This window comes from Brachyistius frenatus, unplaced genomic scaffold, assembly GCF_029030835.1.
Source record: "Brachyistius frenatus isolate BFR_SWC_R1_liver_20210118 unplaced genomic scaffold, ASM2903083v1 Contig_34, whole genome shotgun sequence".
Taxonomy (NCBI): domain Eukaryota; kingdom Metazoa; phylum Chordata; class Actinopteri; family Embiotocidae; genus Brachyistius; species Brachyistius frenatus.
Window position 1 is genome coordinate 2,597,858 of NW_027210633.1, and position 62,328 is coordinate 2,660,185.

Consider the following 62,328-nt stretch of genomic DNA (forward strand, 5'->3'; position numbering starts at 1 on the left):
CGGGTCGTTGTCCTGTTGGAAGATGAACCTTCGCCCCAGTCTGAGGTCCAGAGCGCTCTGGAGAAGGTTTTCATCAAGGATGTCTCTGTACATTGCTGCATTCATCGTTCCCTCCATCCTGACTAGTCTCCCAGTTCCTGCTGCTGAAAAACATCCCCACAGCATGATGCTGCCACCACCATGCTTCACTGTTGGGATGGTATTGGCCAGGTGATGAGCGGTGCCTGGTTTCCTCCAAACATGACGCTTGGCATTCAGGCCAAAGAGTTCAATCTTTGTTTCATCAGAAGAGAATTTAGTTTCTCATGGTCTGACAGTCCTTCAGATGCCTTTTGGTAAACTCCAGGTGGGCTGTCATGAGCCTTTTACTGAGGAGTGGCTTCCGTCTGGCCACTCTACCATACAGGCCTGCTTGGTGGAGTGCTGCAGAGATGGTTGTCCTTCTGGAAGGTTCTCCTCTCTTCACAGAGCAACGTTGAAGCTCTGTCAGATTGACCATCGGGTTCTTGGTCACCTCCCTGACTAAGGCCCTTCTCCCCCGATCGCTCAGTTTGGCCGGGCGGCCAACTCTAGGAAGAGTCCTGGTGGTTCCAAACTTCTTCCATTTACGGATGATGGAGGCCACTGTGCTCATTGGGACCTTCAATGCTGCAGACAGTTTTCTGTACCCTTCCCCAGATCTGTGCCTCGATACAATCCTGTCTCGGAGGTCTACAGACAATTCTTTGGACTTCATGTCTTGGTTTGTGCTCTGACATGCACTGTCAACTGTGGGACCTTATCTAGACGGTGTGTGTCTTTCCAAATCATGTCCAATCAACTGAATTTACCACAGGTGGACTCCAATCAAGTTGTAGAAACACTCAGTGGAAACAGGATGCACCTGAGCTCAATTTTGAGTGTAATGGCAAAGGCTGTGAATATTTATGTACATGTGATTTTTTTCGTTTTTGATTTTTAATAGATTTGCAAAAATTTCAATTTTTTTTATTTCACATTGTCATTATGGGGTATTGTGTGTAGAATTTTGAGGGGAAAAATGAATTTAATCCATTTTGGAATAAGGTTGTAATATAACAAAATGTGGAAAAAGTGAAGCGCTGTGAATACTTTCTGGATGTACTGTACAAGCCCGTCCCTAATTAGCACTTAGCAGATGAAAAACAACAGAAAATAGCGTGTGTGGGCGGGGCCAGAGGCCAACTGTATTGTAAATGGGCTTAAAAGGTTAAAAATAAAGTTGTGCATCAATAGTGCTCGGCCATCCATGTGCACACGTCTCACTGCACGTGAGAGAAACATAATTTGCAGTGTAATGCAGGGTGATTTATAATGGAAAAGGGCAAAAATTATACATACATTATTTTTAGACAGAACTGCATCGCCTGCTAATAGAAGAGGGCTTTCAATCTGTTTGAAAAAAAAGGGCAACAAAACCGAAAAACTCCAGCATTAAAGTGCCACACGAACCAAGTTGTTGACCATAATAACATACCATTATGGAAGATTTGCTACTGACTGAGCACCTATTCAAAAACTTTTCTCAGAGTGATGAAGCAGTTCAGTAATAATGAGCCACCTCCACACTGAATCAACCTGCTCTGATGTAAAACTTCAAGAAGGAAACACTTCTTTCAGGCCATTTTTTAGCAGTCTCTGAATGCATTTACTTGTATTAATACACGCCATGTACTTTTTGTTACTTCCGAGTAATTTGAAGCGAAGCGTATTCATAGCCGAAGCCTGACAGACGTTTAAAAAAAAAGCCTGTGCACATCTGCTATTGAGGCTTGCAGGTTGGAAAAGGAATCCATTAAAACTAGATGATGATAGCAGGTTGGAAAAGGTTATTAAAAAGTGACACGCTGTGAAGATGGCAGCTGCTCTGGTCATTCAGCCGCCTAAGAATGATGTGTCATTCTCCCAAAGGTGGAGATTCACAGCTTCAAACAAAGGAATATACATTTTTCTACATATATAATGGACAGTAATGATATCAGAGCTACTTCATATTGAAGTACTTTGATTTTATTTCCCACAATGTTCAGAAAAGTTCAAATAACTGTCTTGTAAGCACAATTTACAGTTTGGTATTTGTTTATTTCAAGTGCATTTCAGAGGCTTCATACACTTCACAAAAAAAGAATACATTGTAAAAAGAAATGCTGTGACAGTCTTTTTTTTTTTTTTTTATTAACAAAGGCATTATTTATCGGTGTGTTTCCATATTTTCTCACAAAAATATGATGTTAACCCCCCTTTACAAATGAGACATGTACAAGAATCAATGAGTCTGACAGTGTATTGCTGCTAGGTTTCAAAGTCAAAATGTAAAAAGTGAGAAGTGGTCATGAATCATTTTGTAATTGAGATGCAGCCTTACAAATCAAGGCTGGTTAAGATTGTGATCTCCACTGCAGATTCCCAGGCGCAGCACCACTTATCATTTGCCGTCTCTGTTTTCAAAAAGGGATTTACACTCCAAGTTACTAAGTTTTTGTTGTACTTTTGTATGCTGTACTTTTTTTTTGGTCCCGTTCCTCCCGTCTGCTTTTTTTCAGTATATATAAGGGAAGATCCTGTAGGGCACTCGTCGGCAGTAGGTGTCCCACGCCACCCCGTATTTGGCCCTGCATTGTCTCTCGTCGCGGTCCTCTCGGTGAATCAACAGGACGGTAAAGTATATGACATAGAAGTAGGGCAGAAGATGTGAGAATCCTAAAAAACAAAGAAGCATACATAGAACAATAAACAACAAACAAACACAACATAACGTCAGATTTATGATTCACTGATGAAGGATTAAGCACGTTCTTTTGTTACTGACATCAGCGTTTGTGGCGTCATTTACATCAAACAAGCTGTAATCAAACGAACAGCCTTCTCTGTAAATAGCTGCACATTTTCTGTTCACTCTGTTATACAAAAGCCCTGCAGTAAATACCTGTTTGATTAAGCTCCTAATATTCAGTGCTGATTCATCTCCATCATCATTCTAGATGGCACTTAATGCTTCAAAATGAATACCCTTTGTCTTTCACTCGGGATCTACATGTGACCAATTTGCCTCTTTGTTAGCGCAACTTTTATATCTGAAATATGGGATCGTGTTGTTTTTTTTGGTGCATAATCTTTGCCAATTGTAACTTTTGCAGCAGCAGTTAAGGCAGAAACTACAGTATCCGTCTCAGTTACTAAGACAGCTACATAAGTGAGTCACATAGAGCTCAATACCAATAAGCAGTATGTGTCAGCTGGAACAAAAGGCTGACAGTCACTATTTCAGGAAGGGACTTTTCATGGGAACATAAGGCAGTTTACAGAGGAACAAAGGGAACAAATTGCTGCTGCCTTTATTGTCGCTGCATTGTCGCAGATACAGTACAATTACTGAAAAGGACCAGAAGGAAATATGGAAAAATTCTAATGGCTGATGCTGGTTAGCAAACATCAATACCTTTTTCAGACAAAATGTCTCAGTCGCACAGAGATTCAGAAACTGTCACTAAAAGTCGGGCTAAAATGCTGTCAGATTTCCTTATTTTGTATCTGACACTTGATTTAAAGCAACAGTAATCAATATTCTTATAATAATGGGTCAAGTGAAAATGAAAGAGTCGTGGTGATGAATTTATACTGAATTATAACCCAGCATGAGTTACTTTCAACTCTTGTGAGCTATTTACTGTGTTTCTGCTTATTGTTTTGGTTCTCTAATTTGCAACGTAACTGTTTTGGAGCAAACTTGCTGCTCACATGGCGTCGTTTTCAGACAAAGCAGGCAGACAGAGTTAGCTAAAGTGTCATTTTCCAGCTAGAGATGGATATTCTTCTTCAGAGGTGGTGGGAGACCAAAAACCGAACTAAAAGTAAATATACTCACTGACCACAAGCACATCTCCACGTGAATGTTACTTATGGTCCTTATCTGCTGATTGTGAAAATGAGTAAAAAACGTCATTGTACCACTATAAAACGCTTGTATTGTATTGGCACAAGTACTGTTTAATAGTAACCATTAATCTGGCCCAAACAATACAGCATTCAGAAAGTTGTATTAGAAAACATGGACCAAAACTGACTAAAAGACATTTGTGGGAGAATTGAATTGACAATACAACAAACTTACTCCTTTAAACTGACCATTTAGATTCATCAGCAGGAGAAAATAAATTGGGCATTATGAGCTTCATCAAGCTTTAACGGCATTTACAGCAGGGCAGCATTACTGTAGTGTTTCTGTTATCTTTCTCACAATGATAAATTGTGTTGTAGTCCAGCTGGAGTTCAGGTACAGATTAAAGTGGTTAAAAACACCAACTAGTATTATCTATTCCTGTACTAAATATTACTGGACTTGATCAGTACTCATCAATGATAATCTATCTCTTATTCTTGACTTCTTTAACATTTTCTCATAAAGACTGTGACTGTGTTACGCCGAAGACAACTGAGGAAGTGGGCTTTAAAGCCATCTTACCACATGGCAGGGACCACGCCAGGGCCATGAGGAGGTCACCGAGGTAATTGGGATGACGAACGAGACCCCACCAGCCAGACACCAGCAGCCGCTTCCCTGTTGCTGTGGCAATAGTCTCCAGTCCTGTAAGGAGGCGTGGAGGAGAGAAATACTTCAGAGTAACATTTACAAATCGACTCCTCGTCTCCCTCTCTATTCTGATGCGAGGAAGAAATGAGCCTGAGACATAACTAGAAATAAAATGTGAATATATCTCAGTGTATTTGTGCTGATTTAGAAAATATTGAGAGGAAATTTGAAAAATGACTGACTTGCAACACTCGGATGAGTTGGGTCTCGTCTGAACTGGTTCTTCTGTGAGTTGGATTTTCTGAAAATGTAATATCCGAGACCTGATGGTGGACAGGAACATTTTCATTATTAATACTTTACTATAAAACATTTCAGCCTAACGAAAGAGCTGACACGCGATTACCATTCAGTGCTATTATAGCTGCTGCCTTGAGTGCAGTCAGGGCCTGCGGGTGAACAACCAGGAAGACTGCCTGCAGGCCGTATGTGAAGGGAACCCAGGCCAAATCACCAAAGACCAGCATGAAACCAAAACCATCATGCACGATGTCCATGGTAGTCAGAACAGCCTCCTGTTAAGACAGTGAAGTTAACATTAAAGTATAGTGGTTAATGGTACAAAGATGGAGCTCTGCAGGACTAAATGAAGAATTCAGGTGTGACACTGCTGACCCTCCTCACCTCATTCCACAGAGCGTCTGCCACATACAGCAGCTGGAAACTGTTCACCAGTATCATGGCCAGGGAAGGGGAACCTCGAAGCTCCGCCTCCTTCACCAGCATGCCGAGGTTTATGACCACCTGAGGGGACGTGAATATGATCAGAAATAACTGGTCGTATGTTTCACCGGCATTTCCAAAGTATTGTCAGACAAACTCAATCCAGTAGTTCGGAAGTACCAAAAAAAAAGGTGTGATCAGGTGTAACATTACACAGCCTAAAACGCAGCTGGTTATCACTTATCTTTTCATCAAATATTCTGCCAATTAATTTATCTTTATTTTGGTCCATGAAATGTAAGAAAATTGCAAAATTACCATTCAAATGTCTTATTTTTATCAGAGCAGCAAAACTCAAACCAGCTAATATTCACATTTGTTATGCGGGAACCTCTGAACCTTTTGTCAGTTTGTATTTAAAATGATCTTCTATGATAAACTGATTATTAACATGCAGTATTAATAGAACATAATTATTGAACCCAGTATCTCGCCAAAGCATGTAATAAATCACAAATGGACAATTGTTTGTTTTTTTCACTTCAGGCTCTGAGTTTTAGCCAATTTAATTTGAAATAAAATAATGTATACTACATTAAAGAGCCAAGTCACAATTTTAACCACTCATCCAGAGGACTCCTGAGTCTTTGGTCTCCTCAGCCTTCCAGGTCATTTGCAGGTCAATTCCCAGTTTTCCTTTGTGCAGTTATAGAATGAATGCTACAGTTGATTTAAGCAACAAAAAAAAAAATAAAGAAATTTTGAGCCTAATTTAGATCTTCACTTAGTCACCATGACAACTCCTCTTATTGACAGGCAACTTAAATCTAAATTGCAATTGTCACTCACACTGAGACCTTTGTGCGTAAACTTAGTAGCCAAATGTCCAAATGCTTTTGTTTAAAATATCCCCTCCAGCCATGTTTTAAGATATATATTTAATACTCTACTTTGAATAATAATTTTTGTCTGATGTGGGTTTTTTTTTGACAATTATCTTGTAAAAATCTATACAATCACTTCATAATAACATCCCTCTAATTCCAAAAAAAAAAAAAATCTGAATATGTGAACATGGAAATGTATTTTATTTCAGAAATGTAACTGCTCGACACAAAATGTCCATTCTCACATCATTTCCACATCACACTTGTGGAAAATTATATTGGAGCATTGCTATTTGTAATGTTCATAGACCCGCCCCTTAAAATGATGTATTCAATGAGCACAGACAACTTTCCCTCTGCAGCACATGAATGTGAACATTTTAAAGCTTGCTCAGTAAAGCTGAAACATTCAATTCTAGGAACAAAAAGAAAAACATATTTTTGAGCAGAGGGGGACTTTAATTATGGATATACAATATCCCACACACAGTCGGGGCTCAAATTAAAGCCCACACTCTGCACTTTAATCCATAATTTTATGTCAAATTGAATATGCTAAAGTACAGAGCCGGAGCGAGTAAGAAATGTGTGTGTCCGTTATTACAGTGAGGACTGCTCTGTAAATCAATTCCCTGCCATTCAACTTATCGGTTAAATAACTAATCAATGCAACTGTAGCTGTCATTCATGGTTTTTTTCCCCTTCAAAATTATGCATAATTATTGCTAAAGGCTTTCTAAGAGAAGAACCTTGTTGGAATCAGTACATAGTTATCATCGATATCTGTGTTGAATAAGCCATTTTTCTTTGTCATTCTTGGATGGATGATACACATGCATGGATTGAGACAATAAAAATGTTATATTTCATTTTTAAACAATCCTGTTTAAGCAGTATTTGGATTTCTTTTCATCCCAAATTCCAAACAATCCCTTAAATAATTGAGGAGAATTTGCCTTTTCATGGCTTATTATTTGGGATTTAATCAACAATGGCAAAACACTGAATGTTATAAGTAAGTAGCTTCAGCATTGAACAGGAAACCAAAATATCCCACACACTGTCTGTAGCCAGTTGGTGGAAGCTTTTTCTGTGCTCTCCTACGCACACGTCTTTAAAGCTTTCAGATGTGCAAAGGTTTCACTGTTTTTACTGTAAATGCCGAGAGAGAAACAGACTCATCTGCATTAACATTTTCCAGCAAAACCTGATCCCTTTACTGTCTGCATGCTGCTTTTTATCATTCTTATCATTTTTATCATTTTATCATTCGGACCTTGTTGTAATTTCAGAAATCTTATTTGTAATTCTCACTGAGAAATCTATATTTCGTCTTATTTGGTCCGATGACTCAGAGCCAGATGATGATGTGCACCTCTGTCCCCTAATACATCTCTCACTGTTTCAGGTCATCAGGGAAAATAACATTCTGATTCTGAATGAGTCAAACTCACAGACTGCAAATTATTATGGATGATCGGAGGAGAGCAACACCGCCACCTGTTGGTCGTTTTGAGTTCTTAAACAAAAAACAGTATTAGTGGTCATTAATGCACTTGTGTGTGATGGCTGTTGATATGTCCAGGATGCACCCTGCTTTTTTGCCCCATGTAAACTGGGACAGGCTCCAACACTATGTGATCGTCTATAAGATAGAGTGTGTATAGAGAATGGAAGGATGCAGATTGAGATATGTCAGCTTCGTGTTTAAATAAACAGAGTGGCTTAAGACACAACTGTGAATACGGAAAATAGAAATGTTAGCCTCTTATTTAAATTATGTAACATATATTTGCCATTTCTGGTGGTTTAAGAAAATGTTTCTTTCCTTTGTTTTGTTGAATTGTGAGGACGTGACAGCTATTAAATAAAAATAAACTCATAACTGCTCTTGGCATTTAGTCAATGCGTTTGCCAGTTTGTGACTTCAAAATAAGGTGCGGTATAGAAAAGGTTTTAACCCGAAACCCATTTGTAATTTGTTATTTTCTAACTGAGGATATGAGCAAATAGGATCATTTATAAATACAATGTGGTTTATCAATACACAGCACAGTTAGGCTGCTGATATTTTAGAGCTGAGAATTTCAGTCAGATAAAGGATCAATGAAATAGACTAGACTAACATATTCCAATAAACCACCCCTCTGCCCTGCACTCTCTCTGCTACTTGGGCACGGAGAGGGGTGATGGAAGGTTAACAAATGCGGTAATGTAGCCTAAAGCCCAAAGCTTGAATCGATGTCTGGATTTTGAACTTTAAAGTATGCTGAAGTGAAGTGATCAGTTCACTGCTGCAGGTCCACTCACCCAGCCAATCAGACCCGGTCTGAGCTCACAGAAATATTTCAGGTCAAACTTTCCAATCCGTGGGTTTAGCTCCCGTCCGATGAAGAAGTCATACAGGGGATTTCCTAAAATAAAACAGTGGGATAAATGCGTAAAAAAACAAACAATTAAATGACATATTATTCTGTATTTGTGGTGTCAGCAGGTGCATGCTGTAAAAAAAAGGGACTTAATCAGCGGTTAACAGTTCATGAGCACTTTGCTGAAACTCATTTGTACTCAAAAGCTGTTCTCTTCTAACATTCAAATTCAGTAAATCCACCTTCTGATACATGCATTGTTCTATGTAATAGGTCTTTTTCACTGCAGACATTTTGACACGTCAAACAAGAAAAAGCATAGCTGTAATTAAAAGATGTAATTGATGGTTGTATTCCATTTAGATGTGCCAGTCCAACAGTTCCAGTAGTGACGTAGAAACAGAACCTTTGTTAGCAATATTAGTTCCACCTGAGCTCCTCCTGCTATGACAAGTTAAAATGTAAGCTGTGAAAATGTCTGTATTGATATGTAATATTCAGTTCATTGCAAGTTTTACTGGGTTTCCTTGAATGTTTTTGTACATTTCTCAGAACAGGAGCACTAAACTTGTTGCTTTAGGTTGATTCATGCCGTGTAAACACGTATGTAGGCCAGGGATGTATAATGAGGAACACTAATGGTCCACTGAGAGCTTCTGTAGCTGAGAAATATCATTCAGGTCAAGTGACTCAACTGTGTTTTCTATTTTGTTTCATTTTAAATAATAAATATAATATAATAAAAAGAGTCTGTGACGCTAGCAGCTCTTTGGGTAGGCAACCTGTGAGCACAGCGGTGCTTCAAGTTAAAGGTTAATATGTTCAGTCTGACAATGCTAACAAACTGATGCTTAGCAGTTTTTGTGTTTATTAGATTCATTACCATTAGTTTAGTTTATAATTTTTTACTCAAATTTTTTGTTAACTATTTTGCTATTTGCTTATTAGCATTGAACACAAACTACAGCTGATGCAGATGAGCCGTGCCGCTAACATGGTTAAAAATACTACATTGTTACCTTGTTACCATCCATTTCTTTAGTCACAAATTCTTCCTTTTTTTTTTGCTTTCTCCAGCCTACACTTTACTTTATAGCATGTGCTAATTTTTTCTTTTCACAAACTGTTGTAAAAGTAAGGTTCTCACAATACTGCATGCCTTCACAGAAACAGCACAGTGCAGCTGGCGCAGCAGGGTCATCTTTCTGGAAGGAGGGCATTGATGCTTGATGCCTTCAAGCTGCCGTAGAGCTCGGAAGTTAGACAATTACCCACGGGAAATACCAAAGTCGTCCACCACACAATGAACCAGGCCTACACGGTGCTTTGCCAGTACTGTATGTGGTTTTTAACATTATTTTAGTGTGGAATCTTCCTTTAATGATCAATCTCAACTTCTCACCTGTGTTGCCCCCCAAAGCAAGAGCATGCGAAGGAGCCCAGAACGAGCGGATGTAGAGGTAGATGGAGAAAAGGAATGAGACCGCTATTGCACACACTGCCAGAGGCAACAGCAGCTCAAACAGGTGCCCCAGAGGAGCCCCGAGCCCCAGCAACAGCATCAGCAACCCGCCACTGATGCACAAGCCATGAAAACCTGAGGGAGAGAAACAAACAAAAGTAAATGCTTTAGCCCGAAGGAGGCTGGTATGAAAAAAAAAAAAAAAAAAAAAAGCAGGCAGAGTTGGGAGTTGTGTAACAAAAGTAAACTTTAGTGCAAGGTCACACCTGGCAGAATAGGTCAAACATGACTTTTAGATCTTCCTTACAATAAGAATAAAAAATAAGAAGAATAAAAAAAAAGTACAACAATCGGCATTGAAAAACAAGAGCACAGTATTTACACTTCAGATATGTGTAATACTGACACTTAGCTGTGAAATATTGCAGATGTAATGTTTCTTATTAGCGCTATAACACTTCACACTTAAGTTATGACTAATGGATTTAAATTGAAGTTTCTTAAACACAAACAGATTAAATCCCTAAAATAAATTATCATAAAAATAAAACATGCAATGTATTATGAGTCTTGCATATATCTACTGATCAATAGCAATAAAGCTTGAACAATACCATTTATTGGATACTTGAGGCGTGTTCCATCTCGAAGGGCTAATCCTTCAGACACCTGAAAGCAAAAATACAGAATTTCAATCTTAACAGAATAAAACACAAATCATGTCTCGTGTTCACTAGAAAGACATTCGGTAAGTTGAAATCAACTGTGACCCATCTTTATACATTATATGGAAAAACTATTTTAAGGGAACCTTATCAAAATAAGGTTGTGTAAAGACTTTATTGTGTTGTGTATTGTGGGTTGTGTAAAGAAAATTAGTGGCTGAAATTTTATTATGTAATTTCTTAAAACTCTAAAACATCAATATCAGTATTGGCTTAAAAACTTTTATTAATCAGGGTACAGTGAAAACAAACCACTTGTGGCCACGGTGGCCACTGTTCAGCAAAAGTCTCACTTTAATATCTAATTTTGCAATTTTTTTTAATGATAATTTTCTTTATTCATTTAACGACAATGATAATTATTTCATTTATTAGTATCGATTCTTACCTAGCCCTATACCATGATGCAATAAAATAATGTTTGTCATTAATTATCCATGGCTTTACTTTAAGACACAGAAGACAATCAAAGCCACGGTCAGTTTCGATGTAAGTTTACTCTGAACCAGGCTAATGAACGTCCCATACCTTCCCCAATGGCATCAAATAGAGGAGGGCGTGCAGAGCGATCCATCCCAGCAGAAGTACGGGGGCCAGATGATCCCACAGCTGGTCAGTGGAGGGGAGAGGAGGGGGCCACTGGAGCACACTGGCGTCAGGACATTGACTCACACAGATCAGGAATAGCACCGTTAGCGGAAGAAAGATGGGAATGCATATGGCACCTGAGAGGAATACAGATAGAATTTACATTAAAGGCTGGATGTGTGTTTAGACAGCCTGACCGACAGAGGAGGCAACAGCCCGAAGCACTGAAGATATAAAAAGAAGTGAAACGGCATCAGAGAAAAAACGGCCCAACCCCCGAGACTGTTCTGTTGAATCAGATGAAAACTGAAAATGTATGTTATCTGTAAATAACTGAAGCCTCTCAAAGAACCACATGGTAGAAAAACAATTGAATTAGCTGACTGACAGTTCAGGTCTGTGGAGGAGCTTCATTGTCAAAGCAAAAACAGGATTTTCCTTTTAAAATAACTGAAAAGCAAATTGAATTTGAAGCCCAATTTTAAGAGCACAGCAGACAGACAACACACACACACACACACACACACACACACACACACACACACACACACACACACACACACACACACACACACACACACACACACACACACACAGCTGTGATGTATCTGTTCTCTCATTTCATTTTGTGTCTATAAGGACAAATCTGACTTGGGGGGCTGTGATGATTCTCAATTGAAGCTGTAATGAACAGTCCCGTGTTGATGGGGCTCATGCTGTGAAGCTACTGATCTTTTCTGCACTGAAAGATTCAACATCTTATTATTCTTATTGTGGCAACTGTTTTATGATCCACTGAACAAACTGCGAGGGACATTGACCTGATTTGTGCAATTTAATAAAACAACAAATCTAAACAGCATCTATTTATCATAAAAAGCACATTTGTATAAATATTATTTTGTATGTTAGCTGGTAATATCACCACCTTTTATATAATCAGCTTTTGTTCACTAAGATGTTTCGCTTGAGCTTTGCCTTTAATGTCTATTGAAAAGCAGCATTTATCTGTAGGGCAACACGAGGTAACGGAATAACTCTAAATGTGTAAATAGAAGTATTAACATATAATAGAATATACTGATGGAAAATGTTGTTTATTTTCTTCTTTCCTGCTGCAAACAGGTGATGTCATCTTCAATCATATCAAAGTTGTGATGGTAAGACGCACTGCTTTGACTCACCCAGGGTTCCTCCAAATTCCCTCTCAGTGTCAGGTGATGATCTGTGTTTGAGTGCTTGACTGTTTGGTCTCATTATTGCGCTCCGGTAACAAGATTAGAAAATGTATCTAGACACAGAGGAGCAAATATAAAGCAGTAATTAGTTGGTAATACCAAGTAGTACAAATCACAGCTTCCTCCAAGTAACAGCACCTTGTGATGACATTAAGTGTGTTTACATGCACATTAGTATCCTGGCTTTCATCATATTAAGTGTTAACATGAGAAACCTGGTTATCCATATCCTTTATGCATGATCATAACAGTATTCAGGTTTCTAATCAGCTGTGCTTTGATTTCTACCATTTTAAAAACTCAGTTCTTTACCAGCACAGTGTTCAGAAACCTAGAAAAGGTGTTTACATGCAAAGTTAGACCGGTTTCTGTTTGAGTACTACAGATAGCAAAATTAGAACAAAACCATATCCAGGTTTCTGAAACCAGAATGAGATGTTTACATGTGCAACAAATAACCAGGATGCTCAACCCACAATTACATTGCTCTCTTAATGCATTACATTCTGAAGTAAAGTATTACATATCAAGACCATTTTAAACAGGCGTACACATCATTTCAAATACCTGTGTAAACCTTTTTGCTCCACTACAATTATCTAACAGCAGTAGTCAATAGCTAATGATCAACCTACACAATATTCATTATTGTGAATTATACTCACACAGGTGTTTTCAGTTAGTTTGGCTGCACCTGCTCAGGTTTAACCTGTGTGAAGACTTACTGGGATTTACACAATGACATCCTTTTAACTTCTGCAACAAGACTAACAGGAGCGTGAGACAACAGATAGTAAGATCATTTTAACCAGAGGGCTTTTTCTTGTAGTGTAGTTAATGGTGGTATTTCTACTTGTACTTGAGTAGAGAATCTGAGTACTTCCTTCCACAGGTGCAGAGTTGTCAGGCAGAGGGCATCCTTAATGAAAAGCCCATTGACCCAATGGGAAAGCTGCCTTCATGTATTTAAATATTTAAAGGAAATTCTAGAGGTAGTCGATCACAAATAAACAGGCAGATAAAATATGACAGACCTGGAAACATTTTGAAACAAGATCAAGAGAATAAGCAATGAGACGTTTAAAGTGTCAACAAAAAGTAATTATCTTTAAAATGAGGTAACTTTTTCACATTTCATGAACCAGTGTAGTATTACTGCGGTCATTATCATACATAACAGAGACAAAGCTCGGGTCAAATTGCTGTTGCTCCCTGCGTGTCCATGCTGTGACATTTCTATGATGAAACGCGAGTCAAAGGCCGTTCAGTCCCTTTACAATGCTGATGATGAAATCATACGCACGCACGCGAGAGAGAAACTCAAAGTTTACCAGAAAATATGTCAAATATAAAGAGTAAAAAGCTGTATGTCTTTTAATACAACGAGTGTCTTACCGGCGTGTGGGTGGAGATGTAAAAAGGACTGTGGGCATCAATGGCACTCTTGCACACCCTTCCAGCACCCTGCAGACGGAAACGCCCCCGAAACACGTTCTCTTCTTACGAGGTTACCTCTCAGCCAATCAAATCTCTCCGCGGTCATCAGAAGAGGGTGGGGAGAAAGGGCTTCAGCCAATCAAATGCGCTCGTCAGGTGGCGACAGCTGTGCTCCTCGGCTGGCAGAGCTTGTGAAATACACCTGAATTAGACGGGCACTTTGATATGTTGAGCTAAACAACTGTCAACACCGATATAATAATACATCTACCATATATTGTATAATACGTCTTACTTTTGAAAGAAGAACAGACCTTTTGAATCCGGCATTCATACACTTTTATTCCAGACATATACATTTAAACCATTCATAAACGTACTGATTATCTGCTGAGGCATGCAGCGAAAACAATGAATCAACCAACCTGAAGGCAAAATCTTCTGCAGAGTGTTACATGTGGATTACATAATTAGTAGACATTCTGACTGCAAATTAGTCAGCAAAAGACCCCTAAAAAAAGATTTATTAATGCATGAGATTTCCAGAAGACAAAACGTTTTTATTAGTCATTAATATTCTGTATTCACATTCAACACGTTTCCTTCAAAGGGAAGATGAACTACAACAGTTTTGCTTGGATAATGGCTCCTGTTTTTCGATCTCTGCAGACACAGGAGATGAGATGATTTATATAATATATCATATCTTGTGGTTTGTAAACGACAACTGCAATGTTAAACTCAAGTTTAATAAGTGCCCATTTCAGTGCCTGGAATGTTAATGCAAATCTGCCCCAACTTCGCTGCCAGTCAGTCACTTCAGTTTGGACAACACAGCAGCCAAGTGTTGTTGAGGTTTGCTTTAGCGTTGGAAGTGTTTACAAGAGTAGATGTTCGGTCCCTGCGGCTCAAAGACAAGAGAAGAGACTTAGCTGATGCAGAGAGTTTTAAGTTTTGAGGACTCATTTAATTTTTGGGGATTTCTCAGATGTTTATGAACAGGTGTGCACAATATTTTCACAGTATAATTAGAATCTGGATCACTAACTCAACAATTAACAGTAAATGTAACACAAAATTTGTTTAAACTGGATGCATGATTCCAGTGTGGACTGTAATTCTGCCTGTCTGTCTGTCTGTAATGCACTTTGAGCTTTAACCTCGTTCACAGATGACTTCGATCACACTCTGCTCCATTGGGGCAGGATCCAGGCAGCGGTGGGCGGAGCTCCCCACTATCTCATCCAGCAGGAAGTGCACGAGGTTCTCGTCGGACACGAAGCGCCACAAGTACATCTGCAGGTAGTGGCAGTCCACCTGGATCTGCTGCAGCCCGTAGCGACCAAAGGTGCGCAGACGGACGCACTCCAGGAACGTCTTTAAACTGATTTTGATAATTCCTGTCATCACGGAGACCTGGGGTGGTTGGAGAGGGTGTGTGAGTATGAAATGTGCGAGATGTTTTTCCTTCCACGAGTACCTGAAGATATCTACTCACCTTGTTGAACTCCACTGAACTAAAGATGTCGATCCTCTCAGAAAACAGCTTGTGTATGTTGCTCAGCAGATTGGTATCCATGGGAGCACTGCAGGTAAACAAAAGACAACACGCTCCAGTAAATCCACAATTAAACCAATACAAAGCATGATTAAAGATGCCAATGAGACAAGGAAAGTGATAGTAATAACACATATTAGCTACATGTGTGTAGTCTGTATGCCCCGTCTGTGATGTTTTAGAAAAAAAAGGAGATGACAAATCTAATTTTCTGCCCATTGTACACTACACTGACACAATGTTGTAAACATATTTAGATCCTGTCAAAAAAACAAAACAGAAGCAAAGCTGCAGTCTGCCGCTCCAGTACCTTGGAGTGTAGCTGGCAGCGTAGCGGGCTTGCTGCCTGGAGCTGCTGTACACAGAGAAAGTCCTTTTGCTGGAGTCACTGCTGTGTGCCTTCCTCACACCTTCCTCATACAGAAGACCCACCTGCAGAGCAGAAGGTTCATAAAACATTCATGTGTATTCAAGTCTGGTACCAATGACAACACTGTAACGGTTATCCAAAGAGTCACCTGGACATCGATGGAGGTGGTGTCCTCGACCACTCTCTTCATCACAGCACGGACATTTCGTGGCTCGATGGTGTTGACCCAGTCTCGCGTTTCGACGCTCTTTCTTAACATTTGGGAGATAATCAGGCCCTGAACCTGGATAAACAACAACAACAAAACGAGAGGAAAAGTAACTGACCCGCATTTGTGTCTTTCTTAAAGAGAAACTTTGGCTTTTCTCAACCTGGACCCTGTTTTGCCATTATTCAGAGTTGTACTAGAGCCACTAAAAATACTTGTTTTTGCTATTTACAAATTCTACTTCTTAATATACCTGAAAACATGGCTTAGTGTTGTCCAAAAGATGGAAAAAAACAAACAAAAAAAACAAAACAATGGTGTGCATTGGTTCATTTCCAAATTGTGCCAACAAAATGTCATAGAACACTTCATGCAGCTTTCATAGACTACTTTAGCTGGATATGGACACACTGAAGTTGTTGCTAGATGTGCCACGAATGGAGGCTAATACTCATGTTCATACACTGCGCCTTGCAGACTATCAGGTCTGCAGTGAACATTTTGAACAGGATGATTCCTGCCAGCCACAGAAGAGAAGAAATCCAGTACAATAACGCCGTTCTAAGAGTGGAAAGGCCTCCTGCAGAGAGAGTGGACAAAATGCTTTTAGCTACAGTTACTGTGCAAAGAGAGAGGTGAGCGAGACTTCTCCTCAGCCGGGGACGTTGTCAGACAATTATCTTCAGAATCTGAGCCTGTCGGTGGCAAAAACAAGTCCTTTTAGTGGACGTACATTAACCGGCCGCCAAGCTGCCCCAAAGTATTACACTGCAACCTGTACTGCGGCTATCAGCGCTCGCGCTCTCCCTCAGTACAGGACACTCGCTTGGTGAAGCCGTTGAAGGAAAACCCACCTTGACATAATGGTTGAGTAGTTTCTGTGCTGCCTCCTTGGCTTCTGCACATAAAGTTGTGACAGGTGTTACAGGGCTGTGGTGCTGAGGGTACAAACAAGAGAAGAAAATGACAGCGAAACGGGTCTTTTCAAACTGTTCAAAACCATTCAGAGTCAGTCCGTTTTCTCAGGACTGATACACTAAAATAAAACATGAACTACTCTACTTCTACAGTGTGATACCTGTACAAGGAACTGTTCATCTGTAAGCGTGAGTATGTATGAGATGGTGGAGGTTTCATAGTCCAAGCACAGGCGAGACAGCAGCAGCAGAAGAGCGGGAGGAGTTGAACCTCCTTTGTCTCCTGCAGTCTCGCAAAACTGACGAGAAGACTGGCACACAAACTTGATGAAGCTCACCACCAGACTCTCACGTACACCCTGGCTGCAGAATTCACCCTGCGAGCGGGAGACAACACAGAGATAGCCGTCACTGTCGTTGTGCAGAGACAACATAGAGGGTTACAATTACACATGGGGTCACAAAAGAAAGGAAAGGATTTTTTTTGTGGCAAATAACCAGAAAAACTTTTCACCTTGAAGTACGGCTTGTTGGAAAATGTGATGTCTTTAGCTGTGAATAGATGCACTGACGCCAACACTGACTTAATCTGATTGAGAATAGAGGCTGACAGGGAGGAGAGCAGCTCCGGCAGGCTGTTTGGAGCGTCTCTGCCGGAGGACAGCCCCCCTAGATGAGCTCCGCCTCCAGCCATCGAAGCGCCAGCCACAGAGAGCCGAGGGGTCGCCAGGGCCTGCCTCACGTCCGTCAGGCTGTCCATGTAGAAGCTCTGCAGGGCCGAGAGGTACTGCTTGACTCGCTCCGTCGCCGCCCGAATCACGATCTCGGTCCCCTGATTTGGCACAGACGAGCCCGGCAGCAGTTTGACCACGGCCTGAAGTCTGCGGTGGAAGCGGTCGAGCGCGCGGACCAAGAGGGAGTTATCTCCGACCCCTTTCTCTTCTTGTATCCTCCGATCCACCAGCGAGAAATACCGAGCAGCCAGATCATCCACAAAGGCGTGCAGCTTTCCATTTGCCATTTGAGGGATATTTTTGGATGCCAGTTCGCCTTTCTGAGCATGGTTGATGAACAGTTCTTGGTAGGATGTAATTACTAAACATAAGCTGCTCACAAATTCATTGCAGCCTCTGTCTATGAATTCCAGGATGTCAGTGTTTGAGGTGGGAGAAGGTAAAGAGCTTGTTTTTGGGGAGTTATCAGACGGAGATCCGGCGGCTGCAGCGGAGGACGACCTGCGTGCAGAAGCATCTTTCACGGCTGCGGTGGACGGGTACGGTCTTATCTCTGCTTCCAGGCCCTGGAGGTCGGACTCCAGTCGAGAGCGTGCATGGCTCAGGAATTTATCACAGAGCTCTTCAGCTGGCTCATCCAACTGTAGAAGCAGCTCTACACACTCAGATAAATCTTTAGCGCTTGACCCACCATCCCTACAGGCACAACAAAAAGAGACAGAAATAGCTGATCTACAGGAAACTGAAAAAAAATAAGACGAACATGAACATTATTTTCGAAAGACTTTTTCGTCTGTGTCAAGGTGGCATCTCTTATCTCAGTGTAGGTTAAAAAATTCCCACCTGAACTTTTGTCGAAGCTCTAGCGCCAGCTTGTCCATGATGGCGTGACAGTCATCCTGAATCCCCTTGAAGGAGGGCAGGTGGCTGTACTGCTGCAGCACACAGCGGGCGCGGCGGTGGGAGCTCACTGCCTGAGTGTAGGCCTGCAGCTCCAGACACTTATTCAACCGAGCAGGCAGTTCAAACAGAAACTGCAGCTTCCTCAACAGAGTGTGAACCCCTGTGGTGGGACATGACAAAACAAAACGTGAAAATCACCATCATGAAAGCCCTGACGACTGATTCAATGAAACAAACAGCCAGCTTCAGGTCTCACCGGAGAGTTTTGTTATCTGCGCGTGTTGGTCCTGAAGAGTGCCGCTGATCCGAGCACTGAAGTCAGTGATCGCTGCCATGTTAGCAGACAGGCAATCCATTTCATCTTCCATCTTTTTGAAGTCATTCTTCATCTTTCTTATGGTGTCTGGCAAAAGGAAGCAAGGAGGGATATTTAAACAAACCCAGATTTTTGTGCTGGTAATGGTACCCACTGCATGCACATTGCAGGAACAAAAGAACAGCTAAACGATGTAATCTTCTTTGATCACTTTTTTTTCATCACTGATGACAAATGATCTGAAGTCTAAGGTTTTTAAACATTTACAGTCATCAGTGTTTTATTAGAGTTGTAGCAGTCGTAGCATTTCATTGTTACAACTGATCCAAAATTTACAAAGTTTCTTGGAGCAATCTCAACATATATATATATATATATATTGCATAATTATCAATATTTTTACTTATCTTTGATGTGTATTTTTAAACATACCTTATGATTTCAGATATCTATACTAAAATGGACAGGAATACTGAAACGTTTTTATACGTGGACAAATGAATTTGTAAAATTCCCTCGCTCAAAGCTGATCAAATAAAATATATGCTGACATAACCGGTTGATTACTGTCAAATTTTAATTTGAAGCGACATTACTGAGTAACGTGTGCATTATTCCAAAGAACTGATTGTTGATGCCGGGTAATGAAAAGAAAAACAAATTATGAGAGAGATTAATGATCTCCAATTGAAGCAAAGAAAATCTAATTTTACCCAGAACTGTCTGGCTCTAACGCCCGCTGACATTTCAACAACGTCGAGTGTGACGCTCTCTTTACCTGTAGCAGATATGAACTTGTTGTAGTTTTCATACACCAGCGTCTGCATGTCACTGTCCAAACAGCGGATCTGCTTGACCATGCCGGTCTCCTGGTCCATCAGCTCCGCAAGAGAGCACTCCCTTCTCAGCTGCATTTAGGCACAAACACACCATGGAAACAGACCCCTTAAAAACAGTGCATATACAATTGGTTGTGTTCCTGGAGATGAAGTGTGGAGGAGCACTGGTTAACTTAGGCATTGTTTGGTGATTAAATTTATATATTTCCAACAAGTTTTATCTTCATAGGAATCAGCTGCCTACAACTTCACCTGTATCCATAATCCCCTTTCACAATAAAGACCTAATATCTTCCATTTTTCATATATTACCACAATACAGAAAATGTCCCTGGGACAAAAGACTTCATTTCTGATTTCCATGAAGGAAGGGTTGTAGGCCTAATCACCGAGCAGTGACTTTAAAAAGGTAACATCTGTCCAGCTGTAACAGCACACACAGAGCAGATGTGAGTTAATGACAGTGCAAACAGCTGACATGACAGCAGTGTCTTCTCACCTTGTTGAGGTAGAGCTCCGGGTCAAAATGTGGCCCATTGATGTCGCAGGGGTCCAGGGACTCCGGCTGCTCCGGGGCCTTTCCTTCCTTGTTCAGCCCGTAGTAGAGCTTCAGCATGCCGTGCACCCTCCGCCTCCTCGCGGGGTCCTCCACCACCGAAGCGTCCATCTCCCCGTCCATACTGAACTCAGGCCAGCTGGGAGACGCACAAAGTGAAAGGACGGTAAACAAAAGATGACGCGCGTCCAGCTGACAGGTGACAACCCACAACCACTACCTGAAAACGGACACTTCGTGCTCCAAAGTGGCGAATGTATGATTCGTTTAGCAGCCTGCTCTGACAATACGAAACGTTTCAGGATAAATAACCCGAAACTGTCATTTTGTCTGACACACAGGCAGCTAGCTGGATGGGGTTATTGTTTCCGGGTCTGTAGCCTATCCGGTGTTACGTTGTCAAAGAGAGTGCGTAAAGGAGTCGACGATTGTTTAGTCCGGAAGTGCACTACTGCGCATGCCATAGTTGGTGTGCAACGTCAAAATAAAGTGCACATATTAAAAACATTTAGTAAATTGGTATTTTGTTTGTTTGTAGAGGTTCAAGATGCTTCCACAAACTATTCATTAAAAGAGCACACAAAATAAAAAGTAATATTGTATATTACCAAATTAATCGGGAGGCAGATGTAGTGAAGAAGGAGCAAGAGACGCATTTAAAGCCATAAAAACACTAAGAAAGACAAATCTTAAGAGAAAATCATTTTAATTTTATTGGTCAAATATTCAAAATGTCACAAAAGTCTTTACTGTGTCATGGGCGTTAAAGTGGAATAATATTTTGGGTCAGGTATTATGAGAATTATAGTAATAGAATAATATAGAAATGGGTTATGTAAACCCATTTCCACAGAACTCACAAAACAGTGTTAAATAACTCTTACATCCCTGTACACATATTAACACTTAATTATTAAATGTATGTAATTGAAATGACAAAGGGGGTCGAAAAAATAAGTTGTTGGTTTAATTGTAAAATAAATTTACAATTGTCAGTGTCTGAGCAGAACATGAGGCAAAAATAATGATAAACCATTTTGTGTATGGAAATCATATACAAGGAAACATGTTGGTTAAAATGGTTTCAGTACACTGCAGGTAGTAAAGAGGTAAACACACATTTTAACAGATATTTTCTGAGAAAGAGGGTCACTTTGCATCTGTTTATTAAAAAAAAAGAAGAAAAAAAATACATTTTAATGAAGGCAGAACTGACTAACCACTGACAGGAACCACAATACACTGTTCCACACGAGTCATCCACTATGTCAATGTACTCACATCAGCAAGGAAAGGTGAAATGCATTGTCCAGTTGATAAAGAGGGAATTACAGTACAAAAGAAAATAATGTTTTTTAACCAGAACTGTATTTCCCGGTGTCCAAGCACCAAAACAAGCATTCACATGCCAATTCAGTACAAACAAAAAGGCACTTTAAGCTGCTGCAAAGTGACTGCATGAGAAGATAATGCTTAATTTGACCTAGTTCTTCATTCTTGGATACAAACACTGACAAGTATATGAAAATGAAAGTAAAAATATTCTCTCATAAAAGCTAGTAAATAATACAAAACAATCCACAGATGTAAAAGAGTTAGAAACAGTGTATTAGTATTAATAGTGCAGCATCACATGGTGTTAGACTGTCGGAATGCCTATTCTACAATGTGACATGCATAGTGTTCGTTAGCAACAATATATGGCACTGCAGCAGTAAGTTACAGACAGTAGCTGACGTACAAGTCGAAGCACAGAAGAGTAAGAACATTCTGCAGGTGGCATGCTGAGGAGAATCAAGAGGAATACATGATGCCACCACATCTCAAATGAGGACATATGTTCGAGTAGAAGGCGGTTTTTATAAAGATGTGGACCTTTTTTCAATTCATGGCCCGTTAGTGAGGTGAGTTTGTTCGTTAAGACAGGAACTGCCTGCTATCAGCATCAGGGTGAAGTTCAGAGAAACACCTGCAGGCGGCAGAGACTGAAATCTGTCTCTGGAGAGTTCAGGTAGCATTGCAGGGTTGCAGCATGTCAGACAGGCTTGCTTTGGTGTGAAGATGTGATTTCAACAGCGTGGTCGTAAGGTGGTCCGCGCCTTATGCACAGAGCACACTGTTGCTCTCCAGTCAATCTACATGTATCTCCGAATTTAAATGATATGTCATTTTTAAAAGGTACACTGAAGCATTAATGTCTCTTAACAGGCTGAGAAAACTGTCAATTCTTTCTGCCATTACTACTTAACGGTTTACTTCTAAAGGAACAATTTCCAAACCCACTGGGGGTCTTTGAAAATGAATTGTCGCACAGCTGAAAACAAGGCGTTGACATGACAGACAGTGTTCGCTGTCTTCTTAAAACAGAATCATGTCAACCATGATTCTGTTCCCACATGCAGGTTGCAGTGTGAATTTGTTTGGTTATAGTAAAGCTGACAAACTGGAAGGTTTCAATTATTTTAGCGTCTCTCATGTCAGAAGTTGCACAAGTACAGTATTGCATCAGTTTCCCCTTTTTTTGCTGAGCAGGTCTGACCAAGCAAACAATAGTCATGTCAGGACCTGTGCAGTAATTGTGCTAATTTGAAAGTTTAACTTTGAATATTGCAACAGGCAGGACTAACAGCACGGTATGGTAAAATAATAGCTAAGGATGAGCAACAATTACATAGTTTTTGTATTTTATGACTAGATTCTTTTATTAGTGCAAATCAATTTAAAAACATCTAATTGTGCCTTTTGTAACTGATGCAGTAAAATGCCAGATTTTTCCTGATTATTTAAATCTTTAAGCCAAATTCACGCTTTTGCAAATACAATTCATGGCAAAATTCTCTTTAAAAAAAAAAAAAAAAAAGGCGCTTTCTGGTGCAAGCTGCAGATATCAGCAAATATTAACGTCAAAGTCTTAATATACATGTACTTACAAGAATCTCCCACAACACAGCCAATGTGCTCCCATACGGATATTGTTTTATGATCAGTAACAACGAACACTGAGCTTTTCTACCAGTAGTGGCTTCACCCTTTCACGAGAACCAAGGCACTGGCAGTTTGAGAAAAGCAGAATAATGGGAGCACGCCCTCAGACCGTGACACTGAAAGTGTTTGTCATGCTGAATGTAAGGAGTTTGTGGTAGCTCTTCACGGTTTAGAGGAGGAACGAAATGTTTGAGGTCATGTGGGGAAATATTGCAACTACTTGATGTTCAATCCCCACTAAGGTAACAAGAGGTATTGCAGTGGTTCTACTCATTTGAGGTGCAACATGTTTGAATAATGGCGGTAACTCCGCCTCCAGAGTGCTGCAGACAGGTCACAAATATCATCCAGTCATGGACTGGAGTCGCTATCAGAGGATTTCTCTAAGGCTCGTCTCAGACTTATGAGAGAGGTCCATCATATGTTCTTTATCTAAGGCCATCGAATGAGTAGTCACTTCAGTTCAACCTTGGAAGCATAGCTGTTAGATAGATCATGTTGTTTTCACATTACTGTACTCTCTTAATATACACAACTTCAGAAGATAAATACTGTCACTCACTATTCGATACCTCTCGCTTGGTCCTTTTCATGTTCATATATATTAGCAGTTAAACGTCTCGAGATCTTATCAAGTCTTTTTGTTTGAATCTCAGTGTAAAATGTTCAGATTTGGTCTTTGAGAGGAGCGAGGCCGAGCCGATCGGTGAGTTTAGCCCTGCTCCAGACTCTCTGTCACCTGCACAGCAGAGTAGGTTGGCGCGGACGCCTGTCGGGTGAAGAAGGACGCCGCTCTTTTCGGCTTCAAGCGTTTGATTTCTGTTCCTGCAACACAAAAATGGACACAAATAAAACTCTCTTCCCCACAGGGACATTTTGTTGAAGTAACTCACTCCAGACAGATAATACCGTTAGTGGGCCGCTTCTACTGACGGGAACTCTACGACTCACCATTGTCCACGTAGCTGATGGTGTTGAGTGAGTGGACCCGGCTGCACACGACACTGCCCTGCCTGTGCAGCATCCCACGCCGTCCTCCGCGTCCGTTCCTGTTGCTGCCCTCCTGTCCGGCGGGCCGCTGAGACACGCCCGCCTCGCCGTCCGCCTCGGCTGCAGCTCCTCCCTCAGACGCAGACTTCAGCTCCACACAGAACTCAATGAAGCCGCTCATTAGCTCTGCCTGGTCGACAGAAAAATAAACCATGATTAAGTCACATCCTTACGAGAGTAGCTGTAACCTACTTTTTAAATGGTCCAGTAGAGAACCATGGACACGTACGGTTCACATTACCAGCCTTGGCTTGGAGCCCAGCTCGACCGTTATGCAACATATAATCACCATCTAGTGGCTCAGACACTCTTTTTCAACCCAAAAGGAATACATAAATGTGAGCTCATCTTTTAGGTTTCAACCCAGATATCAAGTGTTACACTCCTCTAAGAACAAATTGGCACAGCAGCTGCACCCGCTCCAGAAAATCTCAAAAACAGCAGGTGCAGTGCATCTCTTCAGAGATGACTGCACATCCTCTCTCCTGCTGAAGACATTCGAGGTGAGACACATAGAAGATGACATCTGTCACCCTCCACAGGCGTAAGATGCTCTTGAATTGATGCTCAAGTTTAAGTAGACACTGTGGGTACAATCCTATCAGATGAATTTATTTAATTTCCCAAACATTTTTCTGACCTGTTTGGAGTATATCTTTAGCAGCTTGTTGACAGGAGTGCCATCTTCCTCTCCATCAAACTCCAGCCACAGGATGTGGGAGTCCCCCTCCTCCTCAGGGTAGCTGTGGTCCCAGGAGAGCTCGCTGAAACACAGGCCGAGCAGCACATGCTGCAAGAAAAAGTGTATTCAACAAGTGAAGTCAGGAGAGTTTTGTCAAAGATGACTAAGAACTTTTTGGCCGTATTCAAAAACGCATACACACAGAAGTGCGACACAAAAAGAATCCGGTGCTCGCCTTCTCTTTGACGTCCATCACATAAACTCCCTCCAGGCAGACGCCAACGTTAACAGCTTTGCGTTTTCCCCTCTGGAGGATCCCCTGTGCTGGTTTGTCGATCTCCCCGAGGAAGAAGGCGCACCTGTTTGTGAATTTAATGTAAATGGAAACATCAATAATATAAAAGAGATTTGAGGTATGTGAATTATTTGATTTAATTTTCAGAACTCATATTTGATGAAAAATACAGTGTATGAATAGCACATATTCCCACCCGTAATAAGGCAGAGTGTGACACGTGCTGAGGTACTGGTGTAGGAGCTGCTTGGGCTCCGGACAGTTCCCAGAAGATGTGCAGATCTTTCTGTACTCCTGCAGGAGGTTCTGTTCCAGCCCCGCCTGACGGCTCGACTTCCCTCTCAGGGTGGAGAACAAACCTCCACTCGCCACGGAAACATGAGCGGGCAGAAAAGAAGACAGCTTCTTTTCCCTGCAGGAAACGGAGGACAGAGGTTTGTATGATGCATTTGTTGTTTACAACATACAAGTACTGTACCAGTAATGCTGCGTGCAGCTGTTACCAATATATGTTAACGAACTTGTACCTATGTATTTTGTAACGATGATATTATTGTAAATTATCACCCTGAATGCACGAATCTGCATTAATTCACCAAATCAATTCTTCAGAGTACAAGTGTAGCTGAAGGTTTGATCTCCTCTTCTCAAATGCCACCACTCAAATCCTGGCATTAAAAACAATCTCATTACGTGGGGAGAGAACTGCGTCACTAAGAAAACAACTGATAACCTTGAAATCTTTTAAAGAGAGCATCTTGGTATAAAATTGAATCTGCAAACAGTAATTATAATGCAAAGAGTGTTTCAACCAATAGTTGCCAAGACAACCAAGCTCATGGTTATATATTTGGGCATAGTTTGCCTTTGTAAAACAGCTGAGATCATGTTCATTTATGAAAGTGCTGGAGTCTAAAAAGTTAAGTCACATGTTTTTCAGCATGTGTAGTGAGAATTATCTTTCCACAAAATGTCACACGGCTGGCTCACTTTCAAATTAATATCAGTGTATGTTCACAACTACAGTTATAAATTCAAATTAATTCAATTTTTACTGACAACTTCAAATATATTCTGCAACTTACATTTGAATTGTTTGATGGAACATTCTGACATTTTAGAAAATATACTTAATTGCCTTTCTGCAGAAGGTTATAAGAGATTATTGATAACACTCGTGTCTGTCAGGTAAACAAAGCTACAGCTGGTTAGCTTAGCTCAATATAAAGACTGGGATCAGGGGGAAACAGCAAGCTGAGCCGATTAAACAAACATTTGATCTGCGCAAAAACGTTTGAGGTTCTTGTAGGTGGAATTAGTTACATTAAACCGAACCAGGCAAGCTGTCGCGCCTGTTTCCAGTCTTCATGCTGAGCATCTCCGGGCTGTAGCCTAACAATGAGTGCTCTCAACCTTCTCTTCAAACTCTGCAGGAAAGCGAATCCTTAAATGATGAACTTTTCCTTTAAGAGGAACTGACGGAGCGACGATGTCTCTAACTTACCTTATAGTGGTGGTAAACTGTTGGCTGTCCAGACTGGTTCCCTCATCAAGAGCAAGAGATAAAGCTCCAAGACCCGTCCAGTGCTCGGGGTCACAGGGGTATCGGCCCGTGAGGATGTTGCTCCTGGCCTCCTCATAAAGAAGTCTCAAAACGCCGTCGTCGTCTATCTGCTCGGGAGTGAGACAATAACAACAATTAACCAACAATCATCAAGAAAATCAGCTCAGAGTCAGTCAGAGTCCAATATCTTTGAAAGGAAAGAAGGAACTTCCCTTGAGTTGTTTTGAATAGACTAAGATTTGCTCTTTATTTTTCATTTTTTAAATCTTATTTCTTTTAATTAACTAAATGATATTGGTTTTAGTTTATAAAATAAAATCTAATGATTTTACAATTTGATTATTTCAATTTGCTGCCATGTATGAGAGACTTTGTAACTTTGGGTCAAGAATAGCCTCTACAAAGACTTTTAATGTCTATCAGAAGAAAACATTGTCAGCCGAACAGTCCCTCTGAAGCCAGTGACATTTTAGAACTGAATTACAGACAACCCCATTATTAAAAAATGCACTCTAATGACTTTCAGAAAGTCTTTGTTGAAGCCCACTCAGCATTTTGGGAGTAAACAAAATTAAAAATCTGGGACCCTTGATATCCTTTGATGGATAACGCTGTCTTCATAATTCACTCATATCCAAGATGAATGAATGCAGAGTTTATTATACCTGCAGCTCTTTAGATTTCGGGTAGAACACATTGCGTCTGTACTGCATACATGGTTCATCTGAGGAAAAAGAGGAGGACAGAGATGCATTAGTGTTCGCTATTCACTGCGTTTTCAGATCATTGAAATTGCGGCTTCAGATCCAGCCTCATCATCCAGAGTGGAGGAGTGAGGGTACGGAGACAACTCAAGTCCCCTCCAGCCCACTCTGTCGGTCCTCTGCTGTGGGTGGAATTAACTTGACATAAACACATAACAGCATTTGTGATTATACAATACCTTTATGATGCTTTGTCGTTTTTTTTAAACTGCCACCAGTTTGTTCATATCGCTGGACCAGAAGCACCTGCCACACCTCAGACATGCGTGAGCTCCTCTACTTTGAATATTGTGACCAAAATTACACCAGACTTTTGAGCTAGTTGCTCAAACCTCCCTCACAACTAATGACTAATGTCAAGACTTCAACAAAAGTGATAACCAGCAATTTCAATTTCATTTACAAAATTAAAATGTTTGTGTCATCTCAGTTCTGTCTTCTCTCAGTTAAACTATAATTTTTTTTTAATATTAAGATTTTCTAATGTGGACAGAACCCTCAACTGAAAGAAGCTTCAAAACACTAATAGTAGAATGTGAAACATTGAAGGGTAAAAATGATTAAATTGATTGAAATTAAGTGATAACAAAAAGAGAGGACACGCCATGTCATCATAAACAGCAGTGTAAACCACCATATAAACACCTCTTTATTTCCATTTCACTTGTACTCAAACTTCAAGGTGCAGTTATTCTCTTTCCTTTTAGCCCTTTGTGCTGCCATTTCAGCCGCCCTCTCCCTCTCCTGAGTTGATGACATGCCTTCATTATAGATTTCTTGTTATGACAGCTTTCCATATATATCAGGTGTTTACAATATCTGACAATATACCTGTAAGTGCATGTAAACAGCATCATACAGTCCAAACTCTCACCTTGTGAAATGTCTTCCTTGGAGGCCTCAGTGAAGCGATACAGCAGGTCCTGCCACTGCCGACACAGTTTGTACGGCTGATGCCTCGCCTTCAACTGCAGTTCTGAAGATTTAAGGACGAGAGAAAAAGGTAACACGGGAAGACTTGTCATTGATATGATGTAATATTTGGTATAACGTTACAGGACTGAGCAATGAAAGTGTCGGGAAAACTGTCTTACCCAGCAGTGGAGAGCAAAGCCAGAAGGCAAAAGCATCCTGTGCCGATTCAGGAATATGGAGAGCCTCCCGAACACTGCGGCCCAACTCATGTACACTGACACTGCCGAGCCCTTCTACTGATAAGTGCACTGCGCTGTCACCAAACAAGTATACAAGCACATCTTGAGCTGTGTGAGGAAACACAAATATGTCACATTATTTACAGAGTGCAAAATCACAGAATCTCTCTTTAAAGTTGATTTACTAAAATAAACGTATGCAGGGCAGGAATAAGTTTATTTATCCTTCATGCAGTTGCTGCTTCGTACCATGGGAAAGTGTTGCAGAGGAAGCAACACTTCCTCTTTGTGAGTGATCATCTGATGAATCTGGAGGAAAATTGCAGTCATCTCCTCCTTCCATCTCTAATCTGAAACACAAAGATCAAACTCGAGTCACAGCACATTGCACAATAGCACAATATGGGATCTACTATGTGATGCAAAATATAGTGTATACTTCACAAAAAAAAAACACGTTTGTTGCCGAGTATTCAGGTTTGGAGCTGTCGCCTCCTCCGAGTATTATTTAATCTTACTCATTTTAATTGGCTGACCTGAGACACAGGACCTGAAAACACAGCTTTGATCTACACGTGATGGAGTGATTGAAGGACAAAAATGTTGTATTTTGCCAAACAAGAATATTTATTTATATATGTATGTATGAACATTCAACAAAAATATTGACACAATACTTTTGTTTTCGGTTCAATTTTTGTTGAAAAAAAAAAAAAAGAAGATCCGAGACTTATTCTGTGGACACAAAAAGTATATTTGACCAACAGACGAACATTATCTCCTTTTTTTCTTACAACATAGTGCCTAACTGTTCTGAAGATGTCATTTGAAATAAACCTCTATCTCCGGAGCTTCACATGTGATGGTCTGTTGCTATGCAGACTGCTCCTCTGATAGTTTAGTGGGTGTACTGTAGAAAGTCAGCTGTTCACTGCATTTTGAGCTCAAAGCCATTAGGATTGGGCTGGAAACATCCCAAAGAGTGAACAGCATTACTGTAACTGTATGAATAACAGTCTCAGCATGGTGTGTGTGTGTGTGTGTGTGTGTGTGTGTGTGTGTGTGTGTGTGTGTGTGTGTGTGTGTGTGTGTGTGTGTGTGTGTGTGTGTGTGTGTGTGTGACATGTGCCTTTAAGGGTTATAGATAGAAGCTGCTGGACTCATAAAGACAAGATACTGTAAGTGTTGTGTCAATAGTCCGAGCTGAGGTCACTAATCTAAACAGAACAACAGTCCAGACTCAACTCCTGTAACCACGGCGGACACGGCGAGCCCACACACGGAGGTGGATGAAATTCAGCATCCCTTAACGTACGAGGAGGCCATGCCGTTTAAAATTCATCATCACTCATTAGACGGAGCACGTCGCCTGACATGTATCATCATACAGGAAAGAGTTGTGCAGTATCTCTATTTATATGCAGAATAGTACAGCTCCTCTTCTCAAACTCAGAGGCAACTCAAGGCATTAGAAATGTCGTTGCAAAGATGTGTGTTTACATGTGCAGCATAAATGAAGTATATCGGGTTTTATTTTTTTACTCCCCAATATCGATGTTGGGCTCTGCACAGTATCTGTGCATTCAAATTACCATCAATAAAACGCACCTGTTTTCATTGTCTATATCAAAGGCAGTGAAATTAACATTCAGTTCACGGGCAACGTCTCTGGTGGACATTCCTCCAGCCAGCATTACAATTGCTCGCTCTCTCAAAACTTGGGACATTTGCGGCATTGTGTTACATGATGAAACTGATCATTTTATTAGAGTGGCCTTTAATAGTGAGCAGTCCAAAGCACAACTGTGTACAATAATCCTGTGTATTCAGCTTCTTGGTGCACCACACCTGTCATGTGGATGGATTATCCTGGTGAAGGTGAAGTGCTCATTGGCACGGATTTTAACTAATTTGTTTACAACATTTGAGAGAAATAAACCATATGTGTGCATAGAAGAAGTCTTGGGTCTTTTACTTCAGCTCATGAAAAATCAGACAAAAAAATAAAAGTGTTGCATTTATATTTTTGTTGCGTGAATGTATTTACTTATTTATTGCCTAAAACTTGTTTATGTGTAGATGGCTAACAAGAGTCATCTGCAAAGGAGTGTTAAACGTATGTAATACTTAAACTAATCAGCCATAACATTAAAACCACTAATAATACAACATTATTATGTTCAGCTTTATTCAATCTGATTGAGAGGTATTGATTTAGTTAAAAGTCATTTTGGAGATTGTAATTTATACTATGAGGTGTTCTTAATATTTTGTCAACCCAGTTAATTTAAATGAGAAGGACAAAATACTGTGAACGCTTCCCAGTATAACCGAGTCAGACTGAATAAACTGATTATTATAACTCTGATTAAAGATGATTTATTGCAGTGCTGTGTTACTTCACTTAACGCTTCAAATGTCAGTGGTTTTCGCGTTGTGTGTGCAATTTGTGTGTGCAATACCTTTCACATTAGTCACTTATAAATAAAAACAATGCCAAGTACCTGCTACAGAGATGAGAAGACGCGTATTATCATCATGAATAAAGTGATCTTTCTCACTCACATATGCCACTTCATCCCTTCCCTTAGTCCTGTTTTGATTTATTTTATTTTTTTAAAAACAAGTAGATCAGACTATTTTTGCTGCCCAGGTCTCTCTGTGAACTAGCGCCACCACGTGGTACAAAACTGAGGAAACAGCCTGAACAATCAACATCCCAGACGAGACGGAGGGGTCGTTACTGCGGGCACCATCCCGAGGCCCGTGGGACAAACACGAGCTTGGTGACCCAACTTCACCGGGAGATCATCGTGGAGGTGGTCAGAAACAACTCGAGCCCACCGGGGCGAGCTGGCCTCAGCTGACGTGGATGCGACCGTGCGAGCGATTTAAGTTACCGAGTGGAAATGTTACTGACGCCAAACGTCACCGTGATATTTTTAGACCCATTAGTACGTTTTATTTACCATCTGGAAGGACGCGTTTCTCCCCACCAGCTAACTTTCGGTGTTTTCTTCAACAGTGTGTTATACTGTCAGCAAGCGAAGAAACAAAAACGTCTCTTGTCCACCTTACCTGCCCGTTTTGGGGAGCTTCCCTCCACTCGCTGCTTTCTGCTCCGGATGGGGAACCTGTTCAATTTTGTAAATACCGAAGCTAAATGCATGAGCTCATGAAGGACTGGCTGTTATTTCCCGGACTACGGATAGTCAGTTGTCTCAAACCAGCTTTCCGGGCAGCTGCAGCAGCTCCAGTGTGTCGTCGCTGGACGACTCGACTCTTCTGAACCACTCCTCTCAGCTGGGTGCGACAGTCGGTCTTGCACGTTGTTTAACCACAATAACTTGAAGTACTTTAATTTTTCAAATTGCTGAGAAATGCGCTCCACTGAGATATGTTCACGTTACGTTGACTGACCGACTGAATATGTCATAAATCCGTTTACGTGGGGGGGCGAATCAAAATGATCCGATCTCGAAAGCGAGTCGAAAAAAAACACTCCAGCGTCGGAGAGCGCGGCGACGCGACACCACGTGGTTCAGGCGTCATCGCAGCTGTAATTCAGCAGATTAGATCTGTAAATCTGCAGGTCGTTGGTGTTAAATTTATCTACAAACAGCAGATTACAGCCACATTAAATGACCATGAATTAACTCCCTTCTGACAGTTTTAACAGAACCATCACAAAAGTAATATGCATTGTTTTTCTGTGTCTTACAGTAACTCTGACATTGCTCAGTCTTTGTTACTGTTAACATAATTTACAAAAATTGAAGAGATATTAATTACGATCCAAGTTTGACTCATTAGTTTAAAACAACTGCAATGAACAACACTGCACATCCATCCAAAATCTATATCGGCTTTAGCCTGAACAGGGTCATGTGGAGGTTATGTCAGCTGACTTTGAGCGAAGGCTGGATACAGACAGGTTGCCAGTCCATCACAGGGCCCAGGTTCAGTACAGTGCTAACCGCTGCACCACCATGCTGCCCGCTGTGCAGTACAAAAACAAATTATATATTTGTATGATGTATGTATTATATGTATGTATTGTATGTTTTAGACACACTACAGACTCAAAAACAACAACAATCAAATTTTGTCCATGCAGAGTGTGAAGAATTCTTAAATATATTAAATTATCTACTAAAAGAATGTTAAGAGAAAAATAAGTGTGTGCAGTTATTTTTCCTCTCTGTGACTAACTCAGAAAATGTCATCAAAGGCCCAAACAAATCCCCCATAACACAAACTGCATCTGTATTTGAAAAGTTGTTTTCTCAGTTTGGTTAATCTCAATATTATTTCCTTGTTCAGCCTTTAAACTTTTATAAAAGCCCTCCCATAGTTTCTCCCTGCATCTTTCGCCTGACGCAGGTGTCGAACTGCAAGGGCAGCAGGTTGGGTATTAACAAATGGGATAAGCGGCTTTAACATAGGTGTTAGAACAGAGGACACACTTGATGGCTTTCACTGCATTACTGACATCGATTAATCAATGTTCTTAATCCCATCTCCTTTCACTGACGGAGAAAAGAGACAGTGAGAAAGAGGCATCTTGGAGCAGGGTGATATTTGAAGTGGTGTGATGTTGGCATGTGCTGTACTTATCATCAGAAAAAGATCCATCCATTATCTATACCCGCTTTATCCTGAACAGGGTCATGGGGGGCTGGAGCCTATCCCAGCTCACTATGAGCGAAGGCAGGGTTACACCTTGGACAGATCGCCAGTCTGTCACAGGGTCAACACACAGAGAAAAAGCACATTCACACCGAAGGGCAATTTTGTAGAATCACCAATTAACCTGAGATGCATGTTTTTGGACGGTGGGAGGAAGCCGGGGTACCCGGAGAGAAGCCACACAGGCACAGGGAGAACATGCAAACTCCACACAGAAAAGCCCAGGACCAGATTCGAACCCAGAACCTTTTCACTGTGAGGCGACAATGCTAACCACTGCAACACTGTGCCGCCCCAGCAAAAGATGTTAAAAAAAAATTTTTAAAATAGATAAATAAAAATAAAAAAAAACGATTCAACTCCGTTAGGAATTTAGTAACTTCAAACTTTAATAAGTCATCTGTTATTTTGTCGTAGTCCTGCTGCGCAGCAGAATATTGTGCCTCACGTCTCTCTAGTCAGCTTTTTTGTAAGACCAAAAATAATTTTTGAACACTGCCTCGTCAAGACAAGTGTTGTGAGAATTCAATTAGCAATGCATATCATATTCAAAAGCAACAAAAGGATTAGGTGTATTTGTGGAATTGTAAACAAATATAACAATTATGGGGTTTATCATCCAAGTCCAGTAGATAACATGAAAAATAAAATAGATAAATCATTAAAAAAAAATCTGCTCTGCTTATTTTAAGCATATTATAAATTTTAAGGAGTTATATTAGGACCAGTAGAAATCAAAACTTCTGTTGGTACCCTCACTGATCATAATTTGATTGGGGAATTAGAGTAACATAACTTTTAATTACCTTTACCTCTGATGATCATCTGACAATAAAAAAATACTATCCCTAAATCTATGAAATTGATAGAAATTTGTGATTTGTGTTCTCTTTTTAAATTAAAATCATTCATTAGTTGCCCTTTCAGTGTAAACGTTATTTACATGTGTGTACATCGTGTGGGGTTTAGGCTGTAGCTCCCGAAGGAGTGCCCTCTTCCACCTGGTTTTTAAGCAGGAAGAACTTCAGCACAGGGTCGAGGTACTCCATGATGGTTTCTTGCACTCCCTTCTCCAGCAGGTAGCCCTCTGTCTCGATCTCTGTGTTCTCCTCCCCTGACACTGCCTCCATGGCGGTCTGCAGGAGCCGCAAGCTCACAAGCACAGAACCCTGCGAAGGGGGAAGGTGGAGAGAAGGAGGAGAACATTGTAGATGTTTCAATGAAGGACTACCAAATGAAGGTGGTAATTGCTTGATATGGTATATATTGTGAATTGGAGATCCATTTATATTCTCTCTTGATGAAGTCAGGAGTCTCTCTGATGGCGTATTTCAATCATACCACAATTGCAGGCACAATGTTAGTGTAGTTTATAACAATTGTTGTGCAACCATACCAATTCTACAAAAGCCAATGTAATGCATTGATCGTTTTCCAAATTATAAAGTTCACTGAAGCACCACCAGCTTTGCCTGAAATCACTGTCGGACCACTGGAGCTCCTCTCATTTACCTGTAAGAGGAAGACTGACAGCACTCCAGCCCCAATGGTGTTCATGAGGCCCATGTAGTAGGTGACCAGGGCCTCTCTGCAGCCTCGCAGGTAGATGTTGAGCTCCTCGGTTTGGTACTCGTAATTATAATGGGCTGAGTTGTTGGTGAGCTGATACTGGATGCACGGCCGCGGTGAGCTGGGGTTGCAGCAACTGAATGGGACTCCATCTACCAAGTAACGACCATCCACGTTGCTCTTGACGCGGCTAAAGAGACAAATGAAAGATTACCAATACTTGTACTTTATGATTTATCATCTTTATAAAGATCAGATGTCCTTCTATTGTAATGAAGATGCACAGATGTAAAACCCACTCAGCTCTATCCACTTACTCTTTCACTTCCTTGGAGTTGAAATCAAGGTATCGGTTGCTGATCCACTGGACCTCAAACCAGTCCCTGAAGTCAGTGTTTCCACAGCACTGAAACTGCATCTGCAGGCGGTCGATGTTCTGCTTCTGGAAGCAACGGCCCGGGGTGTCTGTGTCCTTGTAGAAGCGGATGCCGTTCCTCAGGCCGACCTTCAGAGATGACTCGAGACTGCCCTTCATCACGTAGCTCATGATGACAGTTAGCAGCATGAGCATGGTGAAGAAGCACGAGACGGCAAAGTAGGGCTTCAAGAAGGTCTTCCAGCGAGGAAATCGCCCGGCGTCCAGAGCGTCCTGGCAGATCTTTGACGCAAAGTAGTTGATGCCCAAAGATGCCAGACCAACAATCATGAGGGTGTTGGGCACAATATGTATGTCTGAGTTATCCATTACCTGTAATGTAAATCACACAAGGATGGAAGGAATACAAGTTACATTTTGTATGAAAGATTATCAAAATATATCAACATGTATATAACACTGTGCAATCCTTCAACGAATGTATGTGCTGTGCAATCATAAAGTTCTGAGACTTTTCCTGTTGCACACTAACGAATGCGTGAAGTGTGTGGGGGGAGGGGGGGAGACAATAACTTTCATGAGTAAGTACTCCAAATTACACCCATTGATCAACATTAGCTCTTGTGTTACACGTATTTTTCCAGGCAAGAATGGCTGAACGCCACTGTCCGAAACCAAGGAAGACATATCAGGTCAGGAGCACTACCAGGTGGGTTTTCTTTAACATTCGTTATAACCAGACTGTTCAATCCTGAGTTTAAAGTTAAAGTTATCAGGGTTTGAATAGTGAGCGACCACATAGCATGTGTGTTGATGAACCCTCAAAGACCTTTTTTTTAAAAAATTTGTTATAAAGAAGGGATTTCTTAAATACATTTATATTAAAACTCATTAGCAGCATTTTCCTACTGTCTGTCAAAAAACTTATAATTAAGAGGATCCCGGTTTGGAATCTACTGAGGCCATAGAGGCTCACCGCAAGTCGCTGGGGCTTAAATCTGTACTCAAGGGCACCTACAATAATGGTACTCACACAGTCTAAAATATATTTCTCTAAGAGAAAGGTATGAATATCTTTCTATCCATCCCATGTTAAATGCAGTAGTGAGGTTTTAGGACTTTGTATTGTGAGTTTTTGAATGTTCACTTTTTGTAATAGAGTAGTTAAATTGCAAAGCAAAAAAGCAAAAAAAGGAAAGGAAAAGCTGTTTTTGGTTAAGTATTTTACAAAATCTGGTGCCTCATATTCAATTGCTGCCTCAATTGCATATTTGATTTCACTAATTTTACTTGTGCAAAACAATGGGATGAAAATCTGTGGTACGAACTATAACATGACAGTTACGTGACATGATCACATTTTTGTAAGCCTCAGATTTCATACTTTTTCTGACTTCATTTTATATTTCTTTACAATTTAATGTAAACAATGAAATTATGCAAAGTTATGATGACAGCCTTCAGAAGTAGGGATTAGGGTGATTAAGACTGACAGGGACTAGTTTATGAAATGATGAATCAGGATCCAAAGTGGGTCACAGTTGTTTTGACTTCTCCTTGGTCTACAATTAACAAAGAGGTTTTTCAAAGGTATCAGATTGAATTGATCCTTTTCAAGTTTCATTATTCAGGTTTTCTCCCTAAAATATTGTGGCAGCAGTTTGACATTAAGACAGAAACAGATTTCATTTGTCAGGTGTTTGTTGCTATTTATGCAAATTAGTACATAAGTGTGTAATCAGCTGCATCACCTGACAACCTAAAAAATATGTTTTCCCTGAATGTTGATATTTATTCCAAAGCATAGTGTGAGTCTAGAATTACAAGCACTTATTACTAGTTTATGTGACATTTGTTTTGTCTGTAAGAATTATTATTACAGTAAAGGCAGCTATGTTTTCAATATTTTTTTCTCAGTAAGGTCACTGACATATATATATTATATATTATACTTACTACTATATATATATATATATACTTACTACTCTACACTCTGTTACACTATAGTTCATGTTAGTCACTTTTGCAATTAATTAAAAATGACAGTCAATCATGGTTATTTTCAGAGAACTTAAATGTGAAAACATACAAAAAATGAATGGCAGTATTCACTGTAGCATGTAAAACTTTGAGTACCTCTGCCCTCCTACGGAGCTCCGTCTTCAGAATGCACCCCAGGGTGAAGGTCACAGCCCCGGCAACTGCGGCACTCCATGACAGGAACCACAGTCCCTGGGCTAGCTTCACCCTTTTCTGAAAGGGGAACTTCATCTTCATCACCACCATGGCTGCAGCGAGGGAATCCGAGTCTTACCGGGGGAATAGGGGAAGGAGAGCGACGAGGCAACGAGGGACGATGCTGTGCTTTGTCTGTGAGAGAGAGAAAGAGAAGTGAGAGGCAGGACTCCAAAGGTTTAGTGATGAAGATGACAGAAGTGAAACACAACACTGAATTTGAAAACGAAACAGTGGGAGGATAATTCAAACACACGGATAGTAACTTTGAGATAGAAAAAAACTAAAACAAGAAAAAGTGGAGAGGTTAATGCAAAATCCTTAAAGAATAAAACTTTTGGGGTTCACATCTCAAGTGGTCTTCAATTAAACCGATGTTAGTGTGTCAAAGTTCACCTTATTTGTCTTCCCAAAAAGTGATGAAAAAAGTCCAGCTATCTCCAGCAACCACTGTGCACCGTCCGGTGTGCCACACAGTGGATTTGGCACACTGGATTTGGCAAACCTGGATGCTGGGAGCGTCTTACCACTAATGCCTACCTATCCTATTAAACTGGTCTGTGGATCCAGGCCATTGTCTGCTCAGCATCCATTACTCACACAGAGGGACATGGGTGACAAACCAAATTGATCCTGACAGGGAGATGGATATTATTAGTAGCCTCTGTAAGTCATTATCTTTGTAACACACGATCCTCAGGACACAACTTCAAATCCACACATAAACTGGAATAATTCTGAGATTAGAAGGTCACTAAAAGGTCACCAGTTTATCTCAGGTTGATGACATTATTTATCAAATATTTCTGATAGTAGGGCCTACTTTATTTCAAAACTAACATAGTTTCCCATTTCTGGTTCTTATAATCTTGTTTGAACTGTATGCAGTTGAAATAAAAGAAACACAGCAAAATCATTCATGACTACAGTCAGTGAATAAATTCCGACTGATTAAATGCTCCTCTTCAACTATGACAGAATTAATGTGGGGTGGCAGAGAGAATAAGTGTTGTTTATTTTATAATACTCCTGAGGAGCTCAGAGGGACAGGCTGGATATGGAACATTCAGGTGCTCGAGTGATGATTCAAATGTGAGCTTGTCTGCAGGATTTATAGAAGTTTCAAGCAGAATCACTGACAATAGGCCTACTTCATTTACTGCTGAGCAGCCACATTACTGGTTAAAAGGAGAACATCCCAGAGTAGTACAAAAAACATTAATGACTTTCATTATTGACCCTATAATAATATCGTTGCACCGTTCATCTCATTTCATTTCATAGCACCGGACAGCCATCCATCCCAAACTGTATTTATTTATTTATTTTTATTTTTGTGTGTGTGTATATAGTCTATGTGTGTGTATTTATTCTAAAATAATTATTTTTATTTATCTATTTCTTATATCTTATACGTATTCGTAAAAGATTTTCATATTGTGTGCACTTTTTGTTTTTTTCTTGCTGCTGTGACGACTGAATTTTCCCACTGTGGGATTAATAAAGTCAATCTTATCTTATCTTATCTTATTAGTTCAATATTCAATATTTATATTAGCTACGTTTTGCTTGCAGCTGCAAGCTGTGTTCAGCTAAGTACGAAACCGGGCCTACAAACAGAGAGGTCATTTCAAATCACTGTCGTTAGCCAGAGCAAAGCACACCAGTACTTTTAGTAACCACCTGCTGGATACACTGAATATTATTTGATCTAAAAGTTCAGAATAGATACCAAACATTTATGGTCGGCATTCTGTTGTGTCGGTGGGAAAACACAGAAATTTAATTTTTTTTTGGAGACAGTGCATACAGGGACAAGACTAATCTAACCATGACAGCAGCACGAGGCGGCTTCTAAATACTAACGTGTTTACCAGGTGCAGTATTTACACGCTGACTGATAACCATCTTTGTTTACCGCGTTAGCATGGTGACATTTTGACATTTGCTAATTAGAGCTAAATAGAGACTACTGCTCGGTTGATAAACATGTTTAGCTTTGCCATAAAGCAAATTCAGGTTTTGTTTTGACCTGATGTGTTATGCTGGTGCTATATTTTAAGAGGCTCACTTAAGTTGCTACAATTCATCCTGAGGGGAACCAAATTTAATCCATTGATCATTTGTTCAGACCAGTCGTAACCACAAATGGGAAACTCACTGTTCATGTCAGTCCAAAATGGATTAAATTGCCATATTTCAACTATGATAACTGCTAATAACTGTTCCTGTTTGTCCAGTTCCATGAAGCACATTCACAACATAGCAGACTTTCATTGTTTTCTTCATGTAGTTTATTAAATGTTACAAGGAAAGAGTTACACGAGTTAAGCTCTAAACATTTATTTTGGCAGGTTTATCGTTATAACCAGAGAAAAAACAAATACATATATGTATATTTTAATATTTTTTCATGTCGATATAGTGAAAGCTATTTACTGCACTTGCAAGCATACATTATGTTATACTGTTGCCTATATTATATATTACATGCCTAGCAATACTTTTTACAACAGGATAATCCATTGACAGGAACATTGAAAACTGAAAAATATCTTTTGAGATGTTTTAATATTGTGCATTACACTTGCAATTTACAGCATCACACAATGCAATCAAAATGCATAAATGCAGCTATCTATGCAAAAAAGTACACCCTATATCAATACTTAATATTTCTTGCTATAAACCAAGCAGAATAACTTGTTGTTGTTTTTTTTACAGTGAGTAGGGATGGAAAAACAGGAAAGAAACCGCATCTGCTTATATTTGCATCTATGCAACAAAAATCCACATTTACAGTTTTCCATTAAATGATCTAATCTAAACTGTGCAGGATGTTTCACGGTATGTACACATTTTTTTCATCTGCCTCCAATTGGTCATGTCAACTATTATAATCACATATAATTGGTTAAAACTGTTTGCACCAGGCTATCAAAGTAAATCCAATAAATCTAATGGTTGAAATTTAAAGGTTAAGTCTCCTCAAGTCACATGTTTGTCAGGCTGAACCACCGAGCCACTGAAAAAGAGCCTCATTAAAGCTTCACAGTAAATAAAGTAAATTAGTACTTCAGACATAATGACTGGTGCACTCGTGTTTCTGTCACAGCTGTGTGCGCCCCCCTTTGAACACCTCATCTGGAATCCCTCCTGTCCAGTTGGGCACCTCCGACCTGCGCTGCTCTCTTCCCTCACTGGCTTGCGGTTCACATATTAATTGCTTGAGCATCTGCTCGGCTGACTGCAGGATGGCCAGGCTGCTATCGGCCTCTGATGCCCTGCTGTCTGTCGGCCGCCCAATAACTGCGTCCTTGTCGTTGCCTGTTCTCCAGTGATGAATGATTTCATTATCTAAATCCTCGATAGAGTCCTCCCTATGATGGTGAAGGTTCATCATGGCCTCTGTGCCTCTCAGCTCTTTTTGCATGTGCTGACATGCTAGAGGGATTTCCTCCAGGCTAGTTGACCGGATCAGGATGGCAGATCCTAGGTTGGAAGTTGTGGTGATCCTGTAACCTCCCTCACCCGTCACGCCATCAGACAGATTCTTGAAGCCAGAGGGGCAGGAATTGGTTGGAAGTGCTGGTAAGATCTCACTGCGGATGGTGAGGTGAGGTATCTGCAGTGGGCGTGGAGAATGTGATCTGACAATGTCTTCTCCGCCTGACTCGCTGTATTTGTCCACGTCTACCTTGTGATGTCTCCACACCGGACATCTGTTTGATCCTGTCAGTATAAACCGAGGGGCCTCTTCTCCCATCTCTGACCAGTCAGACTCCTCCTCCTCTGGAACCGACCCTAGAGGTTGCTCCTGCCCTGCAGCTTTGGCCTTTCCGAAGCTGTCCATGAACTGAGCCGGAGGGGGGGCGATAGGGAGACCCACCTGGTTAACGGCATCATCAGACTGAAAATGAAGGATGGGTTTGTGTAGCATTGATGTTACCTATAGTAAGTAGAGATTGATTTTTACATGATTGTATGTACATGTTGATTGTACCTCACCCTCACACACCACCCCCTACAACACACACTGCTCCCTCACCTCCCTCCATTGCGTGCTAGATCCCTCTCTCTCTCATGCACACACACACACACACACACACACACACACACACACACACACACACACACACACACACACACACACACACACACACACACACACACACACACACACACACACACACACACACACACACACACACGACTGTGATCATTGGTCAGGCAGCACTTTTCTATTATCTACATTGCACTGCTTTTTCAGGATGACATACCTCAGGTCTACGCCAGTCTGACACTTCGATCATTACAGCTGTGCCTTCTATTTGTACAATGTACCTTCATCATTCAGCTTGTTAGGTATCTTTTTATATTATTTATATTTTACCTTTTTTTTTATCACAGTTTCTGCACTTTAAATACCAGCAGTCACACCATGCCACATACACAGCTGTGTTGGTGTTTTCTATTTGTGTTACCTATTTTTTAATTTTTATTTAATCTTATATTGTGGTGGCACCTTGGGTCCACGAAGAACAACGTTTCATCCAGCTGTATACTTTGTATGGGGATGAATTAATTTATACATAAACTTAAAGAAAAACAGATTAATACTAAATGCTGTATGTGCTTTAAACTATTTTGGAGAGGTTTATCAATATTTATTTTTATTTCTTGGTTTGTATGTCCTTGCCCATTGTGGCTAATAGATATCATAAGAAACAACACAATTGTTGTTGTTTTTTCAGTCGTTGAGGTGGTGCCCTTTGGTCAATCCACTCTCTGCCTAGAATTTAAAAAGGAAGGTACAGAGCTCACCTTAAATGTTTCCATGGTGTTGGCAAATTTTTCATCTGCAAGCCGCTCCGTCAGGTCTGAGATACGCTGGTTCAACCTCTCACGTTCTCCTTCCATACACTGGGCCTGACACAGAGCGCAAAGGAAGCAGTAAGAATGAGACTTTACTATGTCACAGTCTCCCCTTTCACAGGTCTATTAATGCGTCTGATAATTAGGGAGCTGACATTTTGCACAAGACAAATCGCAGTACTTTCTATCTCACCACTGAGTGAAGCTTTTGCTCCAGAAGATTATTGGTCTGTTGAGTGGATGAGCAGTTATCATGCAGTCTAAAACAAGTCAGAGACAGACAGAAAGACGTTATATGTAATGTCTCACACTGTATGCCCATAAACATTTGCAGCTGTCATCTTGAAAGTACGTTTGTCACCTTTTGAACCTCTCTGTGAGGTTGACGAGCTCCATGCGTGTCCTCTGAAGTTCTGTCTCCAACAGCTTTTGGCTGCTCATGAATTCCTCTCCTAAACACTCCATCCTCACTGCTGTCTTCAGCAAACTTTGGTGCAGACCTTCATTTTGCTCCTGTAGTATCCTATCAGGACACAAACAAAGTGAGACAATGTACACAGGCTCTTACTTGCATTTATTTAATTCTTTCACATTTTTGTCAAACATTTCCTTTACTATTACTTTGATGTAAAAATCTCCCAGCTCCATGTCTTCTATCGTAAACAAAGCAATTTTTTAAGGTGCATTTATCTAGTTAATCTACACACACTGCCACTGTCATGACTGTCACTTGAATTATTACTTTTAGCAGCTAACAAACACGAAGGAATTCATCATACTTACATGATTCTACCCATCTCATGTGTTTTTTCCTGTATTAAAGAAAACAAAATTACTTGGATGAGAAAAATATTATTCAAAAGTTACTACTGATGATGAATCAAGGGGAAAAAAATACAAGCTAAAAAATGAAAGATCTGTTTGGTATGTCAAATTGGATGACATTAGTTTGTGCGTGATAACTAATCTATTGTTCTGTAATGAATAATCTATTGTCCATCATGACATTCAGGCTGTTGCCCAAATCAATGGGAAATCAAATGAATGGAACATCATTACCTAATCTGTTACTTGAAGCACATAAAACACAAGCATCTTGGACCTTACCAATTATTTCTTAGTGAACACATTGTTATAACAGATATTATGAATAAATATAGTGTTAGAAGTAAAGTCGTACTTTCTGCAGTATCGGGCCAGAGAAACTTGTCTGCACCTCATCGTCACTGGAGGAGCTGCTGGTATTCCGGGGTGAGCCAGGCTTGCCCGAAAGAGACTCTGACTTCCTCCGTGAAGATGGACTGGCAGCAGATTGTCCCTTTGAATGAGTGTGACAGTCATCAAGGCCATCACGGTCAAGATCGTTGTTTTTGGAGTGGGACTGGATGACATGTGATTCAGGGTGATGTCCTTTATGATGACTTGTATTATAGAAATCTCCATGATGATGCTGATGGTCTGAACTGTGGTGGTCACCATGGTGATGCTGATTAGATTCACTGTTGTGGTCTCCATCGTGATGGTGATGAGATTCACCGTGGTGGTCACCATGTTTATGTTTATGGTCTGAACTGTGTTGGTCTCTATGGTGATGGTGATGAGATTCACGGTGGTGGTCTCCATGGTTATGTTTATGGTCTGAACTGTGGTTGTCTCCATGGTGATGGTGATGGTGATGACCTGGACTGCGGTGGTCTCCATGGTCATGTTCATGAGCTTTGCTGTGGTGGTCTCCGTGGTGATGGCCTGTACTGTGGTGGTCGCCATGGTGATGATGTTGAGATTCAGTATGGTGGTTACCATGATGATGCTCATGTGCCTCAGGGTAGTGGTGGTCTCCATGGGGATGCTGATGGCTTGGACTGTGGTGGTCTCCATGGCAACGTTGAAGAGTTTCACTTTGGTGATCTCCATGGTGACGCTGATGAGATTCATTGGGGTGGTCTCCAGAATGATGCTGATGGCCTGCACTGTGGTGATCTCCATGATGATGCTCATAAGATTCACCTTGGTGGTCTTCATGGTGATGTTGATGAGATTCGCTGTGGTGATCTCCATGGTGATTTTGATGAGATTTGCTGTGGTGGTCTCCATGGTGATGGTGATGAGATTCACTCAGGTGGTCAGCATGCTGATGAGGTTCTCTGTGATGGCCTCCATGGTGATGCACATGTGTCGGGCTGTGGTGAGTTCGATGGTCACTGGTTAGGTTGTGGTGTTCATGGTGACGTGGTGTAGCAGGACGTGTGTTTGGATGGTTACTGTGGTAATGACCTGAAGTGGGGTGTTGACCTGAAGTGAGATGGTCTCCATGGTGATGTGGTGTGGTGTGGTGGTCTCCATGGTGATGCTGATTAGCATGGCTTTGGTTGTCTCCATGGTGATGGGGATCAGCATGGCCTTGCTGGTCTCCGTGGTGATAATGGTGAGTTGCACTGTGATGCTTCCCATGGCGACGAGTTGGGCTGTAGTGGTCTCCATGATGATGGTCTCCATAGTGATGGTGATGTGATGTGGGGTGGTGGTCTTTGTTGTGATAAGTGGGGCTATGGTGATCTCCATGTTGATTGGCAGGACTGTGGTGACTATGGTGATGATGATGGCTTGTGGTGTGGTTATCCCTATGGTGATGAGAACGGCTTGGGCTGTTGCGGTCTTCATGGTGATGATCATGGTGATAAGAGGTGTGATGGTCTCCTTGGTGATGGTGGTGGTGGTGTTTATAAGAAGCTGAACGGGAGTGATGCTCAGGACTTTCGGACCATGAATTATGTTTTTTCGAACAACTAATATCAGTGCAGCTTTTAGGCCTGTGACTCACGTGATGGGCTGAGTCTACAGAGTGGTGACCGTAATGGTGTAAAGATTTCGAGTGAGTAAGACGACTAGAGGTGGAATACTTGCTCGCATGAGAGCTCATTGAGTCTACACTGGTAGGCCGACTTTTCTGCTGTCTGGGTTTCTCAGTGCTCCTGTCTGCCTTCCTGGATCTCTGGGAGGCCTGTCCTGGACTGCTGGGTCTTTGAGCATTTGTAACCCCAAGAGTTGTGAGTCTCATTGGGCTGAGCACCTGCCGCGTGATCTCATTAAGAAAGGCAGAGAACTTCATTTTTTCCTTCATTAAATTCTTCCTGGCTTCACTTTTCCTCGTTCCATCTTCATCCTCATTTCCATGTCCTTCGGTGTCTTTGGGCATAGTGAGAGCTTCCATTGATTTTGCTTTTCGGAAACTTCCGTCCTTTCCCGAGCTTCTTGTAACCTTCTGTTGGTTCTTCAGGGTTCCCTGAGAAGGTCCACTGTTAGAGGACTTGCCTTTCTGTCGTTTCTGTTTGGCAGACGCGCTGTGTGGCTTACCTCTCTTATGTATCAAAGGGGCTGTGTCGTCTCTTTCTTCAAAGTACCTGTGTTTCCCAGATATATCAGTACAGGACTGTGAGTGCTGCGGCTTCCTGAGAAGATATTTATCAGAATGCTCACTGCTGTTCTCCGAGGACAGGTTAGAGGAAGATGTTGCAGAAGAGGAGGAGAGAGAAGAAGAGGAGGAAGAAGAAGATGGAGAAGAAGAAGAAGAAGAAGAAGAAGAAGGGGAAGAGGAGGAGGATGCTGATGAAGAGGAAGAAGAAGAGGATGAGGAGGAACCAGTTGAAGAACTCAGGAAAGTTTCTGAAAGAGAACCATGGCGATGGTTTTGCTTGTGGTGGTTATTGTGAGAGTGAGAAGGAGGAGTCTTGTCATTATCAGTCTGATTTTGATGGTCAAGGTGATGATCACTTAAAATGTTGTCCTCTGCTGTCGAATGGGTGCTATTTCAAAAAGAAAACATGGATGTTAAAGTCACACCGTAACAACAACAAATAAACTGCTGCTTAAATAATTGTAATGTGAAAACTAAAGAGTAACACGGTATATTTAAATATGTTTATTTAAAAACTAAGCACTTATTTCGTACACTTGAGAACCGGCTTGTGATTCCAGTAAATGAAATTGTCAGACTCACTCATGGCTATCGTCATCCGACTGATGCTGGTGATGGTGATGAGGATGGCCTTGAGTTTGGCAATGGTGCTTCCTTTGCTGAGACTTTGAGCCGGCAGTCTTTCTGTGCTTGTGGTCTTTTTCTTTGCGGTCACACATTTCCAACTTGGGACCTTTGACACCTCTGGTGTCCATATGAGGACGTAAAGATTGGAAAAATTTCTCCGTCAACTGCCGCTGCCGCTGAGAGTCATCCTCAAAACGTGACACGACATTGATCCCTGGGGAAATATTTGCACTCTTTAAAACTTTGTCACATACTTGACTGTCTGTATGCTTATATGAACAGAATTTCTACAAATAAAGGAACAAAATAATACTTACATTTACCTACATACTATTATTGCAATAGATTAAGAGAACCATGGTGGTGAGGAAAATGTCATTACATAATAGATGATCGGTAATCTCTACTTCATAAAACTGTTCTGTTTTGCTGTAACAATAAGATGATTACTTTTCAGATTTAAGCACAACATTCCTAAAATACACTAAAGTTTGAATAAAGAATTACAACACAAAGCCTATGTTACACGCAGAGAAAATGCAAATTTAAAAGTTACAAGCAACAATATAAAACATTGACTCATAAAGTAGCAGAAGAAGAAGAAGAAGAAGAAGAAGAAGAAGAAGAAGTGAATCCTCTTATTTGTCTGTATCTAACTTATCAGTTAACATTTGTACTTACGTTCTTACACTGGCAGCGCTGTTCAATGAAAAGCAATCGCTCTCCCTGCGTAACGCACCTTCTAACTCATCTGGGAAACAGTACACACTCACATATCAATATATACTCATGTGCCATCCAATGACAGAATGGCCAGTTGATGCAAACTTTGAACTGTATTAACCTCAACTAAGTGCTATTGTGTATGGCGTACTTATTTTTAATGCACTGCACATAAAGAAATCAGTAATAGTTATAAAATCCAAAAACATGTTCATCAAATACTTCAGAATTTTGTTAAATAAACTGAAATACATTAATGCAACACCACCTTCTTTGTAAAATGAGAATCCATCTCAAAGATATCTCACCAAAATTTCAAATATATTATTATTTTGGAGATGCCCTGAGCACATAAAGATAAATGGATGCCTTCACATTGAGGATCTAAGCCACTCTACCAGCCAAAAAAAGAGAACCCTCTGGTTTCCAGCTTTCATTCCTCATTGTGAACAGTGGTGCTTTAAATGCAGCACATCAAAAATAGGAACGGCGGAGGAAAAATGTCAGAGGTAAACTGTGCTGTTGAAGTGAGCCTGTATGACTGCAGGCATGGTTGTGGGTGGGTATCAGGTGCCTCCTAATATCTTCTTATACTACCTGTGTTTTTACTCAGAAATATATCAGGGCTTCTTAGGTCTGTGCAAAAGTGAAAATATATTTTAAAATGTTTTTATAAAAAAAACTATAATTTCCAACTGAATCTATTCAGAAATGACAAATGTTTTTTTTTATAGTTATATTTTGTAATAGTAACAACTAACTTTGGTAATTTTACATTATGTAAAAAATGCAAATAAAACCCTTTTAAAATAATACAGTGAATCTGTGTGAAATAATTTTGTTACAGTGTATTCCTGTGAAAGGGCTGAAAAACATCACTCCAGTTTATTATAAAGACATTTTTCCCACCTATGATTGCCAACATGAGTGTGGCACAGAGGTGCAGAAAAACTGTGATCAACAATAAAGTGTCAAGTTATTGATCAGGATGTCCCTATTATGTCAGTGCAATGGTCAACCTAATAACTCAGAGTTACTGAAAAATATATTGAACTCCAATAGAGTGACAAAAGCAATTACACATCACAAGCCATCAAGATGTTATATTAAAGTGCTCATGACTTCAAGCATTTTCACATGTCAAGAAACATATCAGACAATACAAACCAAAGCTTCTTGGTGTGTATACACGAACAAGATCTGTCATCCTCGTTGTAATTTTACAGCGTGTATAAAATCATCACCGCCGGCAGCTTTCCCTGCATCAATGTTACCTTGGCTCAAATCCACTGACGATCAATGGCAAACCTGCTGTGACTGTTTGCCGGACACGATGGAAAGTTAGGGCAGTCAAGCTAACACTCACATGCTTAACACGCTATGTACTGGTGGATAATTATAACACCTATATCTACAATTGAATTATTATTAGGGTTGCAAAGGACAGCATGTCACAAAGTTACATCATGCAAGACGTCATCACGAGGCCAATAATGAATGCAGCCGCATTCATACAGAAATATTGTCCTGAATAGAATTATTCACCAGCACATATTCGTATACGGTTAATTGCCATATCTTTCAGTGAAATAACCCTCTCGTAATTTTACTTGTTGGAGGTTTACTTGGTCTGACATGTAAACAATCCAGAGCATCTCTTGAGGTCCTTCACTGAGTCTTTGACCAACTGTTTGGCCTGCTTTGGGTTTGTCACTTACATTTACATTTTGAATAGACGGAGGTAATAAAGGGTCTAGGATGAAATAATCATAATCATTTTATTTACCTTTAAGGTTTCAAATACTTGTTGTTAATATGTCATCAAATGTAATGCTTTATTATAAAAAAGGAAAACACAAAGCAGAAGAGGAAAAAAAAACTAAAGGGCAGTGGATTTAAGTTTAATTAAAACACAAGTTCTTGATGATTGTTGAGCATTATGTAACATGATAACCTTTGAATAGTTAGTAAAATACAATCTAGGCTTTTAACTTTAAGTCCCAAATCCTGAACTAATCACCTTATCCAAGAAAGTACAGTATATGATGATACATGATCAAAATATGTTTTCATACAGTATAGTGCAGAGTATAGAAACATAGTTGAAACTGAGAGTCTGTCCACAGACCTGACTCTGGTCTCTGTCCTTTCACTGAGCTCACTGACCTCCACAGTACACAAGCGGGAGGTCAGGGCTGAACTGGATCGACCAGCAGGGGGAGTACTGTGCCAAATATTTACAGAGCATCAACATGGCCGAGCGCCACACTCAGTCCATTCATCAGGTCTGCATACAGTTTTTGTAAGAGCACACAATGTTCAGGACAAAGTCAGAGTAAAGAACATCAGTTTCTGCTCCACAGAAGTGGACACGAGATATTTTTCTCTGTTTAGAGTGCATTCATCACCCTTTGTGGAAGATTTGTTTACACCAGGGATTAGACAACGTGACATCACACACAAATGAATTCTTCTGTGAAATAAGGTGATGTAAGTTTTCTGTTTTTTGCAATGTTATAGCAGCACTTCAAACTATTGCTCTGCAAGTGACGCTGTCTTCCACAAAACAAACAAGAACTAATTAGTCTGTATGAAATTCATCCCATCTGATGACAATACGTTTGTGGTTGTTTGACATGTAAACTCACCAAACCTGTGACTGTATATAACCGAGTATTTACAGCACTGAATTATAGTTATTCAAAGATGGGCTGAGATTAATGCATCAAGGGGAAAGCTTTACTTTTACCTGATACCTGTTGAAATAAAATACAAACTGCATACAGTCAACCATTTTTTATTATTACGATAGACATGCATGTAGTGTTTTGCCACAGTCAGATAGTGAGAGAGTACATGAGAGGTTACCTGCTGTCACCCTTCCAGATTTTTTTTTTTCCTTTTAAAAAGGTACTCATCAATACATTTTGGCACATTAGAGCAGATATCATTTTGAAAAGGAGTGCAGCGAGAACGCAGGGAACCGAGCACGACATCTATTGTGTGGGATCTTATTTACTCATAATATCCCTGGTCGGTATTTGCATCAACATGCAGATTGCAGCTGCTTTGTGAGAAGTGGGCAACTGATCTCCGACAATAAAATGGGCAACACTTTGGTTGTGCAGAAGAAAATGCTCACATTGAAAATAAAAAACATTCCAACACTGCATTTCTGTATTATTCCCATTTAATGGACAGTCAGAAACATGAGAAAGATGAACATACAGTATGTATGGCAAATCTAAAAGCAAAGCACTCAGTTTTTTTCAGAAGTAATGCAAACACTGATAAATAGTTGTGTATCATGTGTGGAGTAAATTTGATTCCAGTTGTAAGGGACACATCTGCTCTAAAAGAGAAATGCACACAGCCCCTCACATCAGTCTATAGCTGTGTAGACGTTACGTTGCTGATTATGTACATTCTGACAAATCTGCCAGCAAAATATGTTCTTTCAACATCAACAGTGTTTGTTTAGTTTCTAGTGAACTGCAGAAAAAAAAATCAACTCGCAAAGATCACCAATAAATGGCAGCTGGAATCACAAATGTAAATACTGCCCCTCTTCATCAAAGCAACAGTTTCTGGATCCTTGGTCACCTTTTCAGTTTGTGTGTCGCTTTGTTTGGATCACAGGAAACTTCCTGAAAGTTGTGAGATTTACTATTTTAAAAGGCCCTGATGTCTTCCTACTGCCTGATGAGAATGAATGGAACCAGGCGTTGTCTCCACATTAAAGAAGAGCAGCCTCTTCAAGTTGGGTACACAGCTCCCTCTGCTGGGCTAACCGTGTATTGGAAAGTCCCAATTCAGCTCCTTCTACACGGGCTTATGTTCTGTACCACACGAGGAAAAGAAGGGATCGCGGCTTGTTATCAGTTTTTGCCCACACGGATGTTGGGGTTAAGAAGAGGATCTAGATTCGGGTCTGACCCGGCCGAGGCACGTCCAAGTTTAGCCATGATGATTATCAACGTAAAGAATCCCAGAACTCCGACCAGAAGGAGCATGAAAACACGCTGTTTCCAGGACAGAGATGTCCGCTTTCCACCTGTGCGGTTCCTGAAAAGTTACATTTATAAACAAGTCAGAGATCACAAAAACGTCTCCACACGTATTTATTCCTGATGTAAAATCAATTAAAAAAAAAGGGCTTCATGAAACATATTATGATACTCACTTGAGAATTTGAGCAAACCAACTCAGTGCTGGTCGCCGCCGGTACTTGTCGTCATCAAAGTCGATTTGCGTGACTGAGCTGTGAGAAACGTCCCGAGTGTCGTAGATCTTTCTTGGTGAAGATGCTGCAGAATAACAACAAATCATCTTATTTCAATAGAGAGCGCAACACAGTGTGCTCAATGCTCGATACGTGCACCACACTACCCCCGTTTAGTTGTGAACGTGTTAGCAGCAGGCAGAGGAAGCAGATTCAGAGAGCTTCCAGTAACCGTACCTGTGTGTAGTGTGATAGTGTCCCGGGTGGTGGCGGCAGTAAAGTTGATCACCGAGTGCTCCTGCATGTTTGGATCCCCGTTTTTATGAGGACCTCCAAGGTCTTCCTGTGCTGGAGGTGAGGCAGCGTTGGGCGGTGGGCTGAGGTTGGTGTTGAAAGAGTGGCTGGGGTAACTGTTACTTTGTTCTTGTGCTGCGGAATTAGAAAAAGACAGTTTGATTTCTTGATCATGTGGCACATAACACATTAAACCACTTAAATCATATCGTGTAAACAGCCTAAAAACAGGCTTTTGATGATACACATGTTGCAATGAGGTGACAGATAAAGATTAAAGCTCACTATCAAATGTTGACCAGTCTGTATAATCAGTGACGTCGTTAGCTGCAGCCTCCTCAAGGACCCCAATGGGCTCCTCAATCTGTCAGTCAAAAATCACAATTTATTTTTTTTAATGCCTGTTCAATACATGCAAAAAAAATAACCCACATTTGTGAATGTACAGAATACACAGAATTTAATATTCATTTTCTTGATTAATTTTCAGTCTAACGGTTGGGAGATCACCACACGAGGGATTTGAGGATGGGTCCTTACCAGCGGCAGCCCCAAACCGGCACGAGCCCAGTTAACAGACGACAGCTGTTCTTTCAGCATATCAGCGATTGGGCTGGCCAGGTTGGAAGGGGGGAACACTGGACCCTGACAGGTGGGACACTGGTACCCTGCCGGCGCCGTATGGAGGGGCAGCCGAGATGCCAAATTGTTAAGACATGACCAGTGAAACACATCTGTGGGAGGAAAAGAAACAGTTTCATGGGGGACGGGACTATTGTTCAATTCTGTGAGCACAACAAGCAATATTCAATTTACTTCCATTGTTTTGCATTTCTAGATAAAACGAAGGGTAAGTGAGAAATACACTTGTTGTATTATGGTTGAACTATTCCTTTAAACTCTGAATGACTTTACAACAAAGAGAAACTTGTACTTACCATAGCAGACCAGTCTGACCGTGTCCTGTGCACTGAGTGGAATACTGCACAGAGCACAGTTGGGGTTGTAATCGCTGTCCTGAAGCCATTGCAGATACGACTGCACGATACACTGAAGGGCAGCGAGTTGAAACACAGAATGTTAATGTGATGCTCCAGGTTTTGGACAAACGCACATCGTTTGATATTTGTTGACCCGCTGACCTTGTTGTGGTTGGAGACGAGGCAATGCTCGCACACGTTCACGCGGTGTTCGAAGCAGAATAAGTTGGTCACCTTTCTCTTCGGACACTTGCAGAGACCCATAGCCACCTGCGCTGTGTCAGCAGCACAGAAACAAACAAACAAACGTAGGTTTGTTAGGGATGTAAACAACAACAGGCTCTCATTCCGTAAATCGGTCCTCCTGTTTACGACGAGCAGAAGCCACAAACAAGAAGAACGCGTCTTCCTTTACCAGCGAAAAACACAACACGGTAAAAGGTTTGAAGTGAATCTATTTATCCTGAGGCGAGTCTTCCTTTGAATAAAGCCTACAGGCAAAGATTGATATGTATTTATCTCTCCCACTTTTCCCGACAGCCTGACATCTCCTCAGACTCACAGGTTGTTGGATCATAAACACGTTGAGCGTTGGGCTTCCTCACCTCCCTTATAGTCTGAACACAAAGTCAGAAGACGGGTTTGAACCTTTGAGTGTCGTATGATGTCGTAACCACGCGTGTTAAAGTTATTTATAAATAATATAAACAAGCATTGTTTAGTTTCAATTCTATGGCTTGGAAAAATGTAAATATATCTTATAATGTGTTTTAAAACAACACATTAGTCATGCCACACTTACAATTTATCAGTTGGTAAATCAGTTGGTTGTAATCTGCTGGTTTTGCCAAATACAGACAAAACAACTTGTTTATTCTAATTAACAGACTCTCTACTGATGTCCTGGTGTCCAGTGTTGGGCAGGAACTCGTTTCATGTCACAGAGTTCAGTCATATTTGCTAAATAAATGAAATTGTAATCTGTTACAGTTAAAATAGGTCATTAAATTACAGTTACATGTTGGTGATTACAAAATGTTTTATTTCTGGTAAAAAGCTTCAGCCCATCGGGAGACCGACGCTGTCTTACTAATAGTGATGGTTAATCGAGGCTGACACCCTTTGATAATTATATTTTTTTTTTAAAAAGAAGCTGTAATTTTAAATATCTTTGTCTCAACACGTGTAATTTAACTCGCAGCTCGTTACCAGGTGGATTTATTCTTCCACCGCTCGTGTTGTGATTCTTTATCTTTAACTTATCCCGAGTTCACGAACAACATGTCGGGAGGTCTTGAGTCCGTCCCTCGGCTCTCTCTCAGAGTTAACGACCAGCTCCTGCGTCATGTTTTCAACAACACCTCCCGGCAGCTTAACTCCCAACACTTGGCCGAGCTAACGCCAGTTAGCCGCTGAGCGCAGCTGGAAGTTATCAGCTGAGGAAACGTTAGCGAGCTGAACACGGTTAGAAACGTCTACGTTACCCGTCACACAGACTTCAGTCAAGTCCTGTTGGTTTTAGGTGGATGTTGTACGACTGTCATTTAAGCTCGCCTGTCAAATTCACGTGGAGCTGTCATCAGTAAACCTGAACTGCTTCCTTCCTCCTTCTGTTTATTTGCCACGTCTCTTCCGCTTCTGCGTCTTCCTCGTGTGTTTTTTGTTGTTGTTGTAACGAACCCAACAGGTGCAGTCTGCCACCTGCTGGCCGGAGTACACATTGCCTTATGTTCGTTTCTAAAAACCACCAGTGACAAGTATGAGACGTTCAACTTTTCTAGACATGTGGTGCATGTTTATCTGCATGTACAATGTAAGAAAGTAGCTGTTTATTATCTTCACATAACCATTTGAATTGTTTTAAAAAAAAAAAAAATTATTCTCTTGTTGACTGCATTTCCCAAATCTCCAAACATATCATAATAAATAATCACTATATATATATAAAAACAAAAAAACAACGTAACATATTTAGTTTTCATACATGAAATGCAGTTCAAAGGGATGTGCAGGAGAATGTAAAAACAAAAACATAAATAAAACAATACAGTTTGTACTGGAAGAGATTTATGTTACATGCATCCAGTAAAAGCTTAAACTATCAAACTATCTCTGAAAGACATTCCCTGACAAGTGAAGTATATTTATTCATTCTCAACACCAATTTCTAATCACAAATCTGAAACTCCACATTTAGATTTATGACTAAAATATAAGAATTCTACATTATCCCAAACCAACTCATATTTATCTTAGTGGATTCTACCTTTACTGATTCATAGATATAAATTTCTACCTCAGAATAATTTTGTAAAACATCCTATCTATTTTTATTATCATCCTAAACCATCATGCAATTAAACTGTAATCCATCACAGGAATGAAAAACTAGTTTGAAAGTTGATTTGGTTTTCATTTAATGCTAAAATACGTTTTGCTCTCTGGACCTTTTTACTGCAGATTTCCAGTTTTTTCTCTGCTTTGAAAGCCTTTCTTACAAAGATTGCTAGGCTCAGTTAATCACACATCAACTCTGTTCCAGCAGAAAAAGATGTTAATCTTTCACCAGCGATGGCATAGATTATTCATTATCAATGTGTGGATCTTTTAAATAGATAATCGATGATTGTATGGGTCTGTGATCATAACCTTTCAAATGACTGCAGATACTTCTTCAAAAGTAGAAAAAGACAGAGAAGAACAGGTTATATGAAGAGTCACTGGGATGATTGGACTGCAACAAAATGTGTGTCTTCATTTAATGTGATGGTGATGTTTTAATGAGCAACATTTTGAGTCTGAGAATGTCTGCCAAATGTTATAAGTGCAAATGCAAATGGGAGAAAAGAGATCGTGAGGGCCTGAAATGACCGTCTTAAAAACAAATTGTCCATCCATGATTGACAGTGTTACAATAATTCTGAGCTGTTGCTTTAAAAAGTTTGGACTCGACATCTTGAACAATGGCAGCCATGATAGTTCTCTCAATCCAGCCTGACAAGCACCTCTTAAATCCATGGTAATGACTTCGATGTGCGAGTGATGCTGCCTGTTCATGCATAATAATGACTTTTTGTCTGTACAGTATGCATGTATGCTTTTGTGTGTAAATGGCCATGGATGTATCTGAGAATGAGGCCACAAATTGTTTCCTTCACAGTTCATTGCACATATGAATTGCCTGCAGAGGGAAGCGTTGAGAGCAAAATGGGAAAATCAAAAATCCAAAAAAACAAACAGAGTCTAAGAAGTGCAGAGGAAGGAGACACCGATGTGGTTTATTATTCAGCATGAAAGTTGTTTAATGTATGGGAAATGAAAAATGTAATTTTACAAATTAATCAGTTCAACCTCATTCTTTAATAAGTTAAATTAACTGGTGGACCACCCTTCACATAAATCACTTCTGTGTCCGTTTTTTTGGATAACTCTTTACTGAGGGGGTGTGCATGAAATAAGAAGACACCTGTCGTGAACATAAACAAGTCTTAATGAATGTTTGTTGCTGTTGTCTATAAGTGTCATTTGATTAACTTTAATTTTTTAATGCAAAGTAAACATTGATAGAGATGACAGCTTGACAAGAACAAAGACAATATGACCTGTCATAAACATGTAACTCTAAATTGAACCTTGACTTGTTCTACTGTGGTTGCGGTTAAGGAAATTATTAATGTTACTCTACACCGCTTCAAATAAAGTCTTACCGTTTTTGAAACAGTATGATTAGTTAACTTTTGATACGTTTGGAATCCTCTCACCCCCTCTGGCAAACAGTTTCTTTGAAGAAAAATATGAAAATGAGACCAAATGACTTTGTGCAAATGAGCCTGGACTCGTCATGACCTCAGTGACGAACAGGGACGAGTATAAATCACTGACGAGGGTTGAGGGTGTGTGAAAGGGCATTTAAAGAGACTGGAGCCATCAAATGGAAGGGAAATCTAAAGACAAATGATAGAGACTCTGGAGGACAAATCAGCCCTGAAGCTGAGGCAGCTGGCTCTGCGACAGCAACGGAGAGGTTAGCCAGGTTAGCCTGGAGGACATTGATTGATTGAGTCTGGCACTTATCGATCAGCTATCAGCTCTATCTGTGAGGTAAAGTGTTAAGATTCAATCATGGCTTGTTTAATTAATCGGTTCTCTGATGTGGCTGTGAAGGAATCGGTGCCATATAAACACATTTGTGTTATTTTAAACATGTTACAGATACAGTATCATAAAGGGGTTAAACAGTAAGAGCTCTGAAGACTGTTAAAAATCTGGTATCTACATCCTGCACTGACATTTAGTTCGTTTTCAGGTTTGTCACATGGGAGAGAATCTTCAGTGAACAGACTTCAATGTTTTGCCACATGATTGGAGAAAATAAGTCATTTTCTTCCTTTTTGCTTTGTTAAGTCTTGCACATTCACTGATGATGCATCCTAGAAAATCTGGATTTGTTTAATTTGTCATTGCAAGTGTTGATCCAACAGATCAAACATTAGGCAGAACATAGAAACACTCTGCGGCACAGATGGATGAGATCCTTCCAAAGATGTGCCTTTAACTGCTCATAAAATTAAAAGACCTTTCAGTACCTGCAGATAAATCTTAAAATATAAATATACAGTGGGTACGGAAAGTATTCAGACCCCTTTAAATTTTTCACTCTTTGTTTCATTACAGCCATTTGCTAAAATCAAAAAAGTTCATTTTATTTCTCATTATTGTACACTCAGCACCCCATCTTGACAGAAAAAAACAGAAATGTAGAAATTTGTGTAAATTTATTAAAAAAGAAAAACTGAAATATCACATGGTCATAAGTATTCAGACCCTTTGCTGTGACACTCATATTTAACTCACATGCTGTCCATTTCTTCTGATCCTCCTTGAGATGGTTCTACTCCTTCATTGGAGTCCAGCTGTGTTTAATTAAACTGATTGGACTTGATTAGGAAAGGCGCACACCTGTCTATATAAGACCTTACAGCTCACAGTGCATCTCAGAGCAAATGAGAATCATGAGGTCGAAGGAACTGTCCAAGGAGCTCAGAGACAGAATTGTGGCAAGGCACAGATCTGGCCACGGTTACAAAATAATTTCTGCAGCACTCAAGGTTCCTAAGAGCACAGTGGCCTCCATAATCCTTAAATGGAAGAAGTTTGGGACGACCAGAACTCTTCCTAGACCTGGCCGTCCAGCCAAACTGAGCAATCGTGGGCGAAGAGCCTTGGTGAGAGAGGTAAAGAAGAACCCAAAGATCACTGTGGCTAAGCTCCAGAGATGCAGTAGGGAGATGGGAGAAAGTTCCACAAAGTCAACTATCGCTGCAGCCCTCCACCAGTCGGGGCTTTATGGCAGAGTGGCCCGACGGAAGCCTCTCCTCAGTGCAAGACATATGAAAGCCCGCATAGAGTTTGCCAAAAAACACATGAAGGACTCCCAGACTATGAGAAATAAGATTCTCTGGTCTGATGAGACCAAGATTGAACTTGTTGGCGTTAATTCTAAGCGGTATGTGTGGAGAAAACCAGGCACTGCTCATCACCTGCCCAATACAATCCCAACAGTGAAACATGGTGGTGGCAGCATCATGCTATGGGGGTGTTTTTCAGCTGCAGGGACAGGACGACTGGTTGCAATTGAAGGAAAGATGAATGCGGCCAAGTACAGAGATATCCTGGAAGAAAACCTCTTCCAGAGTGCTCTGGACCTCAGACTGGGCCAAAGGTTCACCTTCCAACAAGACAATGACCCTAAGCACACAGCTAAAATAACAAAGGAGTGGCTTCGGAACAACTCTGTGACCATTCTTGACTGGCCCAGCCAGAGCCCTGACCTAAACCCAATTGAGCATCTCTGGAGAGACCTGAAAATGGCTGTCCACCAACGTTCACCATCCAACCTGACGGAACTGGAGAGGATCTGCAAGGAAGAATGGCAGAGGATCCCCAAATCCAGGTGTGAAAAGCTTGTTGCATCATTCCCAAGAAGACTCATGGCTGTACGAGCTCAAAAGGGTGCTTCTACTCAATACTGAGCAAAGGGTCTGAATACTTATGACCACGTGATATTTCAGTTTTTCTTTTTTAACAAATTTGTACAAATTTCTACGTTTCTGTTTTTTTCTGTCAAGATGGGGTGCTGAGTGTACATTAATGAGAAATAAAATGAACTTTTTTGATTTTAGCAAATGGCTGTAATGAAACAAAGAGTGAAAAATTTAAAGGGGTCTGAATACTTTCTGTACCCACTGTATATATACATCATATAATATGCATAGAATAACTGCAAACTGTCATTAATTTAAATTACAATGAATTGGATTTAAAATTATGTGCATCTGTTGTTAAATACAAAATGTAAACATTGTTGAATGAATAGATTTACTATAAATAAATTGATATCTATCTATCCATCCATCCATCCATCTTTATAAATAGATATAGCTATATGTAAAGCAGATTTTGTTGTCTTGTTTCATAATCATCTCAAATAATGTAAATATAAAAATGACTTTTAACCCCATCTCAGAGCTAAAACTAAACATTTATTCTGATTGCTTTGTATTTGTTTGTATGTGTTTTGTTGTTCCACATGCATTTTTTTGTGTGATAGCTGAAAATGGAGCAACATCCAATGCATGGTCCCATAACTATATAATTCAGACGGTACCCCCCCCCCCCCCCCCCCCCCCCCCCCCCCCCCCCCCCCCCCCCCCCCCCCCCCCCCCCCCCCCCCCCCCCCCCCCCCCCCCCCCCCCCCCCCCCCCCCCCCCCCCCCCCCCCCCCCCCCCCCCCCCCCCCCCCCCCCCCCCCCCAATTACACTCTGGATACTGTTACTTTATTAGGATGGTGGCTCAGAAGCAAATCCATCAGGCTTTGCTCAGAATGAAATTGGACTGACTGATTGATTTATGTATGTCAAGTGAAGGGCAGAGAGACGGACACAAAGGAACCACAGAGTGTGAGAGCGGGTCAGGGGAGGGGAGTTGCAGATATATGGATGAAGCATGGCCCCCTGATGGGGGAAGGAGAGGATTGAATCAGACAGAGACAAATGGAGTGTGAGAGACAGAGAGAGAAATTTAGACATATGCCTGCTGACCTCAACCGTTTTTATCAACTGATCAATACAGGGAAATGCACGTGTGTGTGTGTGTGTGTGTGTGTGTGTGTGTGTGTGTGTGTGTGTGTGTGTGTGTGTGTGTGTGTGTGTGTGTGTGTGTGTGTGTGTGTGTGTGTGTGTGTGTGGAGGGAGGTCCTGCCTGTGCCGCTTCTAATAAACATCAGAACGACATTGACATTACCTCGGTCCTGCCTGACTCCTCCCCTGCCCTCCAACCTTTGCACATGCCTCTATTGGATTCTGGATGCTGTAATCTTATAAACGACCGAGAGGTCCGGAGCACTTAGACGGTCCTCGTCACTGAGCACGGTGACATAAAAACATCACTGCTGTACAAATGACTGCTCTTCCTCAGGTCAAGCTTATAATGTGTTATTATATTAAGCCTGTTTGTACAAATGCTTCCCGTGTGTTTCGTCTGGTTAAACAAGTAGACAGAACTGCACTGGCACGGAAAATAATTAAAAACAAAGAATAAAAATGAACATTTGGTTAATAGGTGCTTTTTGTCTGACTGCCAGACTCTCTCACTCATAAACACACACAAATATACACTGACTGACAGAGAAAAGACTCCAGCGTTTCTAAGGAATAATTTATTTTAGATGCCTGCTGTACGTTGCAGCGCAGAATTCCTCAACATTTCAATTATTCAGCTAAAATGTGTTGTACTCCACCAAGGATTCACCCCCTATCATGGTTATTATTGATTCCTCCAGCCGTTCAAAAGTAAAGAAAAAAATAAATCCCAGCCAATTAGAAGAAGCCCCAGCACGGCATTATTCAAATCCACAGAGCAGAACGACCAGATCGCCCCAAACGCTCAATTATCCAGACTTCTTCAAATGACAGATAGAGAGTGAAGACGCCAACACTGCAGGTAAAAAAATAGAAACGTGTCCTGGTGAAATCCAGATAGGAGACACCACAAAAACAGCCCAGGATCAGATGAAGTGGTGCCTGATGTTTACAGTGGAGCTTCACCCGTGAAGACAGAGAGCAGACAGGCAAAGATTAAGTGCCCTGGCTGAAAGGGAGTGGAGGTGTGCAGAGGACGGAGAAACCCTCCCTACCCTGGCTCTCAGCTGTTATTGGTCCTCTGGATAGCCTGTAATCACCATTAAAGTCTCAAAGGGCCCTGCGTTATGAGACAGTAAATTAAAGTGACACTCCTCCTGAGATCCTGGTGAGTATGAGATAAAGCTTGAGGATCTCATGATGGACAAAGAAATTGTAGTGACCTTGAGTAGTGTCACAGTGAGGGGCCCCTCCGCCGGTTGTGATTGACTGCTTACAGAATAGTACATAAATACAACATAAGAACAGTTGGATGAGGTAGTTTGGTCTGGTGCAGGGTGTCATTGGTGAATCTCTGACTGTCACCAACCAGATATCAAGGTTATCGAGATCATTACAGGGCTAAAGGTGTGTTCAGACCAAACACCAAGTGAATCATTCTCACGGAGCGATTACATACAAACTTTGATTTTGAACGAGAAAGGCAAGGCACTTTGCTTCGCATTTGTTATGAACACAACACATGAGTGCTCGGTCATGCTGCTCCGTAAAGCTGTAGAGAGTGATGCTTTGGACTAAATGCAGGTAATAGTGTGCTAATATGCTCGCAATAGTAATGGTGAATGAATGAAAAATTGTCTACAAAGGAGGACAAAAGGAGGAGTAGGAAAATACACTGAAGGCCTGTTGAGCTAGAAACATGGTGCTTTACGTTTGCATGTAATCCTCAGATGAACGCACAATAAGTTGGTAACAGACCAATTTGAATTTCAACCTGTTTATGGCCAGATGAAAAGTCAGCAGCACAACACCATGAAAGACAGATTTCCTAGAAATTCATCCAAGTTACACTGCAGGAAGTGAAGCAAACATGGCGGCTTTATGTTCAGTGTTTCACATGGGTTATTCTCACATGTTTAAAGAACATAGGACATGCAGAGGCTCACCAAAAAGACCACTATGTTTTTACACCTGGCCAGATGAGTCACATTTTTTATCTCTGTGTCCAGCTGCTGACCACAGGAAACAATTAACACACATTTGTCTGATGTCATTTAAGTTGAAATATTGTATTTAGTCATCTTCCGTTCTGGGACAGACAGATGGTCAACCTTTTTTTTACTGACACAGAATTAGTCAGAGATGTCTTATTATGCTGCTGCTCAAGGTGTGGAATGACTCATCCTCTGGAAACCTGTGTGTTTTCTATTAGCATCATTGGTCAACTGCTGGCTGACTGTTTGAGACGAGTTTGTCTGATCCCTCACCACGACTAGAAGAGATGAAGACCAGCGTTAGTTCTTATACTGAT

The 62,328-nt window shown here is 40.7% G+C and overlaps 6 protein-coding genes across 8 annotated transcripts; all 6 read right to left on the bottom strand.

The window, feature by feature from the left end:
* Window positions 1-2,079: 2,079 nt before the first annotated feature.
* tm7sf2 (transmembrane 7 superfamily member 2) lies at window positions 2,080-14,006 on the bottom strand. Of its 2 annotated transcripts, none has more exons than XM_069700625.1 (11): window positions 13,937-14,006; window positions 12,488-12,594; window positions 11,244-11,440; window positions 10,605-10,659; window positions 9,931-10,125; window positions 8,470-8,573; window positions 5,234-5,353; window positions 4,956-5,124; window positions 4,792-4,872; window positions 4,481-4,603; window positions 2,080-2,718 (listed from the first exon to the last, which is right to left on the bottom strand). In XM_069700625.1, exons 2-11 carry the CDS (start codon window positions 12,558-12,560, stop codon window positions 2,558-2,560), a joined length of 1,278 nt encoding a protein of 425 aa, XP_069556726.1. In that variant the 5' UTR covers window positions 12,561-12,594; window positions 13,937-14,006; the 3' UTR covers window positions 2,080-2,557. The 2 variants fall into 2 exon arrangements, with proteins under 2 accessions (XP_069556726.1, XP_069556727.1); XM_069700626.1 differs by lacking the exon at window positions 13,937-14,006 and adding an exon at window positions 13,207-13,882.
* A 293-nt stretch (window positions 14,007-14,299) lies between these two features.
* vps51 (VPS51 subunit of GARP complex) lies at window positions 14,300-20,751 on the bottom strand. Its single transcript, XM_069700627.1, has 12 exons — window positions 20,600-20,751; window positions 20,323-20,518; window positions 19,763-19,892; window positions 18,925-19,071; window positions 18,609-18,828; window positions 17,546-18,461; window positions 17,193-17,408; window positions 16,969-17,052; window positions 16,055-16,189; window positions 15,847-15,968; window positions 15,477-15,564; window positions 14,300-15,394 (listed from the first exon to the last, which is right to left on the bottom strand). The coding sequence occupies exons 2-12, from the start codon at window positions 20,500-20,502 to the stop codon at window positions 15,134-15,136; spliced, it is 2,499 nt and encodes an 832-aa protein (XP_069556728.1). The 5' UTR covers window positions 20,503-20,518; window positions 20,600-20,751; the 3' UTR covers window positions 14,300-15,133.
* A 317-nt stretch (window positions 20,752-21,068) lies between these two features.
* frmd8 (FERM domain containing 8) lies at window positions 21,069-32,309 on the bottom strand. The gene is made up of 11 exons (XM_069700628.1): window positions 31,952-32,309; window positions 29,123-29,223; window positions 28,814-28,981; window positions 28,594-28,695; window positions 27,621-27,679; window positions 26,896-27,062; window positions 25,588-25,803; window positions 25,332-25,455; window positions 25,055-25,204; window positions 24,316-24,544; window positions 21,069-24,189 (listed from the first exon to the last, which is right to left on the bottom strand). Exons 2-11 carry the CDS (start codon window positions 29,214-29,216, stop codon window positions 24,077-24,079), a joined length of 1,422 nt encoding a protein of 473 aa, XP_069556729.1. The 5' UTR covers window positions 29,217-29,223; window positions 31,952-32,309; the 3' UTR covers window positions 21,069-24,076.
* Window positions 32,310-34,229: 1,920 nt separating this feature from the next.
* Window positions 34,230-37,793, bottom strand: rom1a (retinal outer segment membrane protein 1a). Its single transcript, XM_069700465.1, has 4 exons — window positions 37,644-37,793; window positions 35,449-35,879; window positions 35,075-35,321; window positions 34,230-34,731 (listed from the first exon to the last, which is right to left on the bottom strand). Exons 1-4 carry the CDS (start codon window positions 37,791-37,793, stop codon window positions 34,528-34,530), a joined length of 1,032 nt encoding a protein of 343 aa, XP_069556566.1. The 3' UTR covers window positions 34,230-34,527.
* A 3,058-nt stretch (window positions 37,794-40,851) lies between these two features.
* Window positions 40,852-46,751, bottom strand: LOC138622007 (uncharacterized). Its single transcript, XM_069700449.1, has 7 exons — window positions 46,615-46,751; window positions 44,910-46,420; window positions 43,798-44,731; window positions 42,979-43,140; window positions 42,811-42,877; window positions 42,567-42,671; window positions 40,852-41,691 (listed from the first exon to the last, which is right to left on the bottom strand). The coding sequence occupies exons 1-7, from the start codon at window positions 46,749-46,751 to the stop codon at window positions 40,852-40,854; spliced, it is 3,756 nt and encodes a 1,251-aa protein (XP_069556550.1).
* Window positions 46,752-50,163: 3,412 nt separating this feature from the next.
* Window positions 50,164-54,506, bottom strand: zfpl1 (zinc finger protein-like 1). 2 transcript variants are annotated; one of them, XM_069700630.1, is made up of 8 exons: window positions 54,363-54,506; window positions 53,041-53,153; window positions 52,837-52,948; window positions 52,439-52,632; window positions 52,184-52,262; window positions 51,842-52,033; window positions 51,566-51,689; window positions 50,164-51,447 (listed from the first exon to the last, which is right to left on the bottom strand). In XM_069700630.1, the coding sequence occupies exons 2-8, from the start codon at window positions 53,140-53,142 to the stop codon at window positions 51,261-51,263; spliced, it is 990 nt and encodes a 329-aa protein (XP_069556731.1). In that variant the 5' UTR covers window positions 53,143-53,153; window positions 54,363-54,506; the 3' UTR covers window positions 50,164-51,260. The 2 variants fall into 2 exon arrangements, with proteins under 2 accessions (XP_069556731.1, XP_069556730.1); XM_069700629.1 differs by having other exon boundaries at window positions 53,041-53,148; window positions 54,363-54,505.
* Between the last annotated feature and the right edge of the window lie 7,822 nt (window positions 54,507-62,328).

Excerpts from the sequence above, each read along its gene's own strand:
- tm7sf2 (XM_069700625.1), bottom strand. The coding sequence starts at position 12,560 with ATGAGACCAAACAGTCAAGCACTCAAACACAGATCATCACCTGACACT. Across the intron at positions 5,125-5,233 it reads CAGACGCTCTGTGGAATGAG|GAGGCTGTTCTGACTACCAT; the intron begins GTGAGGAGGGTC and ends CTGTCTTAACAG. Across the intron at positions 4,873-4,955 it reads AGCTATAATAGCACTGAATG|GTCTCGGATATTACATTTTC; the intron begins GTAATCGCGTGT and ends GTCCACCATCAG.
- vps51 (XM_069700627.1), bottom strand. The coding sequence starts at position 20,502 with ATGGACGGGGAGATGGACGCTTCGGTGGTGGAGGACCCCGCGAGGAGG. Across the intron at positions 17,053-17,192 it reads ATGAACAGTTCCTTGTACAG|CACCACAGCCCTGTAACACC; the intron begins GTATCACACTGT and ends TTGTACCCTCAG. Across the intron at positions 15,395-15,476 it reads GTTCAGTGGAGTTCAACAAG|GTCTCCGTGATGACAGGAAT; the intron begins GTGAGTAGATAT and ends CAACCACCCCAG.
- frmd8 (XM_069700628.1), bottom strand. The coding sequence starts at position 29,216 with ATGGAAGGAGGAGATGACTGCAATTTTCCTCCAGATTCATCAGATGAT. Across the intron at positions 28,982-29,122 it reads CTCTGCAACACTTTCCCATG|CTCAAGATGTGCTTGTATAC; the intron begins GTACGAAGCAGC and ends TTCCTCACACAG. Across the intron at positions 25,804-26,895 it reads CAGTTTACCACCACTATAAG|GGAAAAGAAGCTGTCTTCTT; the intron begins GTAAGTTAGAGA and ends CGTTTCCTGCAG.
- rom1a (XM_069700465.1), bottom strand. The coding sequence starts at position 37,793 with ATGGTGGTGATGAAGATGAAGTTCCCCTTTCAGAAAAGGGTGAAGCTA. Across the intron at positions 35,880-37,643 it reads AGCTCCGTAGGAGGGCAGAG|GTAATGGATAACTCAGACAT; the intron begins GTACTCAAAGTT and ends TTTACATTACAG. Across the intron at positions 35,322-35,448 it reads AACTCCAAGGAAGTGAAAGA|CCGCGTCAAGAGCAACGTGG; the intron begins GTAAGTGGATAG and ends TTGTCTCTTTAG.
- LOC138622007 (XM_069700449.1), bottom strand. The coding sequence starts at position 46,751 with ATGTGTGACCGCAAAGAAAAAGACCACAAGCACAGAAAGACTGCCGGC. Across the intron at positions 44,732-44,909 it reads TGGAGACCATCTCACTTCAG|TGAATCTCATCACCATCACC; the intron begins GTCAACACCCCA and ends TGACCACCTGAG. Across the intron at positions 41,692-42,566 it reads ACACCATGGAAACATTTAAG|GTAACATCAATGCTACACAA; the intron begins GTGAGCTCTGTA and ends TACTTACTATAG.
- zfpl1 (XM_069700630.1), bottom strand. The coding sequence starts at position 53,142 with ATGGGTCTCTGCAAGTGTCCGAAGAGAAAGGTGACCAACTTATTCTGC. Across the intron at positions 52,949-53,040 it reads TCGTCTCCAACCACAACAAG|TGTATCGTGCAGTCGTATCT; the intron begins GTCAGCGGGTCA and ends GCTGCCCTTCAG. Across the intron at positions 52,633-52,836 it reads GGTCAGACTGGTCTGCTATG|ATGTGTTTCACTGGTCATGT; the intron begins GTAAGTACAAGT and ends TTCCTCCCACAG.